The sequence below is a fragment of the Oncorhynchus clarkii genome, chromosome 32 (genome assembly GCF_045791955.1).
Source record: "Oncorhynchus clarkii lewisi isolate Uvic-CL-2024 chromosome 32, UVic_Ocla_1.0, whole genome shotgun sequence".
Taxonomy (NCBI): domain Eukaryota; kingdom Metazoa; phylum Chordata; class Actinopteri; order Salmoniformes; family Salmonidae; genus Oncorhynchus; species Oncorhynchus clarkii.
In genome coordinates, this window is record NC_092178.1 from 38,772,957 (window position 1) to 38,837,389 (window position 64,433).

General features: G+C 41.9%; 3 protein-coding genes across 6 annotated transcripts; all 3 read left to right on the forward strand.

Annotated features, from left to right (window-relative positions):
* Positions 1-23,420: 23,420 nt before the first annotated feature.
* LOC139392157 (pre-B-cell leukemia transcription factor-interacting protein 1-like) lies at positions 23,421-45,718 on the forward strand. 2 transcript variants are annotated; one of them, XM_071139927.1, is made up of 10 exons: positions 23,421-23,782; positions 26,250-26,362; positions 35,422-35,503; positions 35,652-35,725; positions 35,910-36,522; positions 37,251-37,460; positions 38,446-38,483; positions 39,381-39,473; positions 40,799-40,979; positions 42,130-45,718. In XM_071139927.1, exons 2-10 carry the CDS (start codon positions 26,288-26,290, stop codon positions 43,233-43,235), a joined length of 2,472 nt encoding a protein of 823 aa, XP_070996028.1. In that variant the 5' UTR covers positions 23,421-23,782; positions 26,250-26,287; the 3' UTR covers positions 43,236-45,718. The 2 variants fall into 2 exon arrangements, with proteins under 2 accessions (XP_070996028.1, XP_070996027.1); XM_071139926.1 differs by having other exon boundaries at positions 23,616-23,782; positions 35,652-35,734.
* Positions 45,719-48,119: 2,401 nt separating this feature from the next.
* LOC139392249 (protein S100-A11-like) lies at positions 48,120-49,407 on the forward strand. 2 transcript variants are annotated; one of them, XM_071140097.1, is made up of 3 exons: positions 48,120-48,187; positions 48,394-48,549; positions 49,101-49,407. In XM_071140097.1, exons 2-3 carry the CDS (start codon positions 48,421-48,423, stop codon positions 49,227-49,229), a joined length of 258 nt encoding a protein of 85 aa, XP_070996198.1. In that variant the 5' UTR covers positions 48,120-48,187; positions 48,394-48,420; the 3' UTR covers positions 49,230-49,407. The 2 variants fall into 2 exon arrangements, with proteins under 2 accessions (XP_070996198.1, XP_070996199.1); XM_071140098.1 differs by having other exon boundaries at positions 48,161-48,187; positions 48,411-48,549.
* Positions 49,408-50,640: 1,233 nt separating this feature from the next.
* On the forward strand, positions 50,641-60,612 carry LOC139392159 (uncharacterized). 2 transcript variants are annotated; one of them, XM_071139928.1, is made up of 3 exons: positions 50,641-50,802; positions 55,703-55,837; positions 58,644-60,612. In XM_071139928.1, the coding sequence occupies exons 1-3, from the start codon at positions 50,800-50,802 to the stop codon at positions 59,037-59,039; spliced, it is 534 nt and encodes a 177-aa protein (XP_070996029.1). In that variant the 5' UTR covers positions 50,641-50,799; the 3' UTR covers positions 59,040-60,612. The 2 variants fall into 2 exon arrangements, with proteins under 2 accessions (XP_070996029.1, XP_070996030.1); XM_071139929.1 differs by having other exon boundaries at positions 50,659-50,801; positions 55,697-55,837.
* Positions 60,613-64,433: the final 3,821 nt, after the last annotated feature.

The following is a 64,433-nucleotide window of genomic DNA, read 5'->3' on the forward strand; positions in this document are numbered from 1 at the left end:
TGGGGTCAAGTGCAACGGTTTCTGATAGCATGTGATTATATTCCATACTGTGTAACTTTCATAGGGTGTCCATCAACTATGTCACATGTCCTGTGGTTGCATTTGCTTCTCTCTGGCGGCTGGCTGTGATTCGCTGCAGACGCTTACACAGGAGTATCATTTTTGAGGCTGTCACATAGCTGAAAAGAGGGAACAGTAACTTATTAGTTCAGGTTCATGTTTTGTCTACTGATACTACATTCTCATCTACTGCTCATATACAGATATAATACTGGATTAAATAATGATGTAGTAATAACTGCTTACTGTACCTCTCTCCACTGATCTCCACAGTGACCTGCTCAAATGGTTCCAGGACTGCACACCTCCTCCACCACCTTCCATTCCTCTTGGGTCAGAGCATCAACAGGTGCATTGACAATGGCCAGGGTAAAGATGATGGCATCCTTTGACTCAAGAAATCGCTACAACATATAAAATGTTGAATTCCACCATGTAGTGCAGTCTTGTTTTGGCCTCAGCTCAGGCATCCCAATCTGGCGTTGTGTAGACTTTAGTTTTTCAGCGTCTACTGTGCTCCTATGGAAGTATTCCACATCTGCTTTCACGTTGTCCACAGTGGGCTTCATCACCTTCAGAGCATCTCTTACAATCAGGTTGATTGTGTGGGCAAGACATGGATGATGGGTCCCTTTTAAAACTTTCATGGCTTTGGTTATGTTAGCTGCATTGTCGCTAACACAACATACCACTTTTCCATCTACTTACAATTCTCTTGCCACTCTCAACAGTTCCTCTGCCAAGTTCTCTGAGGTGTGTCTGTCGCTGAACTCAAATCAGTCCAGAAGACAGCTAGACATTGAAAAATCTTCAATGAAGTGACATGTAACCGACATGTAATAAGTGGTTACCCCTGATGTCCAGCAGTCAGTGGTAAGGCAAACTGCAGTAGCTTTTTGGACTCTTTCCCGCACTGAAGCCTGTGTGCTCTCATACAGTTGTGGAATAAGTGATTTTGATTTTCCTGCTTGGAATTGGACATTGGATTTAGACTTTTGCTATAATTTCTAAAACCTCTGTCCTCCACGATTGAAAATGGCTGGAAATCGGTGGCAATCATTTAAGATAATGCAATATCAATTTGGCCTTGTTTTGCTACAGACATAGACTGTGGCATAAACTGGTGCATAGAAGCCTGCGTTGCTGTGGGTCGTGGAGTAGGGCTACTTGACTGAGTGGATACATCTCCATGTACGGAGGTGCTGGCTCCACCACTATCACTAGCAGGCCCGCTAGTCTCTCGAAGCTCCGCTACAGCTTCACAGTTGGGTTCACAGTTTGCATATGCCGGTGTAGGTTGTGTGTAGAACCGGCTTTATATGAGATTTTGTTTTGGCAAATTCTACACTGTGCTCTAACATTGTCTACATTATTAAAATGTGCTTCAGACTTATTTTCCAGCAGTTGTTTTCACACCTGTCCTTCCTCTCTCTCCTCGGCTGCTAAGTGTGTGACTGTGAGTGAGTTGGCTCGGCCCTCCCTCATGCATCTTTGGTTCATTGGTTGACACTGCGTGTCTGATTGACAGCAACAACAGATGAGGCTGTTAGTCTGAGCAGACAGAACGAATGTGTGCGCTTGAGCATTTAGGCCTGTATTATTTTATTTATTTTTTCATTCTTTGAATTAGTTAATTCTATTCATTGAAATCTTTTGATTATTAAATCTTCTGATATGTGAGCCGGCTCCCAACGTTCACCTACAAGAAAGTCAGGGTATGAGTCGAGAAGTGTGCTTATTTTCCTCGAAAGTACGTAATGTCACGATTCCAAAACTATACAGTATTACATATAAGTTAATTGCCTCCCATCTCTGAAAATATTTGTAATGTTGTACTAGAGCTCAATTGACTCCCATTAACTCCTCGGTAGCATTCCAAACACTTAAAAGACACACCCTATCACCTCAGCCCTCAGATTAAATGGACACTTCTGATGACGTGTCATGACGTCTGACGAGTAGACACTTGCAGAGCAAGGGGCGAGGGAGGAAGGAAGGATTTTAAATGGACCACTATTTCCCGGAAATTCCGGTAGCTTGTGGATGCTTTATATGCGCTACAGTCAATTATGATTGCATGTCTACTTATATTAACTATATAATTATGAATATACGCCTATTGTATGATAGCTAGAACATTAATTAGCTAACTAACGATACCCTAGCCTAGCTACTTCTGAAGAAGAAAAATGCTTTATTTCTACAATTTCCAAAAGCTTACCAAACAAATACATAATTACATTTTTGAGACGTGTTTGTGCATTAGTAGCACAATTTCTAACTTATTTACATTCGATTCTACTTACACTTGTATGTTGAGTCAATATTGACGTTGAGGTTTTAAGTTTTGCAGACTTTTCTTAGCAGATGTACAATCATTGCGAATTGAATTATGGGGCGTTTCAGGCTCCGAAGTGAACATGACTGTACACTCGCAATATCCATTAAAAACGAGGGCTGAGGAGATTCCCAAAGGGCTGAGGGTTTAGGGCCGAGGGCTGTCTACTTTGAGTTTGAAACGCACCCGTTAAAACCTCTTTGGGATAGGGGGCATCATTTTCACTTTTGGATGGTAAGTTGGTGGTTGAAGATATCCCTCTAGTGGTGTGGGGGCTGTGCTTTGGCAAAGTGGGTGGGGTTATATCCTTCCTGTTTGGCCCTGTCCGGGGGTGTCCTCGGATGGGGCCACAGTGTCTCCTGACCCATCCTGTCTCAGCCTCCAGTATTTATGCTGCAGTAGTTTATGTGTCGGGTCAGTTTGTTATATCTGGAGTACTTCTCCTGTCCTATTCGGTGTCCTGTGTGAATCTAAGTGTGCGTTCTCTAATTCTCTCCTTCTCTCTTTCTTTCTCTCTCTCGGAGGACCTGAGCCCTAGGACCATGCCCCAGGACTACCTCACATGATGACTCCTTGCTGTCCCCAGTCCACCTGGCCGTGCTGCTGCTCCAGTTTCAACTGTTCTGCCTTATTATTATTCAACCATGCTGGTCATTTATGAACATTTGAACATCTTGGCCATGTTCTGTTATAATCTCCACCCGGCACAGCCAGAAGAGAACTGGCCATCCCACATATGCTCTCTCTAATTCTCTCTTTCTTTCTCTCTCTCGGAGGACCTGAGCCCTAGGACCATGCCCCAGGAATACCTGACATGATGACTCCTTGCTGTCCCCAGTCCACCTGACTGTGCTGCTGCTCCAGTTTCAACTGTTCTGCCTTATTATTATTCGACCATGCTGGTCATTTATGAACATTTGAACATCTTGGCCATGTTCTGTTATAATCTCCACCCGGCACAGCCAGAAGAGGACTGGCCACCCCACATAGCCTGGTTCCTCTCTAGGTTTCTTCCTAGGTTTTGGCCTTTCTAGGGAGTTTTTCCTAGCCACCGTGCTTCTACACCTGCATTGCTTGCTGTTTGGGGTTTTAGGCTGGGTTTCTGTACAGCACTTTGAGATATCAGCTGATGTACGAAGGGCTATATAAATACATTTGATTTGATTTTTGATTTGATTTGGATAAATAGCGTGCCCAATTTCAACTTCCTGCTACTCATGCCAAGAATATAAGATATGCATATTATTAGTAGATTTGGATAGAAACACTCTGAAGTGTCTAAAACTGTTTGAATCATGTCTGTGAGTATAACATAACTTATGTAGCATGCAAAACCCAGAGGACTAACCATTCAGAATTATTTATTTTTGAGGTCACTCTCTGTTCAATAGGTCTCATGGGGAAACAATATTTATTAGGCACTTGTTTGCAGTTCCTACCACTTCCACTGGATGTCACCAGTCTTTGGAATTTGGTTGAGGTTATTCCTTTGTGCAATGAAGAAGTACGGCCATCCTGGAAAAGGGTAACGCTGTTGAGAGTTGCCAAGACTTGGAAAGTAGTGTTAGTTTCCTCTCGTCCTCCATTGAAAACAGATAGACCCATCTTCAATTTGATCGATTATTAACGTTTAAAAGTTGTATTACAAAAGTATTTTGAAATGTTTTGGCAAAGTTTACAGGTAACTTTTGCGATATTTTGTAGTGACGTTGTGCAATTTGGAAGCTGTTTTTTTCTGGATCAAACGCGCCAAATAAATGAACATTTTGGATATATATGGACGGAATTAATCGAACAAAAGGACCATTTGTGATGTTTATGGGACATTTTGGAGTGCCAATAAAAGAAGCCCGTCAAAGGTAAGGCATGTTTTATATTTTATTTCTGCGTTTTGTGTAGCGCCTGCAGGGTTGAAATATTATTTCTCTCTTTGTTTACTGCTGTGCTATCATCAGGTATTAGCTTCTAATGCTTTCGCCGAAAAGCCTTTTTGAAATCTGACATGTTGGCTGGATTCACAACGAGTGTAGCTTTAATTTGCTATCTTGCATGTGTGATTTAATGAAAGTTTGAATTTTATAGTATTTTATTTTAATCTGGCGCTCTGCATTTTCCCTGGCAATTGGCCAAGTGGGACATTTGCGTCCCCCTATCCCAGAGAGGTTATTAAAGGAGAGCGCTCCTTGCCCTAACATCACCCAGAATGCACCGTTGCCATAGCATGGGCAATAATACAATTCCAATGGAGTTTCCCTCTCTTCTAAAGTTTATCTGATTAATCGCGCCCATGTAGGCGTGTTTTGCATGAGCTAAAAGTTTAGTGCATTCGATTTGGATTCGGTCTCAATGCCACTAGATCTGACTGCCTACAGAATTTGACTGACCGTCACAAATAACCATTGTGGATGCTAATTCTCTCCCACAACACAGGTGCCAAGATTACCGAGCTTCGCACCAAACTTCAGAAAGATTGTGAAATAAACAAGTTTACAGTCATTACTATTACTGTTTTTATTTGTTCATAAGAACTTTCCTGTGACTGGAATAAGAATTGGATAATTTGTTTCGGCATGTCCATGCGAAGTCGGGACAAAAAAAGAAAGGAAGAAGCTAGCCGTTGTATTGTTAATCAACAAGAGTGAAACGCGCTTATAGACAACTGCTATAAATACGCTTGCCCTATGGATAATATCATGCTTTCGAATGCTGTTAAAGATGACAAATTCCCCTCTTTACCGGTTACTCTGTGTAAACCTCCACCCTCCAAAAAACCCAACATGAACTCTGACATTGTGGCTACCCTCTCCTTACTCATCAAATCTGACGCCATTGAGAAAATGGAAGGCTCAAACACCATGGTTATCGAAAGCTTGAAAAAGACTGGAGTTTGCATGTGGTGAAATCAAGGATGTGAAAATGAGTGTCAAAAGTTGAAAAAAGTGTGGAAAAGGTTGAAAAGAATCTCACTGATCTGGAACAATACACAAGAAGATGCAACCTAAGACTCTACTGCGTGCCAGAGGTGGAGAATGAAGATGTGCAAGGAGGGGCTATCCGCACCGCATCTGCCAAGTTGCAGATGTTATGCCTGCAGAGAAGAACAAAGTTGGTGATACCATCGACGTTGTGCATCGCCTTGGCAAGAAGCAACAGCAAAATGATTCAAGACCAAGGGGTATCATCATCCTCTTCAATGCCAGATTCTACAGGGATGCTGTCTGGAAAGCTGTTAGGAAGAACGCCTTCCATCAGAGCCATGGTATGCATTTCGCCGAGCATCTCAGCCCGGAGGACATAGACAGAAGGAACAAGTTGTGGCCAACGACCAAGAATGCACGAAATGAGGGAAAGGCTGCTTACTTCGTCGGAGGACGAGGCTTCATCAATGGTTCAGAAATCCATATTCGTCCCTAAAATCTCACCAGAAGGAACAGATTGTTGGTTTCGGCCATGGTATTCTTATTTTCCTTGTATTGTTTAACTTGACCTAATAAGCATCAGGTGACTATTTTTCGGAATACTCAGGTACTTCAATTTATTAGTTTGTTCTTGTATGACCAGAAGGCATTCAAATTGTTTTTGTGATAAGTTTTCATATGCACTTAAAATAGTAGGTACCCTTTTATTTAAATTATTATTTTGTATTTTATATCTCAGAATAGTTCCTGATTACACTAAAGAGGGTTTTGAGTCTCTCTTACTACAAGAACCCTTGGTTGGGTCTTGAACATAATTTTCAGTTGAAAATTTCAAAAGCCGGATAACATCTAGCTCAAAGTTTATGGAATAAGCTATTTTCACTTTAAATTGACTTAAATGGTGCAGATCTCGGTTCATTATTGCTTATGTTCACTGCTCCTACGTTTCTGACTACTACAGTTTATACTTTTATATTATTGTTGTTGTTTTGTCTTTGTCTATAGTTTCTCAATGCTAGGGGATTACGAAACAATGTGAAGAGCAAGGCCTTATTTTTAATTTGCTAAACAATTTCGAACAGATTTTTGCTTGAGTCTCACACAATTTCGGCTGATGCCAACTTCAGGAAGTCACAGTGGGGCAACGATATTTGGCTTTCCCATGGATCTGAATGCTCCGCTGGTGTCACTCAAGTGAAAAATACCTTTGGTGGTAATATTCTACACTCGGAATGTGACCACTTTGGTCACTTTATTGTCTTGTGATCAGTTACAATGGCATTACGCTCATTACTGTAAACTTCTACGGGTACAACACCAAACATGATAATGAGTTGCTTGAATCTATAGAGAAACATATACTTCATTGGGTATCTACATTTCCAAATTCGTTATTATTGATAGTAGGGGACTTTAACATTACTATAGATAATTAAATTGATAGATGGACCCCAGGTAGGCCAACCAATCAGAATTTGGGTTTAATACTTTTTATGGAATAGTTTGATCTTACTGATATATGGAGAGAGAGGTTTCCGGCCGACAGATCATTCACTTGGAGTAACAAAACAGGTTCCAGACAATCCAGAATAGAATTTTGGCTTATATCCAAATGTATTGATAGTGAGTGTGTTACTACAAATATTTGTACTACTCCCCTCACAGACCATAGGACATTTAGGTGCGTCACCTGAGTGGGTTGAGTCACTGATGTGGTCATCCTGTCTGGGTTGGCGCCCCCCCCCCCCCCCCCCCCCCCCCCCCCCCTTGGGTTGTGCCGTGGCGGAGGTCTTTGTGGGCTATACTCAGCCTTGTCTCAGGATGGTAAGTTGGTGGTTGAAGATATCCCTCTAGTGGTGTGGGGGCTGTGCTTTGGCAAAGTGGGTGGGGTTATATCCTTCCTGTTTGGCCCTGTCCGGGGTGTCCTCGGAGTGGGCCACAGTGTCTCCTGACCCCTCCTGTCTCAGCCTCCAGTATTTATGCTGCAGTAGTTTATGTGTCGGGGGGCTAGGGTCAGTTTGTTATATCTGGAGTACTTCTCCTGTCCTATTCGGTGTCCTGTGTGAATCTAAGTGTGCGTTCTCTAATTCTCTCCTTCTCTCTTTCTCTCTCTCGGAGGACCTGAGCCCTAGGACCATGCCCCAGGACTACCTGACATGATGACTCCTTGCTGTCCCCAGTCCACCTGGCTGTGCTGCTGCTCCAGTTTCAACTGTTCTGCCTTATTATTATTCGACCATGCTGGTCATTTATGAACATTTGAACATCTTGGCCATGTTCTGTTATAATCTCCACCCGGCACAGCCAGAAGAGGACTGGCCATCCCACATATGCTCTCTCTAATTCTCTCTTTCTTTCTCTCTCTCGGAGGACCTGAGCCCAAGGACCATGCCCCAGGAATACCTGACATGATGACTCCTTGCTGTCCCCAGTCCACCTGACTGTGCTGCTGCTCCAGTTTCAACTATTCTGCCTTATTATTATTCGACCATGCTGGTCATTTATGAACATTTGAACATCTTGACCATGTTTTGTTATAATCTCCACCCGGCACAGCCAGAAGAGGACTGGCCACCCCACATAGCCTGGTTCCTCTCTAGGTTTCTTCCTAGGTTTTGGCCTTTCTAGGGAGTTTTTCCTAGCCACCGTGCTTCTACACCTGCATTGCTTGCTGTTTGGGGTTTTAGGCTGGGTTTCTGTACAGCACTTTGAGATATCAGCGGATGTACGAAGGGCTATATAAATAAATTTGATTTGATTTGATTTGATTTACATTGATATCAAAATATTTACCCCTGATACTAACTTTGGTAGACCATCCAACTGGAAGCTAAATAGCTTATTATTAAATAATGATATAGTTAAGTTTGAGGTTAAAGATCTGCTTTCACACTTTTGGGAAAGGGCTTGTGAAGAAAAGTCGTATTGCAAGAACTGGGAGCTCTTTAAATTTGAGGTGTCCAAATATCTTGGTAGTATATGGTAGTAATCTTGCTGAGATCAGAAGAGCTGAGGAGGAAAAGGTGATTATTAAGGTAACTTCCCTTTCTCAGAGGTCCCCAGCCAGCCTCTCAGGGGAAGAGAAGATGGAACTAATTGAGTTACAAAATAAACTGGATAATATATATAGATTAAAAGCAGAAGGAGCCTTTAGATCTAGGAAAAAATGGATTGAAGAGGGAGAACATAATTCTTCCTATTTCTTTAGACTTGAGAAATTTCACTCTAAAAATAACACTATCCATAAGTTAACCATTGGTGTTGTTACAGATGACCAAAAATGAATCGCTAAATACTGTAGCAATTTCTACAGAAAATTGTATAGCTCTACATACTGTCAGGAATCCACAAATATGTTTTTTGACTCACTGAATAATGTTCACTCTATCAGTGATATAGAATCTAAACAGTCTGATGAACCCATCAACGTTGAAGAGATTATAGAGTCTATCAAACATCTAAAGAACAATAAATCACCAGGTGTTGATGGAATTACATTAGAATTTTACAAATTATTTTCTGAACAAGTAGCTCCCTTCCAACTTGAAGTCTTTTTAGAGAGTATTAAAAACAATGTTCTCCCTCCTACAATGAGTCAGGGGTTAATAACACTGATACCTACAGTGGGGCAAAAAAGTATTTAGTCAGACACCAATTGTGCAAGTTCTCCCACTTAAAAAGATGAGAGGCCTGTAATTTATCATAGGTACACTTAAACTATGACAGACAAAATGAGAATAAAAAAAATCCAGAAAATCACATTGTTGGATTTTTAATGAATCTATTTGCAAATTATGGTGGAAAATAAGTATTTCTTTTATAAGGTTGTCCTATCTCTCCATACCTGTTTTTATTAATCACCCAACTTCTTACAAATTCTTTATATAGTCCTATACAAGGTATTTCCATAGCTGGTAAAGAAATTATTATAAGCTAGCTGGCTGACGATACTACACTTTTTCTGAAAGATGCTAACCAAATTCCCATAACGATCAATGTGATACAATCCTTTTCCAAAGCGTCTGGTCTATATCTTAACATTAATAAATGTGAACTCATGGCTGTGACACCTTCATATTATGGTATTCCAGTAAAATAAGAACTTACATATTTAGGCATAACCATTACAAAGGATCAGAAGTCTAGAGGTTTACTAAATTTGAACCATCTTACTAAAAACCCCAGAAGAAGCTAAATCAATGGTTACAGAGGGTGTAAAGTGTCAATGTGCAGCAGGGAGGACGGAGTCAGGCGCAGGACACAGAACTGAATAACAAAAGTACTTTACTCGTATAGATAAACACAACTAATTCCACGCAGGGAAAAATACTCCAGCATACAATAAAGGTGACCACTTAACAAAGAACAAACATGCACAAAACCATGTGGGAAGAGGGTTAAATAGGGAATAAATTATAACGTAATCTGGAACCAGGTGTGTACAATCAAGACAAAACAAATGGAAAAAGAAACTTAGATCGGTGGTCATGACAGTACCCCCCCCCCCACCCGACACCGGCCTCTGGGACGACCCGGAGAACAAGGCACAGGACGATCCGGGTGGAGACGGTGAAATTCCTGCAGTAAGGAAGAGTCCAGAATGTCCTTCATCGGCACCCAGCATCTCTCCTCCGGACCGTACCCCTCCCACTCCACGAGGTACTGAAGACCCCTCGCCCGACGCCTTGAGTCCATGATGGCTCGCACAGTATACGCTGGGGCCCCTCGATGTCCAGAGGGGGCGGAGGAACCTCGCGCACCTCATACTGCTGGAGCGGACCAGCCACCACCGGCCTGAGGAGAGACACATGGAACGAGGGGTTAATATGGTAATCAGGGGGGAAGCTGTAACCTATAACAAACGTTGTTCGGTCTCCTCAGGACTTTAAATGGCCCCACAAACCACGGACCCAGCTTCCGGCAGGGCAGGCGAAGGGGTAGGTTTCGGGTCGCCTGATGGCCGGTGGCAGGTGCACATGGGCAGCGTCCCATGTCTCCTCCGAGCGCCAAAACCATTCATCCACCGCAGGTGCCTTGATCTTGCTCTGATGCCACGGTGCCAGGACTGGCTGATAACCTAGTACACATTGAAAAGGAGATAGGTTAGTGGAGGAGTGGCAGAGGGAGGTTAGTGGAGGAGTGGCAGAGGGAGGTTAGTGGAGGAGTGGCAGAGGGAGTTTTGGGCCATCTCTGCCCAGGGGCTGAAAACCGCCCACTCCCCCGGCCGGTCCTGGCAATAGGACCACAGAAACCTACCCACATCCTGGTTAACTCTCTCCACCTGCCCGTTACTCTCGGGGTGAAAACCTGAGGTGAGGCTGACCGAGACCCCCAGGCATTCCATAAACGCCAGACTCTAGACGTGAACTGGTGACCCCGATCATAAACTACATTCTCAGGCACCCTGTAGTGCCGGAAGACGTGGGTGAACAGGGCCTCCGCAGTCTGTAGAGCCGTAGGGAGACGGGGCAAAGGAAGGAGACGGCAGGACTTAGAACACCGATCCACAACGACCAGGATCTTGGTGTTTCCCTGTGACGGAGAAAGATCCGTCACGAAATCCACCAATAGGTGTGACTGCGGCCGTTGTGGAACGGGTAGGGGTTGTAATTTCCCTCTGGGCAGGTGTCTAGGTGCCTTGCACTGGGCACACACCGAGCAGGAGGAAACAAACCCTCACGTCCTTAGCTAAAGTGGGCCACCAGTACTTCCCACTAAGACAGTGCACTTAGCGTTCTGGGAACCTGGTTAGTAGGATAGGGTGAAAACAAAACGGGTGAAAACATGGCCCACCTTGCCTGGCGAGGATGCAGTCTTCCACTCATCCCCCTCCCGGATACGCACCAGATTGTAAGCGCTCCTGAAATCCAATTTTGTGAAGAAGCGCGCCCCGTGCATTGACTCGATCTCACTGGCTATGAGAGGCAGCGGGTAACTGTACCTCACAGTGATCTGATTGATACCTCGATAGTCAAAACATGGGCGTAACCCACCGTACTTCTTCACAAAAAAAAAACTAGAGGAGAGGATACACGTGACTGCGTCTACCAGGAGATTTATCGCACAATCCCCCCGTCGATGGGGTGGTAGTTAAGTCGACTTCTTACAGAAGGCGAAAGCAAAATCAGCATATTCAGAGGGGATGTGCACGGTGGAGACCTGGTCTGGACTCTCCACCAAAGTACCACCGATGGAAACACCTACACACCTCCCTAAGCACTTACGTGACCATCTCTTGAGAGCCCTCTGTTGCTACGAAATAGTGGGGTCATGAGAGGCCAACCAGGGAAGGCCCAACACCACGGGAAATGCAGGAGAATCAATCAGGAAGAGTAATTCTCTCCTCATGACCCTCCTGCGTTTTCATACATAGTGGAGCAGTGGCCTCCCTGATCAGCCCCGACCCTAAAGGACGACTATCTAAAGGAATGTACAAGGAAGGGCACATCAAAAGCAACAATCGGGATCCCTAATCTAAGTGCAAATGAACGGTCAATAATGTTCCCAGCTGCGCCTGAATCTACTAGCGCTGGGAATGCAGGGAAAACTCAGGAAATTCTTTACACACACACACGTGCGCAACAGGGAGCTCTGGGTGAGTCGGGTGCCTACTCACCTGGGATTATCCACCAGTGCCCTGCCTGCTGCCTCGACTCCCTGGGGAACCTCCCCAGCTCCGACCAGCAGTGTGCCCTCTGCGGCCACATGTGGTGCAGGAAATCCCCCCCGCCCTCTGGTCACCCTCAGAGCAGCACCTCCGAGCTCCATAGGTGTAGGATCGGAGGTGCTGGGGGATGGAATGGACGGGCCCAAATCTGGACGTATGCGGGTGGCCAACAGGTTATCCAGCCGGATGGATAAATCCACCAGCTGGTCGAGGGTAAGTGTGGTGTCCCTGCATGCCATCTCCCGACGAACATCCTCCCGTAGACTGCACCGGTAATGGTCGATCAGGGCCCTTTCATTCCATCCCGCGCTGGCTGCCAGGGTCCTGAAGTCCAGTGCAAAGTCCTGTGCACTCCTCATCCCCTGTCTAAGATGGAACAAACGTTCCCCCGCCGCTCTCCCCTCAGGTGGATGATCGGTGAAATCATCATAGTGGACCAACGCTGCACCTTCTCTACCCCATACGGCGTTGGCCCACTCAAGTGCTTTCCCCAACAAACAGGAGAAGAGGGCAGACACGCTCTCATGGACGGTCGCCAGGTAGAGCACCAACTGGAGCAGGAACCCCTGGCACGTGGCAGCCGTCCCATCATATGCCCTCGGGAGCGAGAGCCGAATCCCACTGGGTCCAGGTGACGGAGGGGTGGACAGCGGTGTGGGTTGTGGTGAAATTGATGGGGGTGTGGGCAAACCCCCTCTCTCACATCACTCCATGGTGTGCAGCACCCGATCCATGGCTGTGCCAAGATTTTGGAGCATTGCCGAGTGCTGCTGGACTCGCTCCTCCACCGGTAGCGGAGGACTGGGTGCACCTGCTGACTCCATATTTAGGTGCGTGTTTCTGTCAAGTGTCAATGTGCAGCAGGTAGGAAGGATTCAGGCACACGATATAGAACTGAGTAAAATACATACTTTACTCAAATAAACAACAAAAATAATTCCACGCAGAGAAAAATACTCCAGCTCACAGAAATAGCGACCACTTAACAACGAACAAACACACACAAACCATGTGGGAACCAGGTGGTTAAATAGGGGAAAAATAATAATGTAATGTAATGGATGGCAGTGGATGCATAGGTGATGCTTTTACTTATGCAGGAAATTAAAAGTAAGGCATGTGATGTTTCAGAAATGTTGTAGGCCTAATGGAATTAAAGTCAATGTAAAATATTGTCATATAATTATAAATAGTTTATACACATTTTATACACATTGTCTGTATAAATAGCCCCTAAAATATATGTAAACTGTCCATAAATGTCACAGATTTAGTTTTCTTGGAAAAGTGTGAGTGCTACTATATTTATAGACATGATTTTATTCAACCTTTATTGAACTAGGCAAGTCAGTTAAGAACATATTCTTATTCACAATGACGGCCTACCCCGGCCAAACCCTCCCCTAACCTGAACAACGCTGGGCCAATTGTGCGCTGCCCTATGGGACTCCCGATCACGGCCGGTGATGATACAGCCCGGGATCGAACCAGGGTCTGTAGTGACACCTCTAGCACTGAGATGTAGTGCCTTAGACAGTTGCGCTGAAATCAGTAACTGGCTCAAATCAGTAGCCTACTTGTTGCATTTACAACTTGTTCTATTATCAACTGATTTGAGCCAGTCACTGGCTGTGGATTGACTGCATTGTTTGAATGGAATGTTTGCATTGGCAGTTCATTTGACAAATGTATGGTATCATACCTCTAAAACTGGCTGGCTAGCTAGCGAACACACATACAGTGCAGATAAATTCTCCACATTCATTGTTTTACACTATCTTATCACACCACTGGTTGACCAAATCCCTGATCAACATGGCTGACCTTTCGACCGTCATAAGGTTCATGTCATTCTAGTATTCTAATTCCTAATTCACTGTAAATCGGGTCTAACAGTTGTCTCGTGCGGAACTGCACATGTGCAGCCCGTCAAACCAAAGGCACTCCTTCGATATAAAGTTGTTTGGTTGAAAATTAAAACGTGTCAGTTTGTCACTTTCATGAGGTTGGTGTAGTGTTCATCTACTTAAGACATTTGCTCAAATCTAGGTTGCCTTTTTTAGATTCTTTGAAAATGAACAACTAAGGAAGAACTTCACTTCTCTCATTGACTTCTCAAACTCCAGAAGCAGACACTCCTGACACTCCTGTGACCAACCCAGTAGTCTCCTCTCGGACCAGGAAATAACCTGGTAATGCAAACTCAACCAGGGGAGACCTAAAACAATGGGATGCGTGGGTGTGTCTATAATCAAGAAGGTGATCTGTTCTGAATGAGTGTCCTGGGTCAACAAAGAAATAGGAACAGTACTGCAATGTACGAGCCCTGTCCCTATTGGACGATTATCCAGGGCTCGAACCGTGCTTCTACACCTGCATTGCTTGCTGTTTGGGGTTTTAGGCTGGGTTTCTGTTCAGCACTTTGAGATATCAGCTGATGTAAGAAGGGCTTTATAAATAGATTTGATTTGATCCGGAATGTAGGAGAACCAAAGGAATGCGTAATGCAGTGGCCAGTGCCTATCTAAAAAATTCCCGGCAGCTCCGGAATCAATCAGAGCTAATGGGAGTGAAGGGCTAGAGTTCTGTCCCATGTTATAGAGACATTAAACGAGTCTAACACAAGACGTAATTTCCGGTCACAACTTGTAGACTTGTTTACGTGCTGCTGTGTGTTTTGTTGCTAACCTTACTTTGCTACCTGCCAACTTTATGGTTTTTACCTTTTAATTACCATTTATATTTTTAGTTTTTCCCCCTCGCTCAACTTTTTTTTTTTCATTCAACTTTTTCACTCCGGATGTTTTTCTGGACGTGGTTCGTCAGGTCCTCCACCAGCCGAAGCTAAGCAGTAACATTAACATAATGCCTTCTAATTGCAGTCTCGGCACTCATAATATACAGGAGAATGATCGCCTTATGGCGAGGATAGCTGTGCTGCAAGTCCAGCTTCAGACACAATCGTTAGGCAAGGGTAATTTAAGTGTTGGAAAGGATGAAACAGCGTCTGTGCCACCAGTAAGTACAGATAGTAGTATAAATCCCCTCGCACAGTCCCCGCTGCCGTACAACTTTCTCATGGCTTCTGGAAGGAAATGCTGTAGGAATGCTCAACCGGTGTCGCTCATTCAGCCAACAGAAACATTCAACCGATTATCCCCACTAAGCAGCGAGTCAGAGACAGAGGCCGAGCCTTCTCTGATCTCTACTCCTCCCGTTACGGGGTCTGAGACGCCGAAGCCTCCCACCATTAGCTCTGACAAATTGAAAACCCTAGTCATTTGCGACTCCATTACCTGCAGTATTAGACTTAAAATTAATCATCCAGCGATCATACACTGTCTACCAGGGGGCAGGGCTACCGACGTTAAGGCTAATCTAAAGATGGTGCTGGATAAAGCTAAAACTGGCGAGTGTAGAGAGTATAGGGAAATTGTTATCCACGTCAGCACCAACGATGTTAGGAGGAAACAGTCAGAGCGCAACATAGCTTCAGCGTGTAAATCAGCTAGAAAATGTGTGAGCATCGAGTAATTGTCTCTGGCCCCCTCCCAGTTAGGGGGAGTGATGAGATCTACAGCAGAGTCTCACAACTCAATCGCTGGTTGAAAACTGTTATCTGCCCCTCCCACAAGATATAATTTGTTGATAATTGGCCCTCTTTCTGGGACTCACCCACAAACAGGACCAAGCCTGGCCTGCTGAGGAGTGACGGACCCCATCCTAGCTGGAAGGGTGCTCTCATCTTATTTACGAACATAGACAAGGCTCTAACTCCCCTATCTCCACAGTGAGATAGCCAGCCTGCCAGCTTAGTGGAGTCTGCCACGAGCACAGTCAGTGTGGTCAGCTCAGCTATCCCCATAGAGACCGTGTCTGTGCCTCGACCTAGGTTGGGCAAAACTAAACATGGCGGTGTTCACCTTAGCAATATCACTGGAATAAAGACCTCCTCCATTCCTGCCATTATTGAAAGAGATTGTGATACCTCACATCTCAAAATAGGGCTACTTAATGTTAGATCCCTCACATCCAAGGCAGTTATAGTCAATGAACTAATCACTGATCATAATCTTGATGTGATTGGCCTGACTGAAACATGGCTTAAGCCTGATGAATTTACTGTGTTAAATGAGGCCTCACCTCCTGGTTACACTAGTGATCATATCCTCCGCGCATCCTGTAAAGGCAGCGGTGTTGCTGCTGACATTTATGATGGCAAATGTCAATTGACAAAAAACAACGGTTTCGTCTTTTGAGCTTCTAGCCATGAAATCTATGCAGCCTACTTAATCACTTTTTATAGCTACTGTTTACAGGCCTCCTGGGTCATATACAGCGTTCCTCACTGAGTTCCCTGAATTCTTATCGGACCTTGTAGTCATTTAATAAAGTCACAAAAAAAGTCCACAGACCCACTCCAAAAGCTTTTCGGAGCCGTCATCGACTCAGTGGGTTTTGTCCAACATGCCTTCGGACCTACTCACTGCCACAGTAATACTCTGGACCTAGTTTTGTCCCGTGGAATAAATGTTGTGGATCTTATTGTTTTTCCTCATAATCCTGGACTATCGGGCAACCATTATATTACGCTTGCAATCGCAACAAATAATCTGCTCAGACCTCAACCAAAGATCATCAAAAGTCGTGCAATAAATACTCAGACAACCCAAAGATTCCTAGATGCCCTTCCAGACTCCCTCCGCCTACCCAAGGACGTCAGAGTACAACAATCAGTTAACCACCTAACTGAGGAACTCAATTTAACTTTTCTCATAAGAACCTAGTTCCCTGGTATACAGAAAATAACTGAGCTCTGAAGCAGGCTTCCAGAAAATTGGAATGGAAATGGCACTACACCAAACTGGAAGTCTTCTGACTAGCTTGGAAAGACAGTACCGTGCAGTATCGAAGAGCCCTCACTGCTGCTCCATCATCCTATTTTTCCAACTTAATTGAGGAAAATAAGAACAATCCCAAATGTAATTTTGATACTGTCGCAAAGCTAACTAAAAAGCAGCATTCCCCAAGAGAGGATGGCTTTCACTTCAGCAGTGATAAATTCATGAACTTCTTTGAGGAAAATATCATGATCATTAGAAAGCAAATTACGGACTCCTCTTTAAATCTGCCTATTCCTCCAAAGCTCAGTTGTCCTGAGTCTGCAGAAGTCTGCCATGACCTAGGATCAAGGAAGAACATTAAGGTTTTTTAATACTATACATCTTGACACATTGACGAAAATAGTCATGTTCTCTAAACCTTCAAGCTGCATACTGGACCCTATTCCATCTAAATTACTGAAAGAGCTGCTTCCTGTGCTTGGCCCTCCTATGTTGAATATAATAAACGTCTCTCTATCCACCGGATGTGTACCAAACTCACTAAAAGTGGCAGGAATAAAGCCTCTTTTGAAAAAAGCCAAAACTTGACCCAGAACATAAAAAACGATAGGCCTATATAGAATCTCCCATTCCTCTCAAAATGTTTAGAAAAAGTTGTTGCGTAGCAACTCACTGCCTTCCTGAAGACAAACAATGCATACGAAACGGTTCAGTCTGGTTTTAGACCCCATCATAGCACTGAGACGGCATTTGTGAAGGTGGTAAATTACCTTTTAATGGCGTCAGACCGAGGCTCTGCATCTGTCCTCGTGCTCCTAGACCTTAGTGCTGCTTTTGATACCATCGATTTTGGAGAGATTGGAAACCCAAATTGGTCTACAATTTGTTCTGGCCTGGTTTATATATTTTCTGTCGGAAAGACATCAGTTTGTCTCTGTGGATGGTTTGTCCTCTGACAAATCAACTGTACATTTCGGTGTTCGCCAAGGCTCCATTTTAGGACCACTATTGTTTTCACTATATATTGATGATGTCATTCGGTAACATAATGTTAACGTTCACTGCTATGTGGATGACACACAGCTGTACATTTTGATGAAACATGGTGAAGCCACAAAATTGCTCTCCCTGGAAGCCTGTATTTCAGACATAAGGAAGTGGATGGCTGAAAATGTTCTACTTTTAAACTCGGACAAATCAGAGATGCTTGTTCTAGTTCCCAAGAAACAAAGAGATCTTCTGTTGAATCTGACAATTAATCTTGATCTCTGCATTACTCTGGACCCTGATCTCTCGTTTGATGAACATATCAAGACTGTTTCAAGGACAGCTTTTTTCCATCTACGTAACATTGCAAAAATCAGAAACTCTGTCCAAAAATGACGCAGAAAAATTAATCCATGCTTTTGTCACTTCTAGGTTAAACTACTGCAATGCTCTACTTTCCAGCTACCCGGATAAAGCTCTAAATAAACTTCTCTTAGTGCTAAACATGGCTGCTAGAATCTTGACTAGAACCAAAAAATGTGATCATATTACTCCAGTGCTAGCCTCTCTACACTGGCTTCCTGTTAAGTAAAGGGCTGATTTCAAGGTTTTACTGATAACCTACAAGCATTACATGGGCTTGCTCCTACCCATCTTTCTGATTTGGTCCTGCCGTACATACCTACACGTACACTACGGTCACAAGACACAGGCCTCCTTACTGTCCCTAGAATTTCTAAGCAAACAGCTGGAGGCAGGGCTTTCTCCTGTAGAGCTACATTTTTATGGAATGGTCTGCCTACCCATGTGAGAGACGCAGACTCGGTGTCAACCTTTAAGTCTTTATTGAAGACTCATCTCTTCAGTAGGTCCCATGATTGAGTGTAGTCTGGCCCAGGAGTGTGAAGGTGAACGGAAAGGCACTGGAGCAACGAACCACCCTTGCTGTCTCTAACTGGCCGATTCCCCTCTCTCCATTGGGATTATCTGCCTCTAACCCTATTACAGGGGCTGAGTCACTGGGTTACTGGTGCCCTTCCATGCCATCCCTAGAACGAGTGCGTCACTTGAGTGGGTTGAGTCACTGACATGATCTTCCTGTCCGGGCGCCACTCGGCCTTGTCTCAGGTTGGTAAATTGGTGGTTGAAGATATCCCTCTAGTGGTGTGGGGGCTGTGCTTTGGCAAAGTGGGTTGGGTTATATCCTGCCTGTTTGGCCCTGTCCAGGGGTATTGTCGGACGGGGCCACAGTGTCTCCCGACCCCTCCTGTTTCTACCTCCAGTATTTATGCTGCAGTAGTTTGTGTCAGGGGACTAGGGTCAGTCTGTTATATCTGGAGTATTTCTCCTGTCTTATCCGGTGTCCTGTGTGAATGTAAGTATGCTCTCTCTAATTCTCTCTCTCTCGGATGACCTGAGCCCAAGGACCATGCCTCAGGACTCCCTGGACTGATGACTCCTTGCTGTCCCCAGTCCACCTGGCCGTGCTGCTGCTCCAGCTTATGTCAACTGTTCTGCCTACGGCTATATAACCCTGACCTGTTCACCGGACGTGCTACCCGTCCCAGGCCTGCTGTTTTCAACTCTCTAGAGACAGCAGGAGCAGTAGAGATACTCTGAATGATCGGCTATGAAAAGCCAACTAACATTTACTCCTAAAGGTGCTGACCTGTTGTACCTTCGACAACCACTGTGATTATTATTATTTAACCCTGCTGGTCATCTATGAACATTTTAACATCTTGGCCATGTTCTGTTATAATCTCCACTCGGCACAGCCAGAAAAGGACTGGTCACCCCTCACAGCCTGGTTCCTCTCTAGGTTTCTTCCTAGGTTCTGGCCTTTCTATGGCGTTTTTCCTAGCCACTGTGCTTCTACATCTGCATTTCTTGCTGTTTGGGGTTTTAGGCTGGATTTCTGTACAGCACTGTGTGACATCAGCTGATGTAAGAAGGGCTTTATAAATCAATTGGATTGATTGATTCTCAGGGAATTTAACAGGAAAACAAGGAGAGGAGAGGAAAACAGAGAGGATTTGACAGACAAGGAGAGGAGACCTTGCCTCCTACCTGGGATAGTGCACCTCCTCTGTCACTTCCTCGGCTCCTATGGGATAGAGAGCAGGTTGGGGAGAAATGACCCCTTTCCCCACAATAGAAGCAGAGGCCCAGATTCCTCCTTCTTCTATGCTCTGCCTCGGGCAAACGTGCCGAGCCCACCTACGTTGGCTCTAGCCACAGAGCAGGAAAACGGTGACCAGAGCCAACTCGTTCCAACTGGTGGAAGCTGCGATGGTCTGGAACTCCAGGGAGAACTCCAAGGCGGTCCTAGCTCCCTGGCGTAGTCGGAGTAGACACTCACCCTCCCCTCGTCCCTCCACAGGATGATCAAACACAGAGTGGAAGAGGAGGGTGAAGCGCTTGTAGGCCTCAACCTCGGGTCCACCCATCTCCCAGACTGCTGCACCCCATTCCAGAGCCCATCCGGTCAGTCCTGAGAGGACAGTGGCAACCGTGTCTCTTCCAGAAACAGACTCAGCGTAGCGAGCGAGGTACAGGTTGCATTGTAAAAGGAACCCCTTGAAGCGCTCCGGGAGGGACAGTGGTATTCCGCGGACCCGTTCCGATGTAACGCAGGTAGGTCGTGGTGTGGGAGCTGGTACCAGAATCAGTGCTGGAGACTGGAGGGACTGCACATTCCGCTCCAATGCGCAGGATGGTTTCCAGCACACTGTCCATGGTGACCCAGAGTCTGGAGAGAAAGTCCTCGTGGTGCTGTACTGTCCCTACAATAGTCGCAAGCTCGACCTTCCCTGCTGTCGATTATTCTGTCACGCTGTTATAAAGGATTTGGTGACAGGCACAGGAATACGTCACCTGGGTTTCTAATACACCCAAAACAAACACGTATACAAAAACACTGGGCTGTACCCAAACAAAAGAGCGAGGGTAAACACGCAGCACAGGCTGAGACACCGCATAGGTACTCTCACGACCAATGGACATGGGAACAATAATCTACAGCCCAATGGGGAAACGAAGGTCACATTTATACAAACACACTCAGTGAGGAATTGGAACCAGGTGTGCGTAATGACACAGTTCAGTGCAGCCTAGAAGGCCTGTGACGTCTTCCGGAACTGGTGAACAGAATGAGCAGCAGTATTGGGGATCTGTGACAAATACACTGAAAAGATCACATTTTTAAATGAGATGAAAACTTGGTGGTAAAACAAAAAGGTCCTGGGAAGGGCTAGACAGACACCAAGGTAAAGGACAACAAGGACAGGAAAGGAAGCTAAAGTTCAAAAGGTGAGAGAGACTACAGAAGGCCAGGGCATGGAACAAGGTGAGAAACTGGTGTAAGATAGGCAATAGATAGAAGACTGCCTGAATAAAATAATATTGAAGGATAAAAGATTAAGCCAAGAATTCTGATGGACAGAAATCTAGTAGGGGAAGATTTATGCTTGTGTCACAATGTTAATCACTTTTTTGTATTTTAGTTGCTTAATTTGATCCACATCATTATAGTCCTATAGATTTTCCAATTTGAACTTGATTATTACTTATATGTGGTATAGGAAATGTAGTAGGCTCAGTGTAGTTCCACACTGAGGAAGAGGCGAATAGATAAGTTTTACTCTGCCCAAACAGCCCACGAAGTGAGGAATTTTGATATGGAGCTCAGTAGCTAGGCTTCCATCCAATTGGCAACAGATTTTCATGTGAATCTAATAAAATCTGCATAAATAAAATATGCACATTTTCCCACAAGTGGTGTGTTTCCACCAAACTGACTTGTTGCTGATAAAAATCTGTGTGTGGTGACGTAGTACACACAAAATGTACTTTTTCGCTTAAATAAAACTTTAATATTGCATGCACATTTACTAAATGAAGAAAACCTATGTTATGCATAATTGTCTTTAAAAAAAGTATTTGAACACAAAAGTCATGCATCTGTTACTTTCTGAAGTAGCACTAATGGTATCATTTTATACATATAAGATAGTCGAAGGGACCGCTCTAACGATGGAAATACAAGTCCTCAAAGATGGAAAGCAGGCGGGAGGAGGAGAGATCTGCTGTGACCATTCTAGCCAATGAGAGGACACGTACACCATTTAACAGCAGGCTACAGAGAAAGATGGGACTCATCGGTGGCAGGTAGCCTAGTGGTTAGAGCGTTAGACTAGTAACCGAAAGGTTGCAAAATCGAATCCCTGAGCTGACAAGGTCAAATTCTGTCTTTCTGCCCCTGAACAAAGCAGTGAACCACTGTTCCTAGGCCCTCATTGAAAATAATAATTTCTTCTTAACTGACTTGCCTAGTTAAATAAAGGTAAAATATAAATAAAATCGAGATAGATATAGGCTCCATTACAGTCTGTGATAGCATGGGCAGTTCCATTGAGGTTATCTCAGTTTTAAAGTGGTCAATCATCTTTTTCATTGGCTGATTGCTCCCAATTTATAGTAATCCCCACCCAGTTGACTACTTTAAAATGGTAGAATCCTTCAATGGCAATGTCCATGTTAAAACAGGTTATAGCCATGATGAGTCCTGTATCTATGACAACAGGCACAAACAACTCTGATATAGTATTTTTTCCCCCAAAGTTGCTGAAATGCCACATGTGGTCCACTTTTATCAGTGCATTCGTAACAACCTAACCATTACAAAATGTATACTTGATCAAATAAGCCTCATGTAGCAAATGAGCAATTACATTTTTTGTTGACTAAATTCGACACTCAATAACCACGTTTCCATCCACAGTTCTTATGCAAGTAAAGACATAACGAAAGAAAAAAAATCACAACAGCTGTGATGGAAACAGGAAGTTTCAGTGCATTTTTGTAAATGCCGACAGATCATTTGGTTGTTCGACATGGTGAGATTTTTATTCGGTTGAATGGCGGTGGAAACGCAAAATGCTCAATTATTGATATAAAAACCATCGTATCGAAGTAAACTTTGAGTCACGCGATGATATGGTGTGTGGTCCTCCCACTACAACTCGGGAAACTATGCAGTTTATTAGGCTAAAGATTGCATTTCTTATGATGAACTTCACAGGATGGTGAAAGTGCACGGTGATCTAGATGCTCCCTTCCAAGAAATATCAAGGGTCTGATTCTGGTGACATGATGATGCTTGACTGCCATTTGACAAATACAAATATTCTCCCTCTTATTCATAATAATCTCATTATGTAGACAGGCCTACGCAAAGCCTTCCCGCACTGTATCTGCCAGCTGTTGGCTAGAGCACACGTGCCAAGACGAGTAGGCACATTTGCTATTTAACGCAACAGTTTTCGTGACAAAACTATCCGTAGAGTTAAAAATGTGATGGAAACACATTGAACTTTAGATTTTTATTCGGTATGTGAATTTAAGGAGGTCAAATGTAGTTTGGGGTGAGATTTCATGGTTACAATAAATGACAATAGGCCTCCAGGTGTCCGACAGAGACAAAACTGTAGTTTATTTTAGAATCTGACGAAAGTAGGGGTTGCAATAATGAAACAGGCGGGCAATCTCATGCAACAGGGTTGAAGTGGGATAGCCAGGCTGGAAGTTCCGACAAAATATAGCTCACTGCAAACACGTCAATGTAAGGCTGGTTGAAGTTGCCTCCCCTCCCGTATATAATGTGCACATGCAAGCATCTTATCATTCGTGAAGGAAGGGTCTGTATCCATTACCTACCACTTTCACCTGCGCGCGTCAATCAAGCCGTTTTCCTGACACAACACTTCACCCTGGTTGGCTGTTCTGTTTGAGGGAGGTGACGCAAACGGCCATATTGACATCCCATTGGAAAAGACAGTGTGAGGCATTGGAGTGACGCAGCTTGGAATTCCCACATTTTCCGACGTTCACGACAGGAAAGCTGTATGTAAAAGAATACCAGGACATATTCGAGCTAAAACGGTGAAATTGAATTGAAGTCCGCAGGGTAAGAACATGTCTAATATTACCTTTGGAAAATGTATTTTGTGTGGTCAACGCTATTGGAAGCGGAAGAGAGAGGGGTTAACTGTGGGAGTGATTGCATTCTGCCTTTGTTTACCATGGTAAGCTGATCAAAATATGCTGCATGTGTCTACAAACATGTATTTCCTTTGAGTTTGATGTCATGACTTCTCTTATTTCACCGCTCGCTGGAGCAAACGGGGACAATTCACATAGCTGAAAATATAAGCCTCTGGCTAAAAAGAGAACACGTCGTCCTGGTTTTGTCGAAGACTAATCCAAAGCTCAGGTTTTGTTTAGCTACCAAGCTAACAACTAGCCTCCATCCTAAATTCCAACTGGATCGGACTTTTTGCTCATATCTGAACGGCACAGATACGATAGATGCCATTTAGGCTACAGCGTGAGGCCCTAATCTAGCAAGAATGAGATTCGTTTATTAGGAGCCTCATTAGCTATTGCACATGCAGCGGCTACTCTACCTGGGGTCCGCATAAAAAGTACAAATATTTATGTTAACTGACTTGCCTAGTTTAAAAGGTTAACACATTCTTATTTACAATGACAGCCTAGGAACAGTTGATTAACTGCTTGTTCAGGGGCAGAATAACAGATTTTTACCTTGTCAGCTCAGGGATTCGATCTCGCAACCTTTCGGTTACTGGCCCAATGTGTACGTAAAATTAAGAGACCACTGCAAAACTCAGTTTTACCAATTTTTAGGTATGTGTTTGGGTAACATGAGCATTTTGGCTTTATTCTATAAACTGACAACATCCCCCCCAAATATTGTCATTTAGAGCATTTATTTGCAGAAAATGACAACTGGTCAAAATAACAAAAGATGCCATTTTGCCAGACCTCGAATAACGTAAAAAAAAAAAAAAAAAAAAAACGTTTTCAATGGGTTTCAGGTCTGGGGATTGGGCTGTCCATGACAGGGTCTTGATCTGGTCTTGATCCAAATTTCACAGTGGGTGTGAGACACTGGCTTGTAGGCCTCTCCAGGTCTCGCACCCACTGTGAAATTTTGTGGAGGATCGGAGATGATCTGGGGGTGCTTCAGCAAGGCTGGAATCTTTGACGGACGCATGATTCAAGCCATCTACAAGGTTGTCCTGGAAGAACTTGCTTCCTTTCGGCTCTGGCAATGTTCCCCAACTCTGAGAATTGGTTTTTCCAGCAGGACAATGCTCCATGCCACACAGCCAGGGCAATCAAAGTGTAGATGGAGGATCACCAGATCAAGACCCTGTCATGGCCAGCCCAAACTCCAGACCTGAAATCATTGAAAACCTCTGGAATGTGATCAAGAGGAAGATGGATGGTCACAAACCATCAAACAAAGCTGAGCTGCTTGAACTTTTGCGCCAGCAATGGCATAAAGTCACCCAACATCAATGTAAAAGACTGGTGGAGAGCATGCCAAGACACACGAAAGCTGTGATTTGAAAATCAGGGTTATTCCACCAAATATTGATTTCTGAACTCTTCCTAAATTAAAACATTTATCGTTTAAAAATGAATATGAACTTATTTTCTTTGCATTATTTGAGGTCTGACAACACTGCATCTTTATTTTGACCAATTGTCATTTTCTGCAAAAAAGTCAGTTTGTAGAATAAAACAAATTTTAATTTAGTAAGAGTGGTTGGTGTGTGTGTAAAAATACTGTTTGCACACTTCATATGTACATTTTAAATACAATGCAGTTTAAATTGGATCATTAGAAATAGGAGAGGGCGCTGTGATGCGATATGTTTTTAAAGCTAAACTTGCTTTTTGCCTGAGCAACCTCGTGCCAGACCATTCTGATGACATGGCTCTACACATAACTAAGCGATGCATTAAATCTGTTTTTGGCATGGGTACTGTAAAGAAACCCATAGTGGCGTGTCTGAAGTATATGCAAATAGATTATACAAGTGAGAATACAAAAAAAGGATCCGTCTGTTTTTAAAATGGCCACTCCCTCTATCGCGATTCGCTAACTGTTTGCCAATGTTATCAATGTCTCAGGCTACATTTTTGCTATTTCTTACTTTTTGTAGGGCCTATAGGCTTTTGTGTAGGCTATACAATTATTGCAACTGGAGTTTAAGGTAGGCTATGCAGTCTATTTCTCAGATGGTTTTCTTAATGTTAAATTCTTCACTGTAGCCCAACAATTGACAATTTGGTGTAATTCAATTTCTGATGTTGGTTTGAAAAAAAAGGAGAAAAAAAACTTTTCCAATACCGTGGTAATATACTGTCGTGATATTTCTTGATTCTTTAGGCCTATATGAATAGTTTGTTCAATTGCATAATGGGAACACTGCAAGTAGGCCACAGTTCTAGTGGCCTATATGTAGAAACTGCAGACATTTTTAAAACCACATAATGAGTTATTATTGGGTGATTCATAATGACATTTGTTACATGAGTCAGTGAATCTCTGTCCTCTGCAGAATAAGTTGTAGTTGCTGTGCTGAGCGTCAAGGGGGCAATGTCTGACAGCAGCAGCACAGGCAGCAGCCGCAGTGGATCCTCAACCAACAGTTGGACCATGCTGTCCCCAGAGGTAAGATATACACCAGGGTTTCCCAACTGGTGGCCCGCGGGCCAAATTGTTTTACTTGCCCCCCCAAAATACAAATAATACTTTTGTTTCATAGTAGGACATAAGACTGCAATAACACCAGGAAATCAGCGCCAAGTGATTTTCATTTAAGAAATCTGTTCAAGTATTCCCACGCATAAGTGATTGTATACAAATAAGCAAGGTTTGAAATGATTGTTTTATGCAAACATTATACTGTATCTGTTTGGCCTTCTTGCAGTCAATTTGCAGTCTACAAATTATTTGTAATTGTGTTCCGGCCCCCTGACCATCCACTCAAGAATAAATCGGCCCGCGGCTGAATCTAGTTGATCCCTGATATACACCCCCTACCAACCTATGGTGTGCCAGCCAGACCTGGGTTTCAAATACTTAAATCTATTAAATACTTTGCCTGTTTGAGCTTGCCTTATTTAATAAATCAATAGTAAAGTCCCCAAACTGCAAACCCCACCTGACATTCCATGCCAGGTCTAGCTAAAATCTCTAGCCCTATGACCACTTAAACCTGCCCAAAAGGCCTGAAAACTAGGACATTTCTTTACACTGAGAGAGAGGTGTTGCAGCATTTATCCAATAAACCCTTTTTCCATAGCATTATCGAGCCAATTAGGAAAGAATATCAACGGAACTTGTAAGGACTTCAGAAGCCAATTTTGGTGTATAATTTGAAATAAATCCCTTTTCTGCATGTGCATTTGGAAAGTATTCAGACCCCCTTCACTTTCACATGTTGTTACTTTACAGCCTTATTCTAAAATTGATTTAAATCTGGGTTGTCTCCTCAATCTACATGCATTACCCCATTATGACAAAGTAAAAACAGGTTTAGAAATTTTTACAAATATTAAAAATAACACTGAAATATCACAAGTATACAGACCCTTTACTCAGTACTTTGTTGAAGCACCTTCAGCAGCGATTACAACCCGAGTCTACTTGGGTATGACCCCACAAGCCTGGCACACCTGTATTTGGGAGAGTTTCTTCCATTCTTCTCTGCAGATCCTATCAAGCTCTGTCAGGTTGGATGGGAAGGGTTGCTGCACAGCTATTTTCAGGTCTCTCAAGAGAACTTCGATCAGGCTCAGGTTGGGCCACTCCAGGACGTGAGTGTCCCTAAGACTCTCCTACGTTGTCTTGGCTGTGTGCTTAGGGTAGTTGTCCTGTTGGAAGGTGAACCTTTGCCCCCAGCCTGTCCTGAGCAGGTTTTCATCAAGGATCTCTCTATACTTTGCTCTGTTCATCTTTCCCTCGATACTGACTGGTCTCCCTGTCGCTGAAAAACATCCCCACAGCATGATACTGCCACCACGCTTCACCATAGGGATGGTGCCAGGTTTCTTCCAGATGTGATGCTAAGGAATTCAGGCCAAAGAGTTAAATCAACTGGACTGGAGCCAAGCACCAAACATTTTCCTGCACACTAGCTTGCTACTTTCTGTAGGTCTGCACGTTACCGTCCTCTGATGATCCTTCATAATTTAACTCAAATGTTATTTGTGGGAATACGTTCATCTTTGCGGTGCGAAGTTTGTTACAATCTAAGATAATGATCGTTAATGTAATTAACGGTTATTAGAACACCTGTAAAGCGGAGTGATACATGTATAGTTAAAAGTCTGTGCTGTTATACTCTACTCCAATCAAATTACTTGGTCGTATTATAAATACTTGTGAACATTCAGTTATTTACGCTCTTTTCATCGAAAGCAGTGGGACCGTTTTACTTGCTTTTAGTAACGTTCAAGATGCTTTGGCGGTGCGTTATCTTCTGCGTTTTTATTACTTTTTAATTGAAACGGAGCCATATCAATATTGCACAGTCGCATCCCTGATTTCCAGTTGCTCTGTGGTATTGACGGATGCACTGAGGAAAATAGAGTGTACAATTCCTTCTATCATGTAAAGAGAAGACACCTTCAACACCTACTTGAAGGCACCGGACCAGGTGAACAGCCATCGGAGGAAAGCCAACTACCACCGGAACAAGTAAGTAGCTAGTTAGGATTTTTTTTCTCCTGGATTTAAAAAAAATATATTTGATGAACTATTCGATAATTTCAGCTATAATTGCTAAAGCTGTGAAAAGAAAAGATAAATGATAAATGGGTGCAAAACACTTAAAGCTCTTGGTGAAACTAAATACAATTTCAAATAATAATCTCTTTGATATGTGGTACACAGGACAACATTCATCCCGATCAGCTTCTAGCTATCTCCAAACACCTGACTTGGATGAAGGGCAAAGGGGCATTGACCAACATGGAGCTGTCAGTGCAACAAGTAAGTTACTCGGTTGGTGGCAATCGATTGAAATTGACCATAAAGTACTAATAGCATTCAATCTCTTCCGTCACAAACATTATACTTGTCATGAACTAGTGTCAGTTAACACATTCTCATTTTCAATGACTGCCTAGGAATGGTGGGTTAACTGCCTCGTTCAGGGGCAGAACGACAGGTTTTCACATTGTCAGCTCGGGGGATCCAATCTTGCAACCTTACAGTTAACTAGTCCAACGCAATAACGACCTGCCTCTCGTTGCACTCCACAAGGAGACTGCCTGTTACGCGAATGCAGTAAGCCAAGGTAAGTTGCTAGCTAGCATTAAACTTATCTTATAAAAAAAATCATAATCACTAGTTAACTACACATGGTTGATATTACTAGATATTATCTAGCGTGTCCTGCGTTGCATATAATCTGACTGAGCGGTGCTAGGCAGAAGCAGGCGCGTAAAAATTCATTCAAACAGCACTTTTGTGCGTTTTGCCAGCAGCACTTCGTTGTGCGTCAAGCATTGCGCTGTTTATGACTTCAAGCCTATCAACTCTCTAGATGAGGCTGGTGTAACCGAAGTGAAATGGCTGGCTAGTTAGCACGCGCTAATAGCGTTTCAAACTTCACTCGCTCTAAGCCTTCTAGTAGTTATTCTCCTTGCTCTGCATCGGTAACGCTGATCCGATGGCTGTTGTCGTTGTTGCTGGTTCAGGCCCAGGGAGCGAGGAGAAGGACGGAAGCTATACTGTTACACTGGCAATACTAAAGTGCCTATAAGAACATCTAATAGTCAAAGGTTAATGAAATACAAATGGTATAGAGGGAAATAGTCCTATAACTACAACCTAAAACGTCTTACCTGGGAATATTGGAGACTCATGTTAAAAGGAACCACCAGCTTTCATATGTTCTCATGTTCTGAGCAAGGAACTGAAACGTTAGCTTTCTTACATTGCACTTTTACTTCTCCAACACTTTGTTTAAACCAAATTGAACACGTTTAATTATTTACTTGAGGCTAAATTGATTTTGATGTATTATGTTTTACAAAATTAGACCACGGCAGACTTCAAACCTGGCCAGAAAAAATGTTGAAGGGTTCTGTTTAAAGTCTTTGTGATCCCCAAATGTCCAGACCACGCCTGGTCATGGGCGAGTGACAGCACCTGCTGTCGGAACAACCACTTGACACACTTCACTCCAGTCACTGTTATGAGCTTCCCATTTACACATCAAAACTCCTGCTTCCATGAAGTAGGCGGTCTCCCTAGTTTTAGCTTCCTCAGTGGAAATTACTGCAGCAAAACACTTGAAGACTAGTGTCTCCCTTCTGACATTCAATCACCTTCTTGGGGGTGACAGACAATGTCATGTAATTGGTGCACGATTTCACTTTCCCTTGCCATAGTTTTTACAGGGGTAAAAACAATCAGCATTGCAGAAGGAATACTCAGTGCAGTGTCTTCTACCTCAACATTCTCAAAAATGGAACTAGACAAATCCACCACATCTCCCAGCTTGTGAGATTGTGCCCTTGTTAACACACAAGCAGGAAAAACATAGGGAAATGCTTGAACCAATTTATCGTCTACTACCTAACACAGGAGTGACGTTACCACCAGCGATATCGTTCCCTAGTAGCAATGTGGGAACGCAACACCCTGCTACACTTAGCTCCCTGTGGAGTGAAAGTAGTATGGGATTGCGGGTAAGGATGGCAAAGAACTTTACTGTTACCAGGGAATGTATTTCCTTCACACGGTAATTTGGGAAAAGGGGCTGGATGGAACCAAAGCAAAGAAAGTAAATGTTAGTCCTCTACCTTACCTGCCTAGCCACTACTTACCTAACCTTAACGCCACCTGGCGCGCTAACCAAAATACAGATGGTGGTCCGCCCAGGTCTTACCTAAGGTGCATAGACAGAGTACACACTACGGGTATATGTATGCCCGCAGGCTTCTTGCCTAAGCACACCCAAGGTGCCTTCCCCTTCCCCCCTGGGAACAAATGAAATAATTACAAACTTTTTAAAGTGAACAATTTCAATAATCACAAACACAGTCCTTTTGGCATACACATACCTCAGTAGGACCGGCTACAAAATCCTTTACAGACCAACAACGAAACACAGGACATACAAAGAAGCGCTCTCCTTCTTATCAAAGGAACACAGGCTTTTATCCAGCTGCAGAAGGAGTTTGTAATTTCCAACAGCTGGATCCCCTAACGAAAGGGTGGGATCAGACCTCCACTCTGCAATGGGGCCAACCAATCAGCTGCTTGGGGGAATCCAGGAAGCCATTTCCTGAAATACATACATGCATACATACTGGGGAACATAACATATACACAACTGATAATTGAGCTAATAGAGATTGTACAGATAATATTTGCACCTGTTCTTTCCATTGCGACTGTGTCTAGGTTGAAGTTACTCATTGAAAATCATTTGAAGCATTGGAAGGAGCTTTTTCCAGACTGCAATGTTAGACCTAAACAGCATTATGATACATTTGCCACCACAGATAGTCATTGGGTCCAATGGTAAGACGTGTATGCGGTTCGAGTCTAAACATTGTCTCTTTAAACAATGCACCTCCAAGCTCAATTTAAAACATATTTTCAAGTCTTTGATCAATCAGAACCAAATATATGATGCTGCCAAAATGTTGACAGTTCAATGCAAAGGGAGGTGGGACCTGTATCAAAGGTTGAATATCTATTCATGTGGAACATTGAGGGACTTCCTAGATTTCAATGAAGTAAACCATGCTGTGTCTGTCAAATGGCTTGTAATAAATACATAACTCAGAAGTCCATGATCTTTGCTAAAGTTCTGAATTCCACAATTTGGACTGGTCAAAAACATATTTCTTGTTGATTCTAGGTTTTATTGTTTGGAATATCAACCATTTCAAATGATATGCTTTGATAGAAACATCATGGCTTGTCAAGTTGAGGTCCCACACCTTGCACAGGCCACTGAGTTAGCGGATGCTGAAAAGCTGGTTGAGTTTACCTCATATTACACAATTAGCAACGAGCCAAACTTTATGTACAAGTCAAATACCATCTTGGGGATGTAATAGAATTGTACAACAGTTCAAATGACTCCGTGTGTTCCCCAGATATGAAAAGTGTACTGTCTTTGTTCTGTACTGTATTTTGCCTACATGATTGCTGTGCTGTGTGTAAGATTGACAATAAAACAGTGAATTCTACTTGGTCATTATCTGTTCTTAATATGTGAAGAGATGAAAAAATAAATTCTGACTTTGACAAAGCAGTTTTGTACTTGTCAGTGTTGATCAAACAGCTTTATAATTCTGGTAATTCTAGTTTCGAGCATTAAGTTATTCAGAACCAGTAATACAATCTCAGTAACAAGTTATATCTTATTAAAATAATTAAGGACAACAAAAGCTTGAAACAAGTGAAATGCTCTAACATAATTGCCTGGTAAGAAGATGTATCTTGTCAGACAAAAAATCAAGCATATATTGTCTTGATTTAAGATATTTGATCTTACTTAGGTTTACATTTTTGCGGTGTATACAAACTGTTATAAATGGCTTGTTTGCCGACCCTACAGACCCCGATAGGCCAATATGTAAGCTGAATGATTTAGCAGCTTGCTTAGTTCAAATTGACAGATTAATTTATTCAACATGAATAGCAAGGCGGTTTTGAGGTAAGTGCGTGTCGCCCAGTAACCTTCTCGTATAGGCTACTGAGGATGGTGTAATTTTAATCAAATATAAATAATATGGCTAGGAACTGAATTTGCTTGTCAACAACAGCCAGTGTTTTATCATAAAATAAAAAAACGTAACCTAATTTGACTGTTACGTCAATCTAATTGTTTTCTAACAACTGATTGGCAAATGCGATAGAGCTTTGATGACTTCCAATTTAATTAACTAAACATGGCCATCAATAATTGCAAAAATTTTCGGTGTATACAAACTGTTATAAATGGTATAAGCTTTGATGACTTCCAATTTAATTAACTAAACATGGCCATCAATAATTGCATAATAACATAGGGCTACAACAACAATAAACTGAAGTTATAGACTATTTAAATCTGTTTGCCATGTCCAAGTAGGCTACACATGAGGCACACATTGATTTGAGATGGCTCAGGTAATGGCTTCATTTTTACATTTATTGGATCAAATGATAGGCTCAAGTAGCCAACAATGGCATATAAATTAATAGGCTACAGATGCAAATGTACAGTGGGGCAAAAAAGTATTTAGTCAGCCACCAATTGTGCAAGTTCTCCCTCTTAAAAGATGAGAGAGAGGCCTGTAATTTTCATCATAGATACACTTCAACTATGACTGACAAAATGAGAAAAAAAATCTAGAAAATCACATTGTATGATTTTTAATGAATTTATTTGCAAATTATGGTGGAAAATAAGTATTTGGTCAATAACAAGTTTCTCTCAATACTTTGTTATATACCATTTGTTGGCAATGACAGGGGTCACATGTTTTCTGTAAGTCTTCACACACTGTTGCTGGTATTTTGGCCCATTCCTCCATGCAGATCTCCTCTAGAGCAGTGATGTTTTGGGGCTGTTGCTGGGAAACACGGACTTTCAACTCCCTCCAAAGATGTTCTATGGGGTTGAGATCTGGAGACTGGCTAGGCCACTCCAGGACCTTGAAATGCTTCTTACGAAGCCACTCCTTCGTTGCCCGGGCAGTGTGTTTGGGATCATTGTCATGCTGAAAGACCCAGCCACGTTTCATCTTCAATGCCCTTGCTGATGGAAGGAGGTTTTCACTCAAAATCTCACGATACATGGCCCCATTCATTCTTTCCTTTACACGGATCAGTCGTCCTGGTCCCTTTGCAGAAAAACAGCCCCAAAGCATGATGTTTCCACCCCCATGCTTCACAGTAGGTATGGTGTTCTTTGGATGCAACTCAGCATTCTTTGTCCTCCAAACACGACGAGTTGAGTTTTTACCAAAATGTTCTATTTTGGTTTGATCTGACCATATGACATTCTCCCAATCTTCTTCTGGATCATTCAAATGCTCTCTAGCAAACTTCAGACGTCCTGGACATGTACTGGCTTAAGCAGGGGGACACGTCTGGCACTACAGGATTTGAGTCACTGGCGGCGTAATGTGTTACTGATGGTAGGCTTTGTTACTTTGGTCCCAGCTCTCTGCAGGTCATTCACCCCCGTGTGGTTCTGGGATTTTTGCATTTTGACTCCATGGGGTGAGATCTTGCGTGGAGCCCCAGATCGAGGGAGGTTATCAGTGGTCTTGTATGTCTTCCATTTCCTAATAATTGCTCCCACAGTTGATTTCTTCAAACCAAGCTGCTTACCTATTGCAGATTGTCTTCCCAGCCTGGTGCAGGTCTACAATTTTGTTTCTGGTGTCCTTTGACAGCTCTTTGGTCTTGACCATAGTGGAGATTGGAGTGTGACTGTTTGAGGTTGTGGACAGGTGTCTTTTATACTGATAACAAGTTCAAACAGGTGCCATTAATACAGGTAACGAGTGGAGGACAGAGGAGCCTCTTAAAGAAGAAGTTACAGGTCTGTGAGAGCCAGAAATCTTGCTTGTTTGTAGGTGACCAAATACTTATTTTCCACCATAATTTGCAAATAAATTCATAAAAAATCCTACAATGTGATTTTCTGGATTTTTCTTCTCATTTTGTCTGTCATAGTTGAAGTGTACCTATGATGAACATTACAGGCCTCTCTCATATTTTTAAGTGGGAGAACTTGCACAATTGGTGGCTGACTAAATACTTTTTTGCCCCACTGTATAATTCTCCACATTTTAATGTCAGTTTTATTGAGGACTTTTTCCTCCCATAACAGAAGCACGCAAGGGAGGTTCATAACTTCCATTTCAAATTTCCAGCCCTCGAGACCCTAGAATTGAATATGGATTAAACACTTCGCTTGTAACGGTTTATAAGCAAAGTCGACATTGGAATGGAATTTAAACCACCTCCGAGCAAATATATCTAATGCGCCTATAGTTGTTTTCCAGTGCTTTTTCGCTGTTATTTCTTGATGCGCATCTGTTCTAGCTTGTTACTGTTTTATGGAAAAGGGATTGTTAAAAAAGATGTCTCCATAAGGACAATCTAAATGTCCTACAACTGGTAAAAAGTTGTCACGATTGCACGCGTTCTGCTCTGTCTTCACTCACTCGACTAGTGCACTCGGCTGCCTGCTGCAGCGCTCTCAACACACTCTCAGACACCCCTCCAGCCCTCCCCATCAGGCCCACACAGACACTGCAACAGCCTGCCTCACTGCCTGATAGTCAACAGCATCAGGTCACAGTGAAATATATATTTTTTTAAAGAGAAATGTCATAGCGGCTGCAGTGCAACTTAGAAGTAGCCCAAAAACCCGCAACCAATACAATTTCACCCACGACATTGTTTTTCAAAGTAGCCCAATTTGTGGAAAACCGTGGCCATGGCAACTCTGCTCCAGGCATACTCGAGCAAATGCTCAGTATTTGAAATTGAGGTCTGGTGCTGACACCTTGCCAAATGTTATGATGAAAGAATAGGCTGATCACCCCAACACAGCATTTGATTATAGATTGGTATTCAATGCTGTGAGTTTTAAATTACATTTCCACTTTACCCACATTCTGTGGCAGTGTGAATGAATGAATGAATGGTGAGGTGAGTAGACAAAGGTTGAGTTGACCGTGAGAACCCTATGCCCTTAGGAAGCTGCTGAGAGCGTGGGTCCAGTGGATGATGGGACTGAGAGTCTTTGTGATGTCCCTAGTCTGTCAGAGGAAGTCACAGGTACCTGATCTCAATCTTACAATGATACGGTTTCCCTATGCTTTCTGTCTGGTGTATTCTGTTGTCCAAATGTATAGATGTTGCATAATGAACTTGTGTGGATGTTGTTCATGTTATGTTATTAATGTTTTGTTGGATGCTGTTCCAGGGGCCACTGTGGAGAATAAGCCAAGTGACACGGAGACTCCAGTACAAACAGTTCTGTCAGAGGAGGGCCAACAGGTCTGTACTGTGAGTCCCTGATGAACACAATGCTTTCTGAGGGTATCGTTCTCACAGCATAATCTTTCATAATACAACGTTCAAAATGATGTCTTATGCTATATGGCATATGATGTCTATGGTTATAACTCATTATTACCAATTACTATAAAGGTTTGTGCTTTTATTCTCCTCTGATTCCCAGGTTTGCCAGGAAACAACTCCTGATATCTGCGAGGGCCCTGTCCCCTCCATCCCTACCCTGTTAAGCCCATCCCCATCTAGCCATGCGCCCCTTGACCCTGACCTGGCGAGTCAACCTGAACCCCCCATTATCCATGATATGGTAACCAGCTCCCCCACTGACAATGAGCAACTCGCTGCCATGCCCTTTGTCACTCATGTTGACATGGTTGTGCCACTGAATGTTCCCTTCACAGAACCACCCCCCTCAGAGGTTGAGCCTGAGTTAAGCCCTGTCCCTGAGAGCTCCACCCTTGATACCCACACTGTTCCAGGCCCTGTACCTGAGAGTCTTGCCCTAGAAACTAGTGCCGAATCTGACATAAGCATTCACACAGACTCTCTCACCCCAACGGGCTCCCAATCTGACACTGTCACTGATATTGGCCCCCTCCCAGAGAGCTCTGAGGAGCCTCTAAGCCCTGCCCCAGAACCCCATGCTGTTCCAGAAAGCCCAGACCCTGATGGTCCTCCTCCAGAGACCATTGGTTCAGAGGAGGCAGCAGAAGATCCAGCAGTGGAAAAGGAGGAGACTGAATTGCCTGAAAAAGTGACTGATATACCAAAGGAAGACGGTATGGATTTGTACACTAGGAAATCAGTAAACATTTTCTGAGATAGGGCATACAATTAACCCCAGAACAAAATGGTTTCTCATCCTACAAGTACCTGATAAAGAATGTTGTCTGGTGTCCCCTTTAGTCTACGCATCAGATTCACCTACTGGGTTGTAATCAAACTAAATAAATACCATTGTACAAAATAATAATTTGATTGACTGTAGTTGTCTTAAGAATATTTAGTTTATATTGAATATTTGTATATTTTTAAGTACATAACATGGACCCACGAATGTGTTCTTTATTATTCTACAAAGGTCTACTGCAACACATTTTATTTGTACATTTGATGAGTAATAGAATCCAATCCAGTTAAAATTTTGCCATAAACACCAATGGTTGATAAATAATGCAAAACAGAAATGTGAAAGAAAATCAACATCAGAATCAGATGAAGACCCCACATTGTCATCGCCATAGTCGATTTCAGGATCAGTATCCGGTCCTCCATCCGACTCCGGCTCATCCAAATTAAAAAAACACATGGGTGTTAACACACCCCGACTCATTGAACAGTTACAAAAACAACATTTGCGCTAGAATTACACACAAGATATATCTACATTCAGAGCATTCTACCATCTAACACTTTTGTATAAAATGTTCAATAGCTTTAGTGCATGATTTTATTTAATTTAGCTTATCATCGATCTTTCTGTTATTCTTGTCTGTTCCTCTGCTAGAATCTCCCAGTAGCTTTGACTTTGGAAGAGCTGACACGAGTTCTGAGGAAGGAGTTGCTCTGAGGAGGAGATATGTGGCACCAGAAATGACATCGGAAGATGAAGAGGTGGAGTTCAAAATGGCAGAGAGGAAAGAGAAGGGCTTCTCTATGAACACATGCATTGTGTGTGCCCTTGTCCTGCTCTGTCTAGGGTCCCTCTTCCTCTCTGGTGAGTTCAACCTAAACCAGATTTTGCTAGTGTAATCTTTTTCCAATTTTTTTCTTATGGAATGGACATTTTTTAATACACACACACAGACTGAACAATGCGTCAATTTCATTCTTATGATAAAATCTATGACTTAATGCATTCGGAAGTATTCAGACCCCTTGACTTTTTCCACATTTTGTTACAGCCTTATTCTAAAACTGATTCAATATTTTTTTTTCTTATCAGTCTACACATCAATACCCTATAATGACAAAGTGAAAACAGGTTTTTAGGAATGTTTGCAAATGTATTAAATATAAAAAACAAATACCTTATTTACACAAGTATTCAGACCCTTTGCTATGAGACTTGTAATCGAGTTCAGGTGCATCCTGTTTCCATTGATCATCCTTGAGATGTTTCTACAACTTGATTGGTGTCCATCTGTGGTCAATTCAATTGATTGGACATGATTTGGAAAGGCACACCTGTCTATGTAAGGACCCACAGTTGACAGTGCAAGTCAGAGCAAAAACCAAGCCATGAGGTCGAAGGAATTGTCTGTAGAGCTCCGAGACGACAGGATTGTGTCGAGTCATAAATCTGGGGAAGGGTACCAAAAGCTTTCTTCAGCATTGAAGGTCCCCAAGAACACAGTGGCCCACATCATTCTTAAATGGAAGAAGTTTGAAACCACCAAGACTCTTCCTAGAGCTGGCCGCCCGGCCAAACTGAGCAATTGAGGGAGAACGGCCTTGGTCAGGGATGTGACCAAGAACCCGAAGGTCACTCTGAAAGCGCTCCAGAGTTCCTCTATGGAGATGGAAGAACCTTTCAAATAGTCAGAGATTGTGCCAATGACCAAATAACTTCCCAACAATGTTATGCTCTGGTAGAGTAGTTAAAAATGGGCTTTTAGATGATCAAATATATGCAGGTGTGTTGATATACGTTACATAAGTTTGGAAAATGTGGTTTGATGTACTGTTTTCTTTTTTGACAGATGACTCGGATGAGCTGAGTGGGAAAGAACAAAACCAGGTCTGTTGCTCTATTCTACCTTCTCGGTCATCGTCACTTTCAACGATGTTGTATTGGGATGGAAGTTAAAGGAACTGGACAAACTTAGAGATAAGAATGTGTAATGGAATGATATAAAAAGGGGCATGCCCCGGGATGCTGCCTAGAAGGCCAGCATCCCGGAGTCGCCTCTTCACTGTTGACATTGAGACTGGTGTTTTGCGGGTACTATTTAATGAAGCTGCCAGTTGAGGACTTGTGAGGCGTCTGTTTCTCAAACTAGACACTCAAATGTTCTTGTCCTCTTGCTCAGTTGTGCCCCGGGACCTCCCACTCTTTCTATTCTGGCTAGAGCCAGTTTGCGCTGTTCTGTGAAGGGAGTAGTACACAGCGTTGTACGAGATCTTCAGTTTCTTGGCAATTTCTTGCATGGAGTAGCCTTCATTTCTCAGAACAAGAATTTTGAGCCTGTAATCGGACCCACAAATGCTGATGCTCCAGATACTCAACTAGCCTAAAGAAGGCGAGTTTTATTGCTTCTTTAATCAGGACAACAGTTTTCAGCTGTGCTAACATAATTGCAAAATTGTTTTCTAATGATCAATTAGCCTTTTTAAAATTATTAACTTGGATTAGCTAATGCAACGTGCCACTGGAACACAGGAGTGACGGTTGCTGATAATGGGCCTCTGTACGCCTATGTAGATATTCCATTTAAAATCAGCCGTTTTCAGCTACAATAGTAATTTACAACATCAACAATGTCTACACTGTATTTCTGATCAATTTGTTATTTTAATTGACAAAAAATGTGCTTTTCATTTAAAAACAAGGACATTTCTAAGTGACCCTAAACTTTTGAATGGTAGTGTATATAATGCTGTGTTGATTGTCTGTGATTTGTATTCTGCTGGACAGGACTGGCTAAACGATCCTCAGGAGATGAAGGAGCTTTTGGATAAACTGGCACAAGAAAATCTGCAGATCTCCCAGTTAGAAACACAACTCCAGGTCAGCCCATGAACCATGTAATTTTTTCGGAATGGCTGTGGATCCGACTTTTTCAGGATCTCCAGTCCGCTGGACTAGAAGATCCGGAGCTTCCGACGCTTCTGCGCATGTTTATATTCTCTACTTTACGGGCAGAGAACAGGCTACTTGGGCGAATGGTGCTCGTTTTAATAAAATTGGATCAAAGCTGAATTAATGTCTGCAAGATCACGTTCTGATGACAGTATTCCACATAACAGAATAAATCATTACTATTATATTTGTTTCTGTTTTGTAGAATACTGTGATCATTATGTGATCTTGCAGACATTGATTCAGTATTTAACGAGCACCAGTCACCTGAGCAGCCTGTTCTCTGCGCGTAGAGAATATACACATGCGCAAAACATGATCCACACATCAAATCAAATTTTATTGGTCACATACACATGGTTAGCAGATGTTAATGTGAATGTAGAGAAATGCTTGTCACACGCAGAAGCTTAGGGAAGCTCCGGATCTTTGGACTAAAAGATCCTACCTTACTAAGAATAAAACAACGTTTTCCCCTCTCTGTTACAGGCCCATAAAGAGGAACTTGACAAATTACAATTCAATCCATTTCAATCCCACTTTGTAATGCAACATTTTTCAAGTATAAGCTCTGTATCTAATAATCATCTGCAGACGTCATTGCAACAGGGAGTTCTGTTTCGTCCTGCAGCGCAGAGCACCTGAGGTTTAACACAATTGTAAATGTGTTAATAATTTGAAAACTGAGATGAGACCAGTTGAGAGCTGACACATGACCATTCAAGATCAGGAATGCAATACAGACCGCAATGCCTTCAGTCTTTTTATATTGGGAATCAACTCTTTAGTCAAGTGCCTCGGCGCCTGTAGGGCCTATACAAAGACTTTGAGGCTCTATGGCTAAGATGTGCTGTACCAACAGGTTGTTTCTCTGATCTGGATGACTAGGTCAAGAAATGGCAGTTTTAGCTTTTATGATTGCTTTTATGATTGCTAATTCTCACTCGCCAAAGGGCAAATCCTGTCTCACCCTTGAATACTGTGACCATTATGTGATCTTGCAGACATTGATTCAGTTTTGATCTAACTTTATGAAACGAGCACCATTCGCCTGAGTAGCCTGTTCTCTGCGCATAAAGTAGAGAATATACACATGCGCCGGAGCTTCGTAAAGCTCCGGATCTTTGGACTAAAACATCCTGAAAAAGTCTGATCCACAGTCTAATTATTTTACATTTAAATATTTTTAGAGTCTTTATTATTATGTCCTACCTTCCTAGAAATAAAGCAACATTTTCCCCTCTCTGTTACAGGCCCATAAAGAGGAACTTGACTCCGTCCTAAATGCAGGATCCGCAAAGGGTAATGAAAACGGAAAAGGAGATCTGGAGCAAGAAAATGATATGAAAGAAGAGCTGTCATCCCTGCCTGGCCTGAAGGAGGAGCTGGAGTCGCTGAGGGCTAGAGTGACCGAACTGTCCCAAATCACAGAAGGTACAGTATTTTCATTTCACTGTGAACACATTGTTATTCATTAGTCTTTCTTCCATTGATAATATTCATCATTTGTTTGATCATCTATAAATATGTCAGTATTTTGGTTAATTCAAGTAAGGCAGTTCATTCAGGAAGTAAATGGACATTCCAGTGACTTCTAAATAAACTGAAAACTAGAAGCAATTTATTTAAAAAGTTTAAAATGTTTTATGTAAAAAAAAATATATATTCAAATCAATTCCTAAATTGACTGCCTTCAATTTGAATTTACCCCAACCCTGATCAAAGTGAACTGTATGGTTCAGTGGAGGTTTAATTACTGTTGTGAATCTCTTCTTTAACATGCATGGAACATAATTCTCTGGTATGGTAACTGAATGCTGTAACTGTAACTAATTCACTTTTGTACACTGCGCTGTTCTGTACATTTGACCTTTATTTTAGCGCCCCAAAAAACATAATACTTCCAGGTCAACTGTAATATGAATACCATTGTAAAGCACAATTTATCCCCTTTCCGGGTGGGGAAGCGAAAGCTACTGCATCATAATGAAAGGGGGAGATATGTCGTGTGGGGAACCGGCTTTTTTCACAAGATTTGTCCAACTTATCACCTCTAAAATGTAAATAAAACACTATATAAAGAGTTTATATAATGTCTCATTACATACATATGGCGGCGCTAAATTTATCTTCACAATTAAACTGGGTGTCATGGTTTTTGAGTCATGAAGGTTAATCAAAATTAACAATTGATTGAATTAACTATTGATGAATTCACAAGTAAATAACTTTACACTCACCATTGATCATTTCTTGTTTTTAATCTGCGAGAGAAGCGCTACACCTGGTGGAGAGAGGCTGTATGACACAGAATGAGTTGCATTATGCTGCTGTACGTTACATCGTGACACATCACACTTTAACGTACAGCATCAGAGGGGTCAGTTAGTATTGGTCCATTACCATGTCAATCAATGCTGAATCCAAACTTAGTTCACACCCTGGATTTTGATGGCAACATTCGCTACAGTCCCATTAGTTTTCATTGCAGTCTTTTTTGAATGCCGCGATTTGCCCTCATATGTACGGAACGGAGTTAGCTACCGGTAACTCACTGATTTTTGTTCTGATATGTCTACCTCAGCCAACAAGGAAACACCCACACCTCCCTCAAGCTCAACTCCACCCCCTACTGGTCAACCTGGGATTAGCAACCAGAGTAGCACCACAGCAGGGCCCGAAAAGAGGAGGGTTCCGAGAGAGGGGGCCAGGGTGAAGGAAGAGCTTCAGAGGCAGAAGGTGCTGTTGGAGGAAAGCAGGAAGAGACTGGAGGGGATGAAGAAGGATGGTGGGTATAAGAAGGATGGTGGGTACCAGAAGACGGTGAGGGAGAGCCTGGCTGAGATCCAGAAGAGGCTCAGTGAGCAGGTGGAGAAGATGGGGAACAGGATTGAGGGCAAGAAGAAGCCAAGGGAGAGCGGGAACAAGAGGGACGGGAGGAAAGCCAAGGACAACAGCAAAGACCACTGGAAAAAGGAGAAGAAGGAGTGGAAGGGAGAGAAAGACTGGAAACACTGCAAAGACAAGAATGCGTGCGGATGGAAAGAGAAAGACAAGAGGAAGGACAGGGACTGGAAGGCAAACAAACAAAACTCTCATAAAGAGGCCTGGAGGAAATCCCAGGATGAGTGGGAGAGAAAGAAGAATGAGCGCAGGATGGACAGGGATAAAAGAAAGCAGGAGAGGCCCTGGCAGTCCAGGAAAGACTACAAGAAAGAGTCCAATCATCACCATCAACAAGACTCCAACCATCAGCAGCAACATCACCACCACCACCAGACCCACCAGTATGACCACACCAGCTTCTGGAAGCACCAGGAGGAGAAACTTGGAAGCAACGTTCGCCCCCTGGCGGGCTGTAGCGGTGTTGAGGACTGCGCTAGCCAGGAAGGGCTCTTTCCTGTGGAACTGTCTGAATTCGAGGAGTTATTAGACGGCTACCTGAGCAAGCTGGAGAGGGCTACGCCGGACAGCAAAGCCGAGATTCAGAAGTTGGTCGGCATGTTTTTTCAAGACGGTGTGTTCGTCCATGACAAAGTTCTCTTCAGTGACTTCGCTGAAGATGTGGCGGACATTTTAGAGGACATGGCAGACATCTTGGAGGTTGCTGGGCAGGATGATGAAGCCCTGGAGGAGGCGATGGAGGAGTTTGAGCGAGAAGCTTTGTGGAAGTTTGCAGCCACTGCATAGATAGAAATAAACCAGACAAATGGAACACCAAGATACAGCAATGGTATTACATGGTGGTTAACAGCAGGTGTTGCTGCCTTTGAAGGGATTCCTGCATGAGAAGGAGTGATCTTGCATCTCGTAAACATGTCCCTAGCTCTGCATCTAATTAGCTGAAGTCATTCTTGTCTGTTGGGAATCAGTTGTTACCTACCTGTGTCATGACTTCAATGTCAAGGCCTACATATTGACAGTTGTGTGGAGTTGATTTACCTATAGTGTTTGGCACTTATAAAATTGAATGTCACAATTCAAGATCAAAACATAATCAGATACACAGCAATGTGAACTCTTTGCTCCCACAACTGAATCCTGATCAGTCACTTCTCCGTTGTTATGGTTAGGATCAGATCTAGTTGAACCGGTTTTGTCGGCTCTGCAAACATACAGTGCTGTGTAGGTGCTTGGCCCTTAGTGCTCGGTTTCTGGTTTTCACTAATTGTCTTACCCTTTTGAGTATAACTGTCAGTGAAAGCAGAACATTCTGGAACAATTTAAAGTTTTAATGTCACATGCACAAGTACAGTGAAATGCCTTTCTTGCAAACTCAATACCCCACAATGCAATAATCAATAACAATGTATTATTAGAAAAAAACAATAATAGGAAATATGAAGTACACAATTAAGCAAGCATACTATATACAGGAAATATTTTAAAGTCAGTTCCAATACCATATTTTACATGTGCAGGTATACTGGAGGAATGGAGGTAGACCAGTATAGTGGTAAGGGGACTAGACATCAGGATATAAGAAACAGATTAGCATCAGCTTGTGTGGGTGTGCGGGTGTGTAGAGTCAGTAGAAATGTATTTGTGAGTGAGCAAATCATGGAGTGAGTGTTTTTTTTTTTTTTTTTTAAGCCAGGCAAGTCAGTTAAGAACAAATTCTTATTTTCAATGACGGCCTGGGAACAGTGGGTTAACTGCCTGTTCAGGGGCAGAACGACAGATTTGTACCTTGTCAGCTCGGGGGTTTGAACTCGCAACCTTCCGGTTACTAGTCCAATGCTCTAACCACTAGGCTACCCTGCCGCCCCTGCGTGTGTGTGTAGGGCCCTGTGAATGTGCATAGAGACAGTGCAAATATTGAAATAAAAGGTCAATATAGATACAAGGTAAACTCAGATACTACATGTAGCTATTTATCAGTCGTATTGCTTGGGGATAGAATCTGTTCAATGAGCCCACTGATGTCAGACTTAATGCACCGGTACTATCTGAACAGACAGGACGGCGGCCCAGCGCTACTGCCTCAATCTTTTTGACACAAGCAGTAGTTCTTACTTCTTATTAACGCTGAGACCATGATTGTGCTGTCCTAATGTAGCATGAATCGATTCTAATATATTTCAGTGTACTATGTGGTGCTGAGTTAGCCATGCATGGACTTATACAGTAGATGGAGTGCAAAACCATATTGGCAATTTGACATATCTGAACTATTGTTTTTGACACGTTTTGATCATTTGGATTTTCAATGAGCACTGTTATCGGTTGCATTTTCCTCTTTAAAGTTATTTTGGTTACTGTGATGTAACCTGGAAAATACCCAATAACACGATTGTTGGATGTGTCTATATAAGAAAGTGGTGTTTAACTGGTGTTTTATCAAGCAATGTCATTTACATAGAGTTTATGCCAGATTTGAAAGTCAAATTAAGTACATGGTTAGGATATTAGTACATATTACAAGTCATGGGTTGGTACTTTACAAGATAGTTGAATCTGTACACATTTCAGGAGGACTGTTTCCCTTGTTTTTATGTTCATCTGTTGTAACAATCACTATCAATTACATTAGGTGTGAAGTGTTTTGTTATCCTGATATTTAATTCAGGTTTTCATAGCTTATTTGTGTTTTAAAGAAACATAAAACTCGTCCCTAATTTTGCTTGTCCTGGCCTCAACTCATTTATGGTTTTAACATAAAACCAACTCTAGCTGTTCAAATGTCATGTGTCTGTCCCAGACAGTATATATTGTGAAAGAAATTGCTTGAAAGTCTCTACCATTTTCTTTAGTGAAGATTTTGTTTCTGCCAGCAATTTGCCTTTTATAAATCCATTTTCACACTTGGTTTCAGTGTTTGACAGGCAACTAAATTGGTTTGATTCTGTAAGCTTAAGAATTCGTGCTCTTTTTAAACTTGGTCTGGTTATTTGATGGTATTTTATGAAGAGAGAAAATGTAGGTTACTCCATTTGGGAATTGAATTAAATATAGTATGTCATCTTTGTTTTTGGTTGAATTTAAAACCTGTAAATGTTCATTAATTGTTAAAGCTTTTTGACCAAAGAAGTCTAGCTGATGTGGATAAAGACTTAAAAAAGCAACTTGAGAGATTATAAACAAACAGCATAAGCTGAGGAAATTAAGTTTAACTCCCCAAATGCACACATTAAAATGTTCAGAGTATATTAAAAAAAAAAAAAAAAAAAAAACGTTTTTTTGTTGGTATTCATTCAAGTGGAAGATATATATTGTTTTATCAAAATGTTATTTTACAATGGCCATATAATTTAGGAGTCAGGACATATCCCAGTTTAGCATTTAATTGATACATGTAAAGAAAGTCCTGAATCCTGTGACAGTTTTGAGTTAAGCTGAATGAGTCGTCTCCGCAGCCATTTCTCCTTTATAGTGGGTTTGTGTTGGACTTTCAATAAAAAAAATCTGAATCTTGAGTGATAATATATGTGGTCATTTTTGTACGAATTATATATTTTCCTCTGTCTAAAGCCTTGTTCACAGTGGTAGTTTGAAGTGACTCAAATTAATTTGGTGGGAGTATTAAAATCTGTTAATTTTCTTGCAGTCTGAACAGCCAAAAAGCACATGGAATATGATATTTCAAGCCACATTTCAAAACCACCTTTGTAGGTTATTTGAATTCAGATATAAATCTCATTCCTGGCCAAGTGACTTGTCTGAACGGTCAAATCTGATTTATTTGCCGTCAAGTGGTTTTTGGACTCATTTGTCATTTCTTGTTGCTTGCTAGCTACTCTGAGTTTGACAAGAACATGGAGGTTGTAGCTAACTAGCTTGTTAATTGTTTACAAACAAAATGAGTGAATGTGCCAGAAAGCTAAACAGCTACCTAGCTATAGCTGACTGCTCTGACTTGCCAAAAATGACTCCCTTTGAAAGTTTGTGTTCTTACACTATGATTTTGAACATTCAAAGCAATTGGGAAACGTATAAGGCAGGCATTGTTGTCACCTTAGCTTGCTACATAACTTCTGAGGAATAGGAAGCACGAGCACCACCAATCAACCTGCACCACTGCACATACACCTGTCATTATGGCTACGCTATGACAACAAGCGTAGCCATGTCAGCAAATGACTGCTGTCTGAACACATCTGATTTGGTCACTTGTAACTTGCTGTTTGAACAATCAGCATTAAGGCCTGTAGTGTGAACCAGGCTTAAGTGTGTGTCACTTAGGCTACTGGCAGAGTGGGAAGTGGGGAATTAATATTTTGTTGAGGCCATATTACTAGACAAAAGTATTTATGACACAGACTAATCCCTTGTAAGTAATAATAAAACCTTGTAAGAACCTCTAAGAAGCATGCACACAAAGACATGTCCACACATGTCCACACGCAGCACACATCAGCACAGCACTGTGACTGCTTCTGAAATGGCACCCTACAATTCCTTTTATAGTCTACTACTTTTGACCTTTTGGCCATATGGGTAGTCAGCAGTGTAAAGCACTTATGTAAAAATATTTTGAAGGATTACTTAAGTAGATTTGTTTTTTTGGGGGGTAATAAATTAAATTAAGGCTGATCGTTGGATTGACGTCTGGTTTGCTTAATATAAGGAATCTTAAATTTTTTTGACTTTTACTTTTGATACTTATGTATATTTTAGTAATTACATTTACTTTTGATATTTAAGTATATTTAAAACAAAATACTTTTACTTTTACTCAGGTATGACAATTTGGTACTTTTTCCACCATTGTGGGTAGTAGTGGCCTATACAGGGAATAGGGTGCCGTTGGGGAGGTAACCTATGCGTGACTGAAGCAGTGAGTCTGTACCAGTCCTGATTAGATGAACTGATTAGTAAAGCTGTCAGTAATGATGGATGGTTCCTGTCCAACACTTTGAAGCTGTCATAACTAACATTCTACATCTCCCAAACAACCAAGCAGAAGCTTTTACTACTGGGCCTCCCCACTAGGCCTAGATACATAGTGAACAGGCCTCCCATTTTAAAACCTGAGGAAACACCACCGCACACCTTTTCTCAGAGATGCATACACACACACACACGTTCTCTCTCTCTCGTGTTCTCGCTCTCTCTCTCCGATATGCATACATTCGTGTGCAGACTTACACTCCTGGATCACTATCATTTGATGATACAGCATTTTCTTCAAACCATTTTGTCATCAATGTAGGGTTTGAGAGATGTTATGTATGAATGCATCTATGCTGATTCAGTTTTGATTCAGGTTCCTGATTAAAATGAGCTGACAGAGATGTTATCCTAAGTCCACAACACTGCAAGGAAACCAACTGAAATAAATTGTCCTGTCAGCAATATTGCAGAAGTTATTTGCTGACTTTTGATCAATTGTTTATAACATCAAAACTACAGAATAGTATTGAATTGGACTGTAGTAAACTCCCATCGTATCAATATATTTGTTTATGTACAGCGGTATGTCAAATTTGTATGTGCATTTGGGTCTGGGAGTGTGTGTGCCTTCCAGAAGTTGTGATGGAAAATTAGAAAGCTAGATAAGAATATCCTGATGGAAACTTGTTGGTTTTCCGCTGACGTCTGCATCATCAAGGGGGGATGGAGACAATAAAAGAGGGGAAGAAAGATTGGAAAGACAAGACAAGGTTCTCCATACCTGCTGCAACCAGACCATACCTCATCAGGTGAGACAACATATGACTGGTTTTCCTTTAATGCTGTTCTGTCTGTCTTCTCTCTGAATCTGATTTCACATGATTTTCTGGTTTTTCATCATTTAGTTGCTGGCTTTATTTTAAAGTCTGCTTCAACAATGTATAAAAACTTTGTAATAACATTTATTGACAATTCATAAGCAGACTGGTTTCTTTCTCTTGTCATGTATTCACAGTCAACTCCTTCATACAGACTCACTACAATGGAGTCTGCCATCAATGTACTTGTCTCCCAGTTCAAGACCTTTGCTGGAAAGGATGGATCCTCAAACACCTTGAGCAAAGGGGAGTTCAGCAGCCTGGTGGCCTTTCAACTACCTACTTTTGTCAAGGTAAATCTGTCTGAGTCCCAAATGGCACCCTATTTTATATGTAGTGCACTTCTTTAGACCGGAACCTTATGGGCCCTGGCCAAAAGTAGTGCACTACACAGGGAATAGGGTACCATTTGGGACACAGCCTTAGTCCTCTTCAGCACCCACTTCATACTTGGCATCCATTTCGCAATAAATTATCTAGAGCCGTGAGTGAGTGGCTGAATGACGTGATTTCAAGCATTACGTTAGTGATAGCAGGCCAAATCCTTTTCTGTACCACTTCTATTGCTCTCGGGAAAAAGGGTGCCATTTGGGACGTAAGTCACTGGTATTTGCTCTGTCATGCTCACCAGGTGTTATGGCATAAACCTCCTTCCATTTTATTCTGCAAAACAACACTTTGCAACCAAAGTTTGTGGAACTCAGACTTCGTGCCATTTGTTCTATAGTACTGTACTATTATTTACCATTAGATGGCAGAGTAGCCTTAACCATGCAGCTCATTGTTAACCCAGTCTGGGCCTGAATGGATCACTGTCCCCTTTCTCCTCTCTGATTGCCTGCAGAACGCCAGCGATCCAGCCGTGATCGAGCAGCTCATGGGCTCGTTGGACGAAAACAATGATGGGGAGCTGACATTTTTGGAGTTTTGGCAGCTGATTGGAAAACTTGCCAACAAGCAAGGGGGCTTTTAGCCAATAAAAAGACTTCATGGGAATCTGTTGGACTAGCATTGTGCATTAGGCTACAGTCCAATGAAATTATCCTGAATGTAGCTGTGTGGTAAACTTTTGATCTGAATTGACATGCACAATTCTTTAGTTGATCATTTTCTAAAGCAGGTGACTTTGAATAAAAGGATCCATTGTCTTAACTCGCCTTCTGTCTCCTATGGTTCACTGGCCTCAGTATATGACATATATTACTTAGGTGGAAGCCTAGAGGGGGGAAAATGGAACTGTGTTAGAAATGCCGGGCTCAATCTCTGGTCCCAGTCTGGCTCTGTCCACCCCCCTCTTGTGCATTTTCTCATTTAGTGTGGCTGTATTACAACCTTGATTTAATAGCATAATTGGATCATAACCCTACACTGCTCCCACAACTACACCAGGTACAGCAAAACTATTCCATACAGGTTTATAATGCCTATACAACGCTGCCTTTCCAAGTGTTACACAGTGATGTAAATGCAGTCTACATCCCTGCTGCTATTTACAATCTCTGTGTCTCCATTACCAATATACGTTTTTCCTAGGTCAACAACAATACATTGGATAAAGGAGAGCTGCTTGTTGTCTGTACAAATACTACCTGTCCCTCCCTGTACTCTATTGTTTAATGAAGTTGTTTGTTTAGTGAAAGGTCAAAAATAGTGCACTATATGGGGAATAGGGTGCCATTTGGGACACATTCACTGCTATTTTCTCTGGCATGCTCACCCGCTGTGTTATAGCATACACTTCCCTCCATTTTATTCTGCTAAGCGATGCTTCACAAGTTAGGCATTTCCATTGCAATTTTGATACGGGGCAACTAGACTTTGTATCCTAATTAAACACAGCAAGGTGCCAGTGTGGGTGTGACTGATGACAAATGACTGTGTCTACTCTGACAAACAATGACACACTGATACAGCATGAAACACTCCCTCAGGGCGTGTGTGTCTACATGCATTTTAGTGTTGTGGTCCTGGAGTGGTCTGGATATGCTCCTGAGGCAGTTGCCACTCCCATGAGCCTGGGTGTATGAGGGGGGTAAAGATCACCACTGTCCAAACATACAGTAGGCTAACAGCTAGACTTGTGTTCATTTAATAAAATGCAGCTGGAAGTCAATGTTGGATACAAAAGGGTTAAAAGCAACTCAAACCTCAATGTCTCCTCAACACAGCCTTCTATGAATTCGAATTATTGGCGTGGAACAATACAAATCACACATAATCTAAACTAGCACCACATACCAAAGATAATAGAATAAATAGGAATTAGGTTCCAAGGTTGTGATACACATTTCTGCCCCTCATAAAAAAAAGTGTCTTATCTTTTCCACATTCCCCCTTTATTTTGTCGCACTCTTCCAGGTACACGCCCTTTGCCTTGTCAGGAAAAAAAGTTGAAGAAAAAACTAAATCACGGAAGAGATTATGCAGCGCTAGTTTGGCAAGTTTCTTTTGCGGTCTCAAAGCAGCGGAGATAGACGGAAAAGAAGGAAAACAAACCCAAAGTTGGGCACATTTGATCTGTTCGCTTGTCCTGTAGGAAGTATATGGTGAGTTATACATTTTGTCCATATTTTATTGAAAAGGTTTTGTACTGTAAACTTGCTTAAATCATAACGCGTGTGCCACGTTTTAGATTCACCCTCGCAGGAACTTTCTACACGCTCTCATCGAGGGACAGTGCCAACGACGACGCTTTTGGAGACTCCAAGAAAGACTCGTTATTTTTTACGTTGCAAGTAGCGGATAACGTTTGAATTCAAAGGGGGGAAAACGATTTAACTACGTTAGTGCATTATTTATCATAAACGCATAGCTATTCTTGATCAGTCATAGCGTGTGCACACTCAAACAAAACATACCTGAGATAAGTGTGTCTCTTTTGTAAACGGATCGATCAGCTGTTATCTAGCCTATCGTGGGCCATATGAGCCTGTCTGGTTTGTACAACTGGCATAAAATGTATGGACTATCCGAAAGAACATATAACCTATGGGTAAACCTACACTGTAAAGGGGTTACCGTGATTTTGACAGTAGCATACAGGCAGCTCGGTGGCAAGTACAATTCTGTTTGTCATATTACAGTACACCCACTAAAGTAAATATAATATCAAAGAAACCACTGCAATGACACAAAGTTTAAGAAAAAAAAAAAGAGTAAACGCTCCCATAATCGGAATGAACTAATAAATGAATTAATGGATGGATGAATGAATGAAATTCATTGAGGGGAAGGGTTTGTATTTCAAAGTATTTTACTGTAATTACAAGAGATTGGCGCAAGCAGGTTGGCTGCTAGGTAAGGTGTTTACAAACATTACAGCATATTAATGAATATTTTGTGTTTTTAGCACTTGCACTTTCTAGAGGCCTTAGTTTAGGCTTGCGAACTGGCAGCGACTAAAGGGCAAAACAGATCAAATGGACATGGCAAAATGCTTAACCGTTTAAGACTTGCTGCCACTTGAATCTGTCCCCTATACATTTTTAATTGATGGGGCATTATAACCACATATGAGTTAAATTGGTACAGCATTCCCACTCACTGGTGCAACAAATATAGCGTTTTACAAGGCATGCCTCAAAATATGTTAATGAGATAGAAACAACAATACCATGCACCCACTAATGGTCAAAAGGTTTTTTTTGCACTCCAAAAATATGGTACGGTACTGTATTCTGTGGGGCGGAATTGCAGTACCATAAGAAATACAGCAATTATTTCCCCACCCAGAACATTTTCCCACAATGCACCATAATTTACAGTATGCTGCATTAAAATGTTTCAGAGTATTATACTGTTGATAATACAAAATAAATCTATCATTTACAGTTATCCGTTACATTGTATGTGTAAGGGTGATAATTCGCATTGTGCCTTGCTCCCGAGTGGAGCAGTGGTCTAAGGCATTGCATCTCAGTGCTAGAGGAGTCCCATAGGGCGGCGCACAATTGGCCCAGCGTCGTACGGGTTAGGGTTTGTCCAGAGTAGGCCGTCATTGTAAATAACAATTTGTTCTTAACTGACTTGCCTAGTTAAATATAGGTTAAATAAATAAAATAAATTATTGTCATAGTCTACATACTATTTCCTAAAAGATCTACAATGATGATAAATGTCCAAAAGTAAAACCTGTGTAAACAACCAGAGCTCAAGGCACTCTTCAACTGGCTCAGAATTCTCATTCTTAGCTTGGTGCACCATTGATGTTCAGCAGTATTTTAGTAGACCTATGTGATAAGTTAGAGAGGCACTGCAAGCCTGTTCGGTGCAGTATATAGCCACAACCTAACTTGTTCCTCTCTTAATATTTCATGCCACACGAGCGGTAGTATTGCCATTACTCAGAACACATACTGTATCACATTCACCCATTTGGAAACACAACACTCAATCTCCTTTGGGCTCTGGAGTGAAACGGGAAACCTCTGTCTATATTTAATTATTTGCTGAGTAGTTTGTTTGCCTTTTGCTCCAAATAATAGGGATTAGTTGGTGTGTGTCGGAACTAAGGCGGGGTCAGAGCTGTCCTTGTGACGTTGGCTAAATAATAGAAGCCCTGTGTTCATTAATCAGATTTAGGGAGTGGTGCGTCTCGACACATGCTGTCTGGCGACCGTTTGAAGATGAGGTCGACTGTCACTGACCCTGACCGTGAGAAGGCATAGCCAGGTTGCAGCCAGACCACCAAGTAAATAATACATGTAAGAATAGGACAGAAATGGAAATGCAAGAATCGTGACTGTACCAACGCTGTACCAATTTAACTCATACGTGGATATATCAATTTATACAGTGCCTTCAGAAAGTATTCACACCCCTTGAATTTTTCCACATTTTGTTGTGTTCCAGCCTGGATTTAAAATTGATTAAATTGTGGAATTATTTTATAACCTTTTTTTTTATTCATTCCAAATTAAAAGCTGAAATGTCTTGATTCAATAAGTATTCAACCCTTTTGTTATGGCAAGCCTAATCAAGTTTTTTTAAATTAACAAGTCACCGAAGTTGCAAGGACTCACTCTTGTGTGCAATAATAGTGTTTAACATGATTTTTGAATGACTACCTCATCTTTGTACCCCACACATACAATTATCTGTAAGGTCCCTTAATCGAGCAGTGAATTTTAAACACGTATTCAGCTCAGTTCATCTTTCAATCACCGACGTGGGTATATGCTCCTAAACCCCAATGAGGAAATGTGAGTGGCAGGACTTGCTGCCAGCATCCCGGACTCGCCTCTTCACTGTTGACATTGAGACGGGTGTTTTGCGGGTACTATTTAATGAAGCTGCCAGTTGAGGACTTGTGAGGCGTCTGTTTCTCAAACTAGACACTCAAATGTTCTTGTCCTCTTGCTCAGTTGTGCCCCGGGACCTCCCACTCTTTCTATTCTGGCTAGAGCCAGTTTGTGCTGTTCTGTGAAGGGAGTAGTACACAGCGTTGTACGAGATCTTCAGTTTCTTGGCAATGTCTCGCATGGAATAGCCTTCATTTCTCAGAACAAGAAAATTTCTCAGAATAAAGTTCTTTGTTTCTGGCCATTTTGAGCCTGTAATCGAACCCACAAATGTTGATGCTCCAGATACTCATCTAGCCAAAAGGACAGTTTTATTGCTTCTTTAATAAGCGCAACATTTTTCAGCTGCGCTAACATAATTGCAAAATGGTTTTCTGATCATGATCATTTACCCATTTAAAATTATACATTTGGATTAGCTAACACAACATGCCATTGGAACACAGGAGCTGATAATGGGCCTCTGTACGCCAATGTAGATATTCCATTAAAAATCAGCCGTTTCCAGCTACAATAGTCATTTACAACATTAACAATGTCTACACTGTATTTCTGATCACTTTGATGTTATTTTAATGGACAAAAAAATGTGCTTTTCTTTCAAAAACACAGACATTTCTAAGTGACCTCAAACTTTTGAACGGTAGTGTATGTGTGGTCAGCATGTTAGTAACACAACAAAATGGTTGAGCATTTTGCAACGTCCTTTTGGTCTGTTTTGCCCTGTAGTTGCTGTAGTTTGGAAGCCTTTGTTAAAGCCTCTAGAAGTGCAAGTATTATAAAACACCAAATATACAATAATATACTGTATTTGTTAACAAGTTACCCAGGAGCTAACCTGCTTGCATTAATCCCTTGTATTTACAGTAAAATACTGTGAAATACAAACCCCTCAATGAATTGTATTAATGAATTCATATTTGTATTGATTCCGATTATGGTAGCATATACTTCTTTACACTATAATGCAGTGAATTTGACATATTGTACTGTGTATCATTACACTGGACTTGCTCTGATACTGTATTTGTATTTCAGTAGGTGTACTGTAATATGAAATACAGAATTTGACTTGCCACCGAGCTGCCTGTAAGCTACTGTCAAAGTCACAGTAATCCCTTTACAGTGTATGCTTTTTCTTGGCGGACGTGTGTGTGTAGTTTGTGTGCTACATTTAAATACTAAAGTTGACAATCGAGTGAGGTTGGTTCATTAAACGAGCAAACATCTCTCTCCACTGCTTTGGGGCAAACTAGTGTGGCCTGTACATTCTTATCTTGTTTAAGTGATCTCCTCTGACAGAAAGGAATGGGAATTCCTGCATGGATGTGTCACTCACTGGCATGCATTGTATTTTGTGCTCCGTGTGAGGGCCATCTTACACATACAGCTGTCTATTGTGATTAATAGGACACATCACGCATATCTCATTTAATCAGTCCAACGCTTACGGGCTATATTACATACATACCGGATTACTCACATATAAAGGCGCATACAGCACACACTAACACGCATGCACGCACACATACTAACATATTCACTATGTAAAATGTCTGTCTCTCAAAAAAAATCTTACTTTTTTTGTCACATAAGGGTGTGAGGAGGCAACAGAGATAAAGCAAGACAGATAAAGAAAGAGAGAGAGACATATAAAGAATGAGAGAGAGAGATAGGTAGAGAGACAGGTGACAGGTAATCCCTGAGGTAATCTGAAACCTTGGACCAATAGTGGCTTCAGTAGATCAGATGACCAATCAAAGATCCGAACTTCCATTGCGCATCGCCGCTTGACTTTCAGTCAGACTCTCTCGCCCTCTTAGTTTATCGCACATCGCCTGTCCATTGCGTACCTACCCAATTCTACCAAGGAGTTCCAGACTCAACACCTGAAACGACAAGCCTTTGTGTATCTCAAGGACATCCACCGTTTCTTTTTCCCACTGTGGTGTCCTATCTTTATCTCCTTAAAATAGATTGTTATGGAAATAATTTTGTCAAATGTGCATTGCCTGTGTCACTCAATATCTCGTACCATCTCTGTTTTCTCTCTCTCATTCCTTCTTACCTGCTTCCTCTCCCCCCTTTCCCCCAATCACCCTGTTCATCCCTCTCTACAAAACCATACCCCTCTATCTCGGGGCAGAGAGAGACAGCAGTCATGGAGTCAGCCATTCAGACGGTAGTGGGTGTCTTCCTGAAATCAGCCAAAGGGAAGGAGAGTTTGGGAGGGAATGACTTCCAGAAGCTGGTGAAGAGCCAGCTCCACAACATCATGATGGTCAGTTAGACAACAGCCTGCACACTCACCATGGTTATAAACCAGCTATCAACACTACACCTTTTTGAACTCTTTGATTGATCTACAGGGCATTTGGAAAGTGTTCAGACCCCTTCCCTTTTTCCAAATGTTGTTACGTTACAGCATTATTCTAAAATGTATGAAATAGTTTTTTTTCCCCTCACCAATCGATACACAATACCCCATAATGACAAACTGAAAAAAAAAAAAATGTTTTTTTTTGCAAATGTATTAAAATTAAAAAACAGAAATACCTTATTTACATACGTATTCAACCCTTTGCTATGAGACTCGAATTTGAGCTCAGGTGCATCCTGTTTCCATTGAACATCCTTGAGATGTTTCTACAACTTGATTGGAGTCCACCTGTTGTAAATTCAATTGATTGGACATGATTTAGAGAGGCACACACCTGTCTATATAAAGTCCCACAGTTGACGGTGTATGTCAGAGCAAAAACCAACTCATGAGGTCGAAGGAATTGTCCGTAGAACCTTGAGACAGGATTGTGTCGAGACACAGATCTGGGGAAGGGTGCACAAACATGTCTGCAGCATAGAAGGTCCTCAAGAACACAGTTAGCTTTCATTATTCTTAAATAGAAGAAGTTTGGAACCACCAAGACTCTACCTAGAGCTGGCCAAATGGCCAGACTGAGCAATCAGGGGAGAAGGGCCTTGGTCAGGGAGGTGACCAAGAACCTAATGGTCACTCTGATAGAGCTCCAGAGTTCCTCTGTGGAGATGGGAGAACCTTCCAGAAGGACAACATTCTCTGCAGCACTTCATGGTAGAGTGGCAAGACAGAAGCCACTCCTCAGTAAAAGGCACATGACAGCCTGCTTGGAGTTTGCCAAAAGTCACCTAAAGGACTCTCAGACCATGAGAAACAAGATTCTCTGGTCTGATGACACCAAGATTGAACTCTTTAGCCTGAATGCCAAGCGTCACTTCTGGAGGAAACCTGGCAGCATTCCTACGGTGAAGCATGGTGGTGGCAGCATCATGCTGTGGGGATGTTTTTGTTGGGATGTTTTTCAGCGGCAGGGACTGGAGGACTAGTCAGAATTGAGGGAAAGATGAACGGAGCAAACTACAGAGAGCTCCTTGATGAAAACCTGCTCCAGAGTGCTTAGGACCCCAGACTGGGGCGAAGGTTCACCTTCCAACAGGACAACGACCCTAAGCGCACAGACAAGACAACGTAGGAGTTGCTTCGGGACAAGTCTCTGAATATCCTTGAGTGGCCCGGACTTGAACCCAATCGAACATCTCTGGAAAGACCTAAAATAGCTGTGCAGCAACGCTCCCCATCCAACCTGACAGAGCTTGAGAGGATCTGCAGAGAAGAATGGGAGAAACTCCCCAAATACAGGGGTGCCAAGCTTGTACCGTCAAACCTAAGAAGGTTCAAGGCTGTAATCGCTGCCAAAGGTGCTACAACAAAGTACTGAGTAAAGGAATTGAATATTTATGTAAATGTAATATTTCAGTTTCTTTTTTTGATACATTTTACAAATACATCTAAAACCTGTTTTTGCTTTGTCATTATGGGGTATTGTGTGTAGATTGATGAGTAAAAACAAAACAATTTAATCAATTTTAGAATAAGGCTGTAATGTAACAAAATGTGGAAAAAGTCAAGGGGGAATTATATTATTTTATACTAATTCAATTACTCAGAGAAAGATAGTTTGTTTAATATTTTTGTATAAGTAATACAAACAAATCTAAAAAATGTAGGGGTCCAAATAATTGACACCCCTAAAGATTCATAAAAATGAAGCAGTCAAAAGTTGAGTATTTGGTCTCATATTCCTAGCATGCAATGACTACATCAAGTTTGTGACTTGTTGGATGCATTTGCAGTTAGTTTTGGTTGTGTTTCAGATTATTTGTGTCCAAATTTATTATAAGTAATGTATTGTGTCATTTTGGAGTCACGTTTATTATAAATAAGAACAGAATACCTTTCTAAACACTTCTGCATTAATGTGGATGCTACCATGATTATGGATAATCTTGAATGAATGATAATGATACGTGAGAAAGTTACAGAGGGTCAAAGATCATACCCCAAAGAAATGCTAACCTCTCACCATTAATAAATAAGAGGAAAGGTTAGCATGGTTAGGGGTGACAATTTTGACCTTTTTTGAGAGAAAAAAGTATTAATTGTTAACAAAATCTTTCTCTGAGCAATTTAATTAGTAAAAAATAATATAATTTCCCATTTTTTTTAAGCGTTCAATATAGCTCAGTATTTGAATTCGTTATTTTATATATTATTGCTCATATTTATCAAGGGTGTCAATACATTTGCACGCCACTGTACATATACATACTGTGCGCCCTGTAGCAGTTGTGGGAGGTTAAGTACCCTGCTCAAGGGAACAACAGCAGGCAACAGTGTCTAGGATTTAATGCCAGCAACCCTTCGGTTGCCAGCTCACTTCCCACCAGATTTTTCCCGTCAGACCTGGGATACAATCTGGCAACCCTCCGGTTGCTGGCTTATTTCTCTAACCGCTATGCTGCCTGCTGCCCTAGTAAGATATCTATGGTATGTATGAAATGGGAGACACTACAGACCAACATATAAAATAGGGTGTGTTGCACCAACATGGATTCACTCTTAAACCTGGTTAAATCAAGGTCTATCTATTAATCAGGCTGCACAAACAGTACTGCATTTTGTGATGTAAGGGGTCAGTTACTACAGAGGTCACCTCTGCTGGCGTCACCTTTGAGTCACATCTGCCCGTCTCTATCTACTCTGTACCCAGGACACTGACAGCTCCGAGGCGGTGAAGAAAATGCAACAGGGCCTGGACGCTAACCAGGACGGTAAAGTCAACTTCGAGGAGTACATGAAGCTGGTGGGCTACCTAGCAACCTCCCTGAGCGTGCAATGCACCGCTGCCGTGGACACGCCAGCTGAGAGTGCGGCCGCCACAACAGAGACCAAGAATGCACCAGCACCAGCAGCAACAGAGGTAAAGGAAGAGAAGGCAGAAGCCGAGGCACAGCCAGAGGAGGCACAGGCTGAACCAGAGACAGCCACAACTGTAGAGGCACCAGCAGAGGCAGCCGTAGAGGAAGAAAAGGTGGAAGAGGCGAAAAAGGTGGAGGAGCCAGCACCAGCAGCAACCGAGGAGGAGAAGACAAAGGAGGCCTCATAGGAGTTTACCACCGGTCCAGTCCGGACATTACAATACACACCAACACCAAACTGATAGACACCTCACTACCCTAATACAAACTACAGTACACTATACAACCCCCCCTTCAAACAGGAGTGCTAATACCATAATAATAATAATGCCATGCAGTACAGTATATGTTGTAACACCACAATAGCACATACATGTTCATACACACATACATAAACCCAGTATTTGGTACTAAAATAAACTACACTACAATTACTTGCATTGCAGCAGTACATGCCATTATGTTGATATACTTCCCCCTATATAGCACACTATACTTTATTATATGTATATATAATTCATTTTGCCATTCATTGATGTGAAATTTTGACACCCTCTGAAATTTTGACACATTTACACACCTGTAGAGCTGATTAATCTTGAAATACACTGACACACATGCAATACTAAATGTTTTTATATTTGCATTCCTTCTTTCTCCCTTTGCCCATCTACAATGACGCAATGCAACACTACACTACAGTACATTCCACAATGTACAGTCAAGTCAGGCCATCTCAAGTTGTTCTTGAGATGTTGCTTGACATTTGCTACACATCAAATGCTCCAGTGTTAGATTAACACTGACAGTGTTAAATCAACACAGATAGCGTTAAATTTAACACAGGTCCAGTGTCTATACAGATCCACATTTTTCAGTGTTAAATTAACACACTGCTCAGTGTAAAGCCTTATTTGCATATTTCCCAGAAGGCCTTGCCTTTCGAGTGAAGTTTAGAGTTACCACCCATGACTGTATTTGTTAGTGACAGAGACATGGTTGTTGCATTCATCCATTTTCAGCCCTGTGGCCTCCATCAAGTGAATACATAAGTGAATACATTATCATACAGTTTTTATTATGTAACACAATATATCATGTATTTTTTAAGGCCTTTTACCATTAAACAGTGACCGGAAACTCATTGTTTACAGGCCACATCAGGCCTGCAAGTCACATTAGGCTGGCTTGCAAAGCGATGTGTAATTTCTATTGGAATCCAGCCAGAGTGTGGATATAAAACATTTAGAATTTTTAATGACACTCATCCTGCATTCAGAACAACTACTGGGTTGAGAACATTAACATATAAGGCCACCTTAACCATCTTAACTGGAACAACCATTTCAGTAATGGTGCGGAAGTCCAAGTACCAGATTGGATTAGTTTAGAAAAATGTATGTTAGTTATATTTGAGAAGAATAAGATTAATGAATGTACATGCAAATACATAGATATTGAAACAATTCTAAAAAATATGCCTGCAGTAGAGCATGCTGGGAAATATGATAATGATGGGCGTGGTTTTGGTTTAACACTGGTTATTAACACCAACACTGGGATTATTTTACACCAATGAGTGTTAATTTAACAATTACAGAGAGAATTTAACACGACTTAACATTAGAAATTTTACATTGACCAATTTGCTTTGCAAGATTGTCTAAGTGCTCTCTCTCTCTTTTCTTCCCTTGCAACTCTGTCATTGATATTAAGCTCTGACATGGCATGACATGACAATAAACAAATTGTGTTGCTAGGGTTCTTAGTTCAGACTAGTCTCTCTCTGTCTCTGTCTTTGTTTCGTCAATCTCATTTCCTGGAAAATCCAGGCAGGGCAGCATCTGGAGTTTATGGACTCCTCTCCACTACTAGCTAGCCAATAGCCATGGAAGATCAGGTGTGGTGTGTCCTAATATTGGCCTTCTAGTAAATAATTGAGGGCCCAGGATGGAATCAACACCAGAACCCTTGCCAGGATCCTTGCAGCCCCAACCAAGGGAGCCCAAAATAGCCCTTAAGCAGCAGGCCGCTGACCCGGGGAGGCCACTAGGGGCCCTTGATATGGGTCGCGAGCCGTTTCTCCATGCAACCCAATCCACCAGAACCAAGAGGAAAGGAAAACGAAACAGACACCCAAACTTGAAGAAAAGTGGCTCTTATAGCCTGAAACGTTACACCTGATGTGAAAAGTCACAACAGAAACTTGACCCTTGTATAGGTAATGTGTTGGTATTGTTTCTACACTCTTAGAAAAAAAGTACCTATCTAGAACCAAAAAGCGTTCTTCCTCTGTCCCCACATGAGAACCCTTTGAATAACTATTTTTTGGTTACATGTAGAACCCTTTCCACAGAGAACCAAAATGGTTTTGATCTGGAACCAAAAAGGATTATCCTATGGGGACAGCTGAAGAACCCTTTTGAAACCCTTTTTTCAAGTGTATTTTTTGTTGTTTTCCTCCTAGTTCCGTTACCATCAGGTTTGCTGGGTTACCTGGTCACACCCCTGTTCTCCGTGTTGAGAGACCCTGTTTGACCTGAAATTACATCCCAGTGCTTAAAACCATTGACTTAACCAGCACACCCTTGGACAAAACCAACACAAGAGTTACTTGATTACTGATAGCTATCTGTGACTCATCTGCATTTCCTGAGTTGCAACGAATTTGCCAGACTTCAAATACTATTTTAAATCTTTTAAATGCTGGGAGTGTTTGCTTTAGCCCTCCTAGAGTGCCAGGTGGGCGGGGTTTGACGTTTTTGGACTATTCTATTGGTCCATTACACCAGGCAACCTTGGCAATTTATTACAAATAGTATTTTAACCCAGGTCTGTAAACTGATTTAATCCTTAAACCAGTAGTGTTACAGAGAGTATATTATACTCTTTTTAGCAAGTATAGTACCAGTCAAAAGTTTGGACACACCTACTCATTCAAGGGTTTTTCTACATTGTAGAATAATGGTGAAGACATCAAAACTATGAAATAACACATATGGATTCATGTAGTAAACAAAAAAGTGTTAAACAAATCAAAATATATTTCATATTTGACATTCTTCAAAGTAGCCACCCTTTGCCTTGACAGCTTTGCATACTCTTGGCATTCTCTCAACCAGCTTCATGAGGTAGTCACCTGGAATGCATTTCAATTAACAGGTGTGCCTTGTTAAAAGTTAATTTGTGGAATTGATGTCCTTCTTAATGCGTTTGAGCCAATCAGTTTTGTTGTGACAAGTTTCTTCAAGTGCAGTCGCAAAACCATCAAGCGCTATGATGAAACTGGCTCTCATGAGGACTGCCACAGGAAAGGAAGACCCAGAGTTACCTCTGCTGCAGAGGATAAGTTCATTAGAGTTACCAGCCTCAGAATTTGCATCCCAAATAAATGCTTCACAGAGTTCAAGTAACAGATACATCTCAACATCAACTATTCAGATGTCGAATTGCTGCAAAGAAACCACTACTAAAGGACACCAATAATAAGAAGAGACTTGCTTGGGCCAAGAAACTTGAGCAATGGACAATAGACCAGTGGAAATCTGTCCTTTGGTCTAATGAGTCCAAATTTGAGATTTTTGGTTTCAATCGCTGTGTCTTTGTGAGACGCAGAGTAGGTGAACAGATTATTTCCACATGTGTGGTTCCCCCCATGATGCATGGAGGAGGAGGTGTGATGGTGTGGGGGTGCTTTGTTGGTGACACTGTCAGTGATTTATTTAGAATTCAAGTCACACTTAACCAGCATGGCTACCACAGCATTCTGCAGCGATACGCTATCCCATCTGGTTTGCGCTTAGTGGGACTATCATTTGTTTTTTAACAGGATAATGACCGAACACACCTCCAGACTGTGTAAGGGCTATTTGACCAGGAGGGAGAGTGATGGAGTACTGCATCAGATGACCTGGCCTCCACAAATCATCTGACCTCAACCCAATTGAGACCGTTTGGGATGAGTTGGACAGAGTATATGAGCATATGTGGGAACTCTTTCAAGCGAACTCTTTCAAGACTGTTGGAAAAGCATTCCAGGTAAAGACAGTTGGAAAAGCATTCCAGGTACTTTGAAGAATCTAAAATCAAATATATTTAGATTTGTTTAACACTTTTTTGGTGCTATTTCATATTTTTGATGTCTTCACTATTATTCTACAATGTAGAAAATTGTAAAAATAAAGAAAACCATTGAATGAGTAGGTACAGTATGTCCTGAATTGGACCACTAACACGTTTTGGAAGCCTTAAAATGACTCTCCAGTGAAATCTCCCTTTTAAAAGCTCATATTCTGTTAACTCATACCCAAATAATGTTGTTGACTCGTCCTATATTTGTTTTGTGGCCAAAGCATAAATTAGTGTTAGAGTCCAAAGTATTAGAGGCCATACATTTCCTAATTTAATGTGATGTCAAGTTGGCTTAATTGCTGAGCTGGCCAATCAGCTTCATCTGCCTGACTAAATTTCTTGGAAGGAAAACTGTATATATTGTAATTAATTATAGGTCATATTTAACAGAAATCTGGAAACCCTGTACAGTTACTTTAATGGAATGCAGGGGTTGTACTGTACAGCCCAACACTCAGGTTATTTACACCCTAGTAAATATTTGTCGGATAGATACAGACAATTTGTTAATTGTAGTTTAATGTTTTTTTAAATGGTTTCTTCATTAATAATGCAATCATGGGAAAAATCTCATGTTGCATCACGCATGAAACCACATTGCACCAACGACCGAGACATGCAGTATAAATGCTTTTTAATTATGACAGGTTGAGCTTCAAACCCTTCAGTGAAATACAGAGGATGTCCAATCTACTAATAAGAATGACATGTCAATCAAAATGTCGCACCTTGACACTTGTAAAAAGTCTTCCCTTTACTTATCCAAGCATTTTACTACACTCTTGCTCTTCTCTTGCTATGCTGCATTGCTTGCATGATTCATTTAAACTAAGGAAAGCAAATGCTCATCTGGCATTCTTTACACATCCGAGCATGCTTTTTTTCTTCAACTTAACCTAGTTAAAGAGCATATTTTGTACTGTAATATTATTTTCTGAGGAAACCAGTGTATTTTACAGTAATGCACAACAGTAATGCACAACGACATTACTTTCCTATCTCGACTATGTGAAGAAAAAAAAACATGCCACTCACTAGCAGTTAGCAACATGCTACCATCTCCTGCTAATGCTACAGAATGTATATAGGCCTCATCCACTAGCACAGTGTACTGTATGCATGAGCTAGCTGTGTACCCTCCTGCAGTTCCCCACAGTCTAAACATCGACACTATGTACACCTGTGTTAGAATTGTGTCCACTCAAGGATTATGAAACTATGACACTCTGTACCTAAATGCAGGTAGGCTGACACTATAGCTTGATAGACAATGTGACCTATCACACTGTGCCCTACCCCAGTGTATTTTAAGAACTCTGCTATGTACCAGGGTTGGGCTCCATTCCAACTCAGCCAATTCAGTAGATTAATTGAAAAATCCTCACCAAAAATAAACAGCAATTTTGTGAATTGGCTTATTAACATCAAATTGACCCCAAATCTGATTTGTA

Excerpts from the sequence above, each read along its gene's own strand:
- LOC139392159 (XM_071139928.1), top strand. Across the intron at positions 55,838-58,643 it reads AGCTCCACAACATCATGATG|GACACTGACAGCTCCGAGGC; the intron begins GTCAGTTAGACA and ends CTCTGTACCCAG.
- LOC139392249 (XM_071140097.1), top strand. The coding sequence starts at position 48,421 with ATGGAGTCTGCCATCAATGTACTTGTCTCCCAGTTCAAGACCTTTGCT. Across the intron at positions 48,550-49,100 it reads AACTACCTACTTTTGTCAAG|AACGCCAGCGATCCAGCCGT; the intron begins GTAAATCTGTCT and ends GATTGCCTGCAG.
- LOC139392157 (XM_071139926.1), top strand. The coding sequence starts at position 26,288 with ATGTCTGACAGCAGCAGCACAGGCAGCAGCCGCAGTGGATCCTCAACC. Across the intron at positions 35,735-35,909 it reads AGGGCCAACAGGTCTGTACT|GTTTGCCAGGAAACAACTCC; the intron begins GTGAGTCCCTGA and ends TCTGATTCCCAG. Across the intron at positions 37,461-38,445 it reads AGGGTCCCTCTTCCTCTCTG|ATGACTCGGATGAGCTGAGT; the intron begins GTGAGTTCAACC and ends CTTTTTTGACAG.